Genomic DNA, 72,089 nt, shown 5'->3' with positions numbered 1-72,089 from the left:
AATGAGCATTTGTTATTCTCTTTAAAAGTTTTGGATCCATCGGTTATTTGCATCTTTAACCTGTTTCAAGCATGCAAAACAATTTTTAAAACTTTTGTAGAAATCTCTGTTCTATAAAATTCAAAGCTATTAGGGTTGGACTAGTGGAATTTTCCAAGTTTGGATAACAAAACTTTTGTGTTTATTTGTGGTGTGTGAATAAATTTTCTTTACTTACATTTGTTATTGTTTGAAACTTTTTCCATACACAACTTCTAAAATTTTCATTTTGTTATGGTCTATTTGCGTTTTCATCTCTTTATTGTTTACGAGATGAAGCGGAAGTGGAAACTCAAGTTTTGATTTAAAAAAAAAAGTATACATATAAAATGGAATTGCACAATGCACAAATGTAGATCGAGATAATTCTTTAAAGGGTCTGCAATTTTTTGGGATTGTAAACTCTTTCTAGTTTTTATGTATTATGCATTGCAATAGTCAGGAAAAGGGCGAGGCGAGGAATTTTTAAAATGAGTGTTGACTCCCAATCCATAAGTCATTTCTTACAAAAATATAGCCCATTACGTATGATAAATCTTTTTACTATCTTGTATGATTGTTAAGTCAGCTTTTTGTATGTGGGCAAAATAATGGTTTGTTTGACACGGGTAAATATCCCACCGCACATGCACTTGAGAATTTAATGAGCATTTGTTATTCTTTTTAAAAGTTTTGGATCCATAGGTTATTTGCATCTTTAACATGTTTCAAGAATGCATATCCATTTTTAATACGTGTGTAGAAATCTCTGTCCTATAAAATTCCAAGCTATTAGGGTTGAACTAGTGGATTTTCCCAAGCTTGGATAACAAAACTTTTTTGTTTATTTTTGGTGTGTGAATAAATGTTCTTTTCATAAATTTTTTATTGTTTTAAACTTTTTCCATACATAAACTCTAAAATTTTCATTTTGTTGTGGTCTATTTGCGTTTTCATCTCTTTTCTTGTTTACGAGGTGAAGCGGAAGTGGAAACTCAAGTTTTGATTTAAGAAAAAAGTAGACATATAAAATGGAAATGCACAGTGCACAAATGTAGATCAAGATAATTCCAAAAAGTGTCTGTAATTTTAGGGATTGTAAACTCTTTCTTGTTTTTATATATTAGGCTTTGCAATCGTCGGGAAAAGGGGTAGACAAGGGATTTTTAAACTGAGTGTTGACTCCCAACCCATAAGTCATTTCTTTAAAAAATAAAGATTTCCAAACATAAACTGTATAATTTTCATTTTTTTTGTGATCTATTTGCGTTTTCATCTCTTTTCTTGTTTACGAGATGAAGGGGAAGAGTAAACTCAAGTTTTTATTTAAGAAAAAAGTATACATCTAAAATGGAAAGGCACAATGCAAAAATGTAGAGGGAGATAATTCCAAAAAGTGTTTGTAATTTTTAGGGATTGTAAACTTTGTCTAGTTCTTATATATTAGGTTTTGCAATTGTCAGAAAAAGGGGGAGGCTGGGGATTTTTACACTAAGTATTGGCTCCCAATCTATAAGCCATTTTTTACAAAAATATAGCCCAATACGCATGATAATATCTTTACAATAATGTACGATTGTTAGGTCAGCTTTTGTAAGTGGGCAAAATAATGGCTTGTTTGACTCAGGTAAATATCTCACTGCACGTTCACTTTAGAAATTAATGAGCATTTGTTATTCTCTTTAAAAGGTTTGGATCCTTAGGTCATTTGCATATTTAATATGTTTCAAGTATGCGTATCCATTTTTAAAACATGTGTAGAAATCTCTTTCCTATAAAATTCGAAGCTATTAGGGTTGAACTAGTGAAATTTCCGAAACTTGGATAACAAAACTTTTGTGTTCATTTGTGGTGTGTTAATAAATTTTCTTTACTTACATTTGTTTAAACTTTTTCCATGAATAAACTCTAAAATTTTTATTTTGTTGTGATCTATTTGTGTTTTCATCTATTTTCTTGTTTACGAGATGAAGGGGAAGTGGAAACTCAAGTTTTGATTTAAGAAAAAAGTATACATCTAAAATGGAAATGCACAATGTAAAAATGTGGAGGGAGATAATTCCAAAAAGTATTTGTAATTATTAGGGATTGTTAATTCTTTCTAGTTTTTATATATTTGGTGTTACAATCATCGGGAAAAGGGAGAGGGGGGGGGGGGGGGGGGGGGGGGGGGGGGAGGCAGCAACCCCAAAGTCATTTCTTACAAAAAATATGGCCCACTACGAGAAATAAGTCATTTTACAATCATCTATGATTTTTTGGTCAGCTTCATTTCTTAAAAAAAATGGCCCGTTACGAAAGATTAATCACTTTACAATCATCTATGATTGTTAAGTCATCTTTTTGTAAGTGGGCAATATATTTGCTTGTTTGACTCGGGTAAAAATCTCACCCCATGTGCACTTGAGAATTTAATTAGTGTTTGTTATTCTTTTTAAAAGGTTTTGATCCATAGGTTATTTGCATCTTTAACATGTTTCAAGCACTCAAAAACATTTTTTAAACATGTGTAGAAATCTCTTTCCTATAAAATTCCAAGCTATGGGGGTTGAACAAGTGGAATTTCCCAAACTTGGATAAAAAAAATTTTGTGTTCATTTGTGGTGTATCAATAACTTTCTTTACTTAAATTTGTTATTGTTTTAAACTTTTCCATACATAAACTCTAAAATTTTTATTTTGTTTTGATCTATTTGCGTTTTCATCACTTTTCTTGTTTACGAGATGAAGGAGAAGCGGAAACTCAAGTTTTGATTTACAAAAAAAGTATACATCTAAAATGGAAATGCACATGCTCAAATGTAGAGGGAGATAATTCAAAATAATGTCTGTAATTTTTTGGGATTGTAAACTCTTGAAGGTTTTATATATGAGCCTTTGAAATCATTGGGAAAAGGGGGAGGCATGGGATTTTTAAACTGAGTGTTGACTCCCAATACCTAAGTCATTTCTTACAAAAATATAGCTCGTTACGTATGATAAATCACTTAATAATCATCTATGATTGTTAGATCAGCTTTTTGTAAGTGGGCAAAATAATGGCTTGTTTGACTCGGGTAAATATACCACCGCATGTGCACTTGAGAATTTAATGAGCGTTTGTTATTCTCTTTAAAAGGTTTGGATCCATATGTTATTTTCATCTTTAAAATGCTTCAAGCATGCATATCCATTTTTAAAAAAATGTGTAAAAGTCTCTGTCCTATAAAATTCAAAGCTATTAGGGTTGAACAAGTGGAATTTCCCAAACTTGGATAAAAAACATTTTGTGTTTATTTGTGGTGTGTGAATAAATTTTCTTTACTTACATTTTTTATTGTTTTAAAACTTTTCCATACATAAACTCTAAAATTCTCATTTTGTTGTGATCTATTTGCTTTTTCATCTCTTTTCTTGTTTACGAGAAGAAGGGGAAGTGGAAACTCAAGTTTTGATTTAAGAAAAAAGTATACATCCAAAATGGAAATGCACAATGCACAAATGTAGATCGAGATAAATCCTAAAAGTGTCTGTAATTTTTAGGGATTGTAAACTCTTTCTAGTTTTTATGTAGTAGGTTTTGCAACCGTTGGGAAAAGGGGGAGGCGAGGGATTTTTAAACTCAGTGTTGACTCCCAACCCATCAGTCATTTCTTACAAAAATATAGCCCGTTACACATGATAAATCACTTTACAATCATCTATGATTGTTAGGTCAGCATTTTGTAAGTGGGCAAAATAATGGCTTTTTGCCTCAAGGAAATATCCCATCGAATGTTCAATTGAGAATTTAATGAGCTTTAGTTATTCCCTTTAAAATGTTTGGATCCATAGGACATTTGTATCTTTAACATGTTTCAAGCATGCATATCCATTTTTAAAACATGAGTAGAAATAAACCTCTTTCCTATAAATTTCCAAGCTATTAGGGTTGAACTAGTGGGATTTCCCAAACTTGGATAGCAAACTTTTTGTGTTCATTTTTGGTGTGTGAATAAATTTTCTACAAACATTTGTTATTGTTTTAAACTTTTTTCCATACATAAACTCTAAAATTTTCTTTTTGATGTGATCTATTTGTGTTTTCTTCACTTTTCTCGTTTACGTGATGTAGGAGAAGTGGAAACTCAAGTTTTGATTTAAGAAAAAATTATACATCTAAGACGAAAATACACAATGCACAAATGTAGAGGGAGATAATTCCTAAAAGTGTCTTTAATTTTAAGGGATTGTAAACTCTTTCAAGTTTTGATATATTAGGTTTTGCTATCGTTGGGAAAAGGAGGAAACGGGGGATTTTTAAACTGAGCATTGATTCCCAATGCATAAGTCTTTTCTTACAAAAATATAGCCTGTTACGCATGATAAATCACTTTACAATTATCTATGATTGTTAGGTCAGCTTTTTGTAAGTGCGCAAAATAATGGCTTGTTTGACTTAGGTAAATATCCCACCGCACATTCACTTGAGAATTTAATGAGCGTTTGTTATTCTCTTTAAAAGGTTTGGATCCATAAGTCATTTTCATCTTTAACATGTTTCAAGCATGCATACCCATTTTTAAAACATGTGTAGAAATCTCAGTCCTATAAAATACCAAGCTATTAGGGTTGAACTAGTGGCATTTCCCAAGCATGGATACCAAAAGTTTTGTGTTTTTTTGTGGTATGCGAATAAATTTTCTTGTTTTCAAGATGAGGAGGAAGTGGAAACTCAAGTTTTTCTTGAAGAAAAAAGGATACATCTAAAATGGAAATTAACAATCCACAAATGTAGAAGGAGATAATTCCAAAAAGTGTCAATAATTTTTATGGATTGTAAACTCTTTCTACTTTCTATATATTAGGTTTTGCAATCGTCAGGAAAAGGGGTAGGCGGGGGATTTTTAAACTAGGTGTTGACTGCCAATCCCTAAGTCATTTCTTACAAAAATATAGCCTGTTACGGATTATAAATCACTTTAAAATCATCTATGGTTATTAGGTCAGCTTTTTGTAAGTGGAAAAAATAATAGCTTGTTTGACTTGGGTAAATATCCCACTGCACATTCACCTGAGAATTTAATGAGCGTTTGATATTATTTTTAAAAGGTTTGGATCCATAGGTCATTTGCATGCTTCACATATTTCAAGCATGCATATCCATTTTTAAAACATGTGTAGAAATCTATTTCAAATAAAATTCCATGATATTATGGTTGAACTAATGGAATTTCCCAATCTTGGATAAAAAAAACTTTCGTGTTCATTTGTGGTGTGTGGATAAATTTTCTTTTCTTACAAATGTTATTTTTTAAAACTTTTTCCAGACATAAACTCTAAAATTTTCATTTTGTTGTGATCTATTTGCATTTTTATCAGTTTTTTTGTTTAGAGATGAAGGGGAAGTGTAAACTCATGTTTTGATTTAAGAAAAAAGTATAGATCTAAAATGGAAATGAACAATGCACAAATGTAGAGGGAGATAATTCCAAAAAGTGTCTATAATTTGTGGTGTGTGAATAACTTTCTTTACTTAAATTTTTTATTGTTTTAAACTTTTTCCATACATAAACTCTAAAATATTCATTTTGTTGTGATCTATTTGCGTTGTCTTCTCTTTTGTTCTTTATGAGATGAACGGGAAGTGGAAACTCAAGTTTTTATTTAAGAAAAAAGTATACATCTAAAATGGAAATGCAAAATGCACAAATGTAGAGGGAGATAATTAAAAAAAGTGTCTGTCATTTTTAGGGATTGTAAACTCTTTCTAGCTTTTATATATTAGGTTTTTCAATCGTCGAGAAAAGGGGGAGGCGAGGTATTTCGAAACTGAGAGTTGACTCCAACTCCCTAAGTCATTTCTTACAAAAATATAGCATGTTACTCTTGATAAATCACTTTAAAATCATCTATGATTGTTAGATCTGCTTTTTGTAAGTGGGCAAAATAATGGCTTGTTTCACTCAGGTAAATATACCACCGCACGTGCACTTGAGAATTTAATGTGTGTTTTTTATTCTCTTTAAAAGGTTTGGATCCAAAGGTTATTTGAATCTTTAACATGCTTCAAGCATGCATATCCATTTTTAAAACTTGTGGAGAAATCTCTATCCTATAAAATTCCAAGCTATCAGGGTTGAACAAGTAGAACTTCCCAAGCTTGGATAACAAAACTTTTGTGTTTATTTGTGGTGTGCGAATAAATTTTCTTTACTTACATTTGTTATTGTTTTAAACTTTTTCCATACATAAACTCTAAAATTTTCATTTTTTTGTGATCTATTTACTTTTTCATCTCTTTACTTGTTTACGAGATGAAAGGGAAATGGAAACTCAAGTTTTGATTTAAGAAAAAAGTTCACATCTAAAATGGAAATTGACAATGCACAAATGTAGAGGGAGATAATTCCAAAAAGTGTCTGTAATTTTTAGGGACTTTAAACTCTTTCTAGTTTTTAAATATTAGGTTTTGCAATCGTCAAGAAAAGGGGGAGGAATGGGATTTTTAAACTTAGCGTTGACTCCCAATCCCTAAGTCATTTCTTACAAAAATATAGCCTGCTACGCATGATAAATCACTTTACAATCATCTCTGATTTTTAGCTCAATTTTTTTGTTTGTGGGCGAAATAAAGGCTTGTTTGACTCGGTTAAATATCCCACCGCACGTGCACTTGAGAATTTTACGAGCGTTTGTTATTCTCTTTAAAAGGTTTGGATCCATAGGTCATTTGCATCTTTAACATGTTTCAAGCATGCATTTCCATTTTTAAAACATGTGTAGAAATCGTTTCCTATAAAATTCCAAGCTATTAGGGTTGAACTAGTGGAATTTCCCTAACTTATCTAAACAAAAATTTGTGTTCATTTGTGGTATGTGAATAAGTTTTCTTTACTTACATTTGTTGTTGTTTTAAACTTTTTCTATAAATAAACTTTAAAATTTTCATTTTGTTGTGATCTATTTGTGTTTTCTTCTTTGTTTTTGTTTACGAGTTGAAGGGGAAATCGAAACTCTAGTTTTGATTTAAGAAAAAAGTATACATCTAAAATGAAATGAACAATGCACAAATGTAGATCAAGATATTTCCAAAAAGTGTCTGTAATTTTTAGGGATTGTAAACTCTTTCTAGTTTTTATGTATTAGGCTTTGCAATCATCGGGAATTGGGGGAGGCGGGTGATTTTTCAACTGAGTGTTAACGCCAAACCCATAAGACATTTTTTACAAAAATATAGCCCGCAATGCATCATAATCGTTTTACAATCATCTATGATTGTTAGGTCAACGTTTTGTATGTGGGCAAAGTAATAGCTTGTTTGAATCGGGAAAATATCCCAACAGACATGCACTTGAGAATTTAATGAGCGATTGTTATTCTCTTTAAAAGGTTTGGATCCATAGGTTATTTGCATCTTTAACATATTTCAAACATGCATATCCATTTTTAAAACTTGTGTAGAAATCTCTGTCCTATAAAATTCCAAGCTATTAGGGTTGAACTAGTGGAATTTCCCAAACTTGGATAACAAAACTTTTGTGTTTATTTGTGGTGTGTGAATAAATTTTCTTTTCTTACAATTGTTATTGTTGAAAATTTTATCCATACATAAACTCTAAAATTTTCTTTTTGTTGTGATCTATTTGCATTTTCATCTCTTTTCTTGTTTACTAGATGAAGCGGAAGTGGAAACTCAAGTTTTGATTTAATAAAAAAGTATACATCTAAAATGGAAATGTCCAATGCACAAATGTAGATCGAGACAATTCCAAAAAGTGTCTGTAATTTTTAGGTATTGTAAACTCTTTCTAGTTTTTATATGTTAGGCTTTCTGATCATCTGGAAAAAAAGGAGGCGGGGGATTTTTAAACTTAGTATTGACTCCCAACCCATAAGTCATTTCTTACAAAAATATAGCCTGTTACGCATGATTAATCACTTTACAATCATCTATGATTGTTAGGTCAGCTTTTTGTTAGTGGGCAAAGTAATGGCTTGTTTGACTCAGGTAAACATCCCTCCGCGAGTGCTCTTGAGAATTTAATGAGCGTTTTTTATTCTCTTTAAAAGGTTTGGATCCATCTATTATATGCAACTTGAACTTGTTCCAAGCATGCATATCCATTTTTAAACATGTGTAGAAATCTCTGTCCTATAAAATTGCATGATATTACTATTGAACTAGTGGAATTTCCCAAACTTGGATAACAAAACTTTTGTGTTTATTTGTGGTGTGTGAATAAATTTTCTTTACTTATATTTGTTATTGGTTTAAACATTTGCCATACTTAAACTCTAAATTTTTCATTTTGTTGTGATGTAATTGAGTTTTCATCTCTTTTCTTGTTTACGAGATGAAGGGGAAGTGGAAACTAAAGTTTTGATTTAAGAAAAAAATATACATCTAAATTGGAAATGCACAATGAACAAATTTAGAGGGAGGTAATTCCAAAAAGTGTCTGTAATTTTTGGGGATTGTAAACTCTTTCTAGTTTTTATATATTAGGCTTTGAAATCGTCAGGAAAAGGGCGGAGGCGGGGGATTTTTAAATTGAGTGTTGACTCCCAACCCATAACTCATTTCTTACAAAAATATAGCCTGTTATGCATGATAAATTACTTAACAATCATCTATGATGGTTTCGTCAGCATTTTGTAAGAGGCCAAAATAATGTCTTGTATGACTCAGATAAATATACCGCCGCACGTTCACTTGAGAATTTAATGAGCGTTTGTTATTCTTTTTAAAAGGTTTGGATCCATAGGTTATTTGCACCTTTTACATGTTTCAAGCATGTGGAATTTCCAAAAATTGGGTAACCAAACTTTTGTGTTCATTTGTGGTATGTAAATAAATTTTCTTTACGTACATTTGTTATTGTTTTAAACGTTTTCTATACATAAACTCTAAAATTTTTATTTTGTTGTGATCTATTTCCGTGTTCATCTCTTTTCTCTTTTACGAGATGAAAGGGAAGTGGAAACTCAAGTTTTTATTTAAGAAAAAAGTTTACATCTAAAATGGACATGCACAATGCACAAATGTAGATAGATATAATTCCAAAAAGTGTTTGTAATTTTTAGTGATTGTAAACTTTTTTCTAGTTTTTATATATTAGGCTTTGCAATCGTCGAGAAAATGGGGAGGCGGGAGATTTTTAAACTTAGTGTTGACTCCAGACCCACAAATCATTTCTTACAAAAATATAGCTTGGTACGCATGATAAATCACTTTATAATCATATATGATTGTTAGATCAGCTTTTTGTAAGTGGGAAAAATAATGGCTTGTTTGATTCGGGTAAATATCCCACCACATGGGCACTTGAGAATTTAATAAAAAAATTTTATTCTCGTTAAAAGGTTTGGATCCATCGGTTATTTGCATCTTTAACATGTTTCAAGCATGCATATCATTTTTTAAAACATGTGTAGAAATCTCTATCCTATAAAATTCCAAGATATTAGGGTTGAACAAGTGGAATTTCCCAAACTTGGATAACAAAACTTTAGTGTTTATTTGTGGTGTGTGAAAAAAAATTCTTTTCTTACATTTGTTATTGTTTTAAATTTTTTCCATACATAAACTCTAAAATTTTCATTTTGTTGTGATGTATTTGCATTCTCATCTCTTTTCTTGTTTATGAAATGAAGGGGAAGTTGAAACTCAAGTTTGGATTTAAGAAAAACGTACACATCTAAAATGGAAATGCACAATGCACAAATGTAGAGGGTGATAATTCCAAAAGTGTCTATAATTTTTAGGGGTTGTAAACTCTTTCTAGTTTTTATATATTAGGTTTTGTAATTGTCGAGAAAAGGGGGTGGAGGGGATTTTTAAACCGAGAGTTGACTCCAATCCCTAAGACATTTCTTACAAAAATATAGATTTTTACGCATAATAAATCACTTTAAAATCATCTATTCCTGTTAGGTTAGCTTTTTGTAAGTGGGAAAAATAATAACTTGTTTGACTAGGGTAAATATCCCAATGCACGTTCACTTGAGAATTTTATGAGCGTTTGTTATTATCTTTAAAAGGTTTGGATCCATCGGTCATTTGCATCTTTAACATGTTTCAAGCATGTATATCCATTTTTAAAACATGTGTAGAAATCTCTTTCCTATAAAATTCCAAGCTTTTATGGTTGAACTAGTGGAATTTCCCAAACTTGGATAACAAAAATTTTGTGTTCATTTGTGGTGTGTGGATAAATTTTCTTTACATACATTTGTTATTGGTTTAACCTTTTTCCACTCATAAACTCTAAAATTTTCATTTTGTTGTGATCTATTTGTGTTTTCATCGCTTTTCTTCTTTATGAGATGAAGGGGAAGTGGAAACTCAAGTTTTGATTTAAGAAAAAAGTATACATCTAAAATGGAAATGCACAATGCACAAATGTAGAGGGAGATAATTCCAAAAAATTTCTTTAATTTTTAGGGATTGTAAATTCTTTCCACTTTTTCTATATTAGGTTTTGCAATTGTCGGGAAAAGGCAGGGAATTTTTAAACTGAGTGTTGTTACCCAACCCATAAGTCATTTCTTAAAAAAATATAGCCCGTTACGTATGATAAATCACTTTACAATCATCTATAATTGTTAGGTCAACTTTTTGTATGTGGGCAAAATAATGGCTTCTTTAACTCGAGTCAACATCCCACCGCACGTTCACTTGAGAATTAAATGAGGATCTGTTATTTTCGTTAAAGGTTTTGGATCCATAGGTCATTTGCATCTTTAACAAGTTTCAAGCAGGCATATCCCTTTCTAAAACATGTGAAGAAATCTCTTTCCTAGAAAATTTCAAGCTATTAGGGTTGAACTAGTGGAATTTCCCAAACATGGATAACAAAACTTTTTTTTTCATTTGTGGTGTGAATAAATTTTATTTACTTACATTTTTTATTGTTTTAAAATTTTTCCATACGTAAACTCTAAAATTTTCATTTTTGTTTAATGTATTTACGTTTTCATCTCTTTTCTTGTTTACGAGTGAAGGGGAAATGGAAACTTAAGTTTTGATTTAAGAAAAAAGCATACATCTAAAATAGAAATGCACAGTGCACAAATTTAGAGGGAGATAATTCCAAAATGTGTCTGTAATTTTTAAGAATTGTAAAATCTTTCTAGTTTTTATATAATAGGCTTTGCAATCGTCGGGAAAATGGGAGAGGCGGGGGATTTTTAAACCGAGTGTTCACTCCCAACCCATAAGTTATTTCTTACAAAAATATATCCCATTACGCATGATAAATCACTTAACAAACATCTATAATGGTTTGGTCAGTATTTTGTAAGTGGGCAAAACAATATCTTGTTTGACTCGGGTAAATATATCGCCGCAGGTTGACTTGAGAATTTAATGAGCGTTTATTATTCTATTTAAAAGGTTTAGATCCATAGTTCATTTGCACCTTTAACATGTTTCAAGCATGCATATCAATTTTTAGAACATGTGTAGAAATCTCATTCCTATAAAATTCCAAGCTATTAGGGCTGAACAAGTGGAATTTCCCAAACTTGGGTAACAAAACTTTTGTGTTCATTTGTGGTGTGTGAATAAATTTTCTTTACTTACATTTTGTTATTTTGTAAAACTTTTTCCATACATAAACTCTAAAATTTTCATTTTGTTGTGATCTATTTGTGTGTTCATCTCTTTTATCTTTTACGAGATGAAGGGGAAGTGGAAACTCAAGTTTTGATTAAAGAAAAAAGTATACATCTAAAATGGAAATGCACAATGTAAAAATGTAGAGGGAGATAATTCCAAAAAGTGTCTATAATTTTTAGGGATCGAAAACTCTTTCTATTTCTTATATATTAGGTTTTACAATCGTCAGGAAAAGGGGGATGAGAGGGGGGAGGGGGTGGATTTTAAACTGAGTGTTGACTCCCAATCCCTAAGTCATTTCTTATAAAAATAAGGCCCGTTACGAATGATAAATCCCTTTACAATCATCTATGAGAGTTAGGTCAACTTTTTCTAAGTGGACAAAATAATTGCTTTTTTGATTCGGGTAAATATCCCACTACGTGTGCTCATTTGAATTTAATGAGCGTTTGTTATTCTTTTTAAAGCGTTTTGATCCATAGGTTATTTGCATCTTTAACATGTTTCAAGCATGCATAACCATTTTTTAAACATGTGTAGAAATCTCTCTCCTATACAATTCCAAGCTATTAGGGTTGAACTAGTGGAATTTCAAAAACTTGGATAACAAAATTTTTGTGGTGTGTGAATAACTTTCTTTACTTAAATTTGTTATTGTTTTCAACTTTTTCCATACATAAACTCTAAAATTTTCATTTTTTTTTTATCTATTTTGTTTTCATCTCTTTTCTTGTTTACGAGATGAAGGGGAAGTGGAAACTCATGTTTTGATTTAAGAAAAAAGTATACAGCTAAAATGGAAATGCAGAATGCACAAATGAAGAGGGAGATAATTCCAAAAATTGTCTGTAATTTTTAGGGCTTGTAAAATCTTTCTAGCTTTTATATATTAGGTTTATCAATCATCAGGAAAAAGGGGAGGTGTAGGATTTTTAAACTGAGTGTTGACTCCCAATCCCTTAGTCATTTCTTACAAAAATATCGCATGTTACGCATGATAAATCACTTTACAATCATCTATGATTGTTAGATCAACTTTTCGTAAGTGGGGAAAATAATGGCTTGTTTGACTCAGTTAAATATCCCACCGCATGTGAATTTGAGAATTTATTGAGCATTTGTTATTCTCGTTAAAAAGTTTGGATCCATAGGTTATTTGCATCTTTAACAAGTTTCAAGCATGCATATCCATTTTTAAAACATGTGTAGAAATCTCAGTCCTCTAAAATTCCAAGCTATTAGGATTGAACTAGAAGATTTTCCCAAACATGGATAACAAAACTTCTGTGTTCATATGTGGTGTGTGAAAAAAATTTCTTTACTTACATTTGTTATTTTTTAAAAAAATTTCCATACATAAACGTTAAAATATTTATTTTGTTGTGATCTATTTGCATTTTCATCTCTTTTCTTGTTTACGAGATGAGGGGGAAGTGGAAACTCATGTTTTGATTTAAGAAAAAAGTATACATCTAAAATTAAAATGAACAATGCACAAATGTTGAGGGTGATAATTCAAAAAAGTGTCTATAATTTTTAGGGATTGTAAACTCTTTCTACTTTTTATTTATTAGGTTTTGCAATCGTCGGGAAAAGGGATAGGCGGGGGATTTTTAAACTGAGTGTTGACTCCAAATCCCTAAGTCATTTCTTACAAAAATATAGTCATATTAAATCACTTTAAAATCATCTATGGTTATTAGGTTAGCTTTTTGTAAGTTGGCAAAATAATAGCTTGTTTGACTCGGGTAAGTATCCCACTGCACGTTCACTTGAGAATTTAAAGAGCGTTTGCTATCCTCGTTAAAAGGTTTGGATCCATAGGTCATTTTCTTCTTTCACTTGTTTCATGCATGCATATCCATTTTTAAAACTTGTGTAGCAATCGTTTTCCTATAAATTCCAAGCTATTATGGTTGAACTAGTGGAATTTCCCAAACTTGGATAACAAAAATTTTGTGTTCATTTGAGGAGTGTGGAAAAATTTTCTTTCCTTAAATTTGTTATTGTTTTAAACTTTTCCATATATAAACTCTAAAATTTTTCTTTTGTTGTGATCTATTTGCGTTTTCGTCACTTTTCTTGGTTAGAGAGGAAGGGGAAGTGGAAACTAATGTTTTGATTTAAGAAAAAAGTATACATCTAAAATGGAAATGCACAATGCACAAATGTAGAGGGAGATAATTCCAAAAAGTGTCTATAATCAATGGTGTGCGAAAAACTTTCTTTACTTAAATTTGTTAATGTTTAAACTTTTTCCACACATAAACTGTAAAATGTTCATTTTGTTGTGATCTGTTTGTGTTGTCATCCCTGTTCTTGTTTACGAGATGAAGGGAAATGGAAAATCAAGTTTTGATTTAAGAAAAAATTATACATCTAAAATTGAAATACACAATGCACAAATGTAGATCGAAATAATTCCAAAAAGTGTCTGTAATTTTTAGGGATTGTAAACTCTTTTTAGTTTTTATGTATTAGGCTTTGCAATCGTCAGGAAAAAGGGGTGGCGAGGGATTTTTCAACTGAGTGTTGACTCCCAACCCATAAGTCATTTCTTACAAAATATAGCCCTTTTCGCTTGATAAATCACTTTACAATAATCTATGGTTGTTAGGTCAGCTTTTTGTAAGTGGGCAAAGTAATGGCTTGTTTGACTCGGGTAAATATCCCACAGCACGTGCACTTGAGAATTTAATGAGCGTTTTTTATTCTCTTTAAAAGGTTTGGATCCATAGGTTATTTGCATCTTTAACATGTTTCATGCATGGATATCCATTTTTAAAACTTGCGTAGAAATCTCTGTCCTATAAAATTCAAAGCTATTAGGGTTGAACTAGTGGAATTTCCCAAGCTAGGATGACAAAACTTTTGTGTGTATTTGTGGTGTGTCAATAAATTTTCTTTACTTACATTTTTTATAGTTTTAAAGTTTTTCCGTACATAAACTCTTAAATTTTCTTTTGTTGTGATCTATTTGCGTTTTCATCTCTTTTCTTGTTTACGAGATGAAGTGGAAGTGGAAACTCAAGTTTTTATTTAAGAAAAAAGTATACATCTAAAATGGAAATGCCAAATGCACAAATGTAGATCGAGATAATTCCAAAATGTATTTATAATTTTTAGGGATTGTAAACTCTTTCTAGATTTTATATATTAGGCTTTGCAATCTTCTGGGAAAGGGGGAGGCAGGGGATTTTAAAACTGAGTATTGACTCCCAACCCCTAAGTCATTTCGTACAAAAAAATAGCCCATTACGCATGATAAATCACTTTAAAATCATCTATGATTGTTAGGTCAGCTTTTTGTCAATGGGCAAAGTAATGACTTGTTTGACTCGGGTAAATATCCCTCCGCAAGTGCACTTGAGAATTTAATGAGCGTTTGTTATTCTATTTAAAAGGTTTGGATCCATAGGTTATGTGCAACTTTAACATGTTTCAAGCATGCATATCCATTTTTAAACATGTGTAGAAATCTCTGTCCTATAAAATTCCAAGCTATTAGGGTTGAACAAGTGGAATTTTCCAAACTTGGATAACAAACCTTTTGTGTTTATTTGTGGTTTGTGAATAAATTTTCTTTACTTACATTTGTTATTGTTTTAAACTTTTTCCATACTTAAACTCTAAAATTTTCATTTTTTTGTGATCTATTTGAATTTCATCTCTTTTCTTGTTTACGAGATGAAGGGGAAGTGGAAACTCAAGTTTTTATTTAAGGAAAAGTATACAACTACAATGGAAATGCACAATGCACAAATTTAGAGGGAGATAATTCAAAAAATTGTTTGGTTAGAATTTTGTAAGAAGGCAAAATAATGGCTTCTTTGACTCGCCGCATGTTCACTTGAGAATTTAATGAGCATTTGTTATTCTATTTAAAAGGTTTGGATCCATAGGTCATGTGCACCTTTAACATGTTTGAAGCATGTGGAATTTCCCAAACTTGCGTAAAAAAACTTTTAAGTTCATTTGTGGTGTGTGAATAAATTTTCTTTATTTACATTTGTTATTGTTTTAAAATTTTTCCATACATAAACTCTAAAATTTTCTTTTTGTTGTGATCTATTTGCGTGTTCATCTCTTTTCTCTTTTACGAGATGAAGGGGAAGTGGAAACTCAAGTTTTGATTTAAGAAAAAAGTTTACATCTAAAATGAAAATGCACAATACACAAATGTAGATACATATAATTCCAAAAAGTGTCAATAATTTTTAGGGATTGTAAACTCTTTCTAGTTTTTATATATTAGGTTTTGCAATCTTGGGGAAAAGGGGGAGGCAGGGGATTTTTAAACTAAGTGTTGACTCTCAATCCCTAAGTCATTTCTTACAAAAATATAGCCTGTTACACTTAATAAATCACTTTAAAATCAACTATGATTGTTAGGTCAGCTTTCTGTAAGTGGGCAAAATAATAGATTGTCTGACTCGAGTAAATATCCCACCGCACATTAACTTGAGAATTTAATGAGCATTTTTTATTATCTTTAAAAGGTTTGGATCCATAGGTCATTTGCATCTTTAACATGTTTCAAGCAGGCATATCCATTTTTAAAACATGTGTAGAAATCTCTTTCCTTCAAAATTCCAAGCTATTATGGTTGAACTAGTGGAATTTCCCAAACTGGGATAGCAAAACTTTTGTGTTCATTTGTGGTGTGTGGATAAATTTTCTTTACTTACATTTGTTATTGTTTAAAACTTTTCCCATTCATAAACTCTAAAATTTTCATTTTGTTGTGATCTATTTGCGTTTTCATCTTTTTTCTTGTTTATGAGATCAAGGGGAAGTGGTAACTCATGTTTTGATTTAATAAAAAAGTATACATCTAAAATGGAAATGCACAATGCACAAATGTAGAGGGAGATAATTCAAAAAATTGTCTATAATTTTTAGCGATTGTAAACTCTTTCTTGTTTTTATATATTAGGTTTTGCAATTGTTGGGAAAAGGGAGAGGCGGGGGATTTTTAAATTGAGTGTTGACACCCAACTCATAAGTCATTTCTTACAAAAAAAATTGCCCGTTACGCATGATAAATCACTTTACAATCATCTATGATTGTTAGGTCAGCTTTTTGTACGTGGGAAAATTAATGGCTTGTTTTACTCGGGTAAATATCCCACCGCATGTTCACTTGAGAATTTAATGAGCGTTTGTTATTCTCTTTAAAAGGTTTAGGTCCATAGGTCATTTTCATCTTTAACATATTTCAAGCATTCAAAAAGATTTTTTAAACATGTGTAGAAATCTCTTTCCTATAAAATGCCAAGCTATTGGGGTTGAACAAGTGGAATTTCCCAAACTTGGATAAAAAAAAATTTGTGTTCATTTGTGATATATCAATAACTTTCTTTACTTAAATTTGTCATTGTTTTAAACTTTTTCCATACATTTACTTTAAAATTTTCATTTTGTTGTGATCTATTTGCATTTTCATCTCTTTTCTTGTTAATGAGATGAAGGGGAAGTGGAAACTCAAGTTTTGATTTAAGAAAAAATTATACATCTAAAATGGAAAGCCACAATGTACGAATGTAGAGGGAGATAATTCCAAAAAGTGTCTGTAAATTTTAGGGATTATAAACTCTTTCAAGTTCCTATATATTTGGTTTTGCAATCGTCGGGAAATGGGGGAGGCAGGGGATTTTTAAACTGAGTGTTGACTTCCAATCTATAAGTCATTTCTTAGAAAAGTATAGCCCATTTAGTATGATAAATCACTTTACAATCATCTACTATTGTTAGGTCAGCTTTTTGTAAGTGGGCAAAATAATGGCTTGTTTGACTCGGGTAAATATCCCACCGCACGTTCACTTGAGAATTTAATGTGTGTTTGTTATTCTCTTTAAATGGTTTGGATCCATAGGTCATTTGCATCTTTAACATGATTCAACCACGCATATCCATTTTTAAAACATCAATAGAAATCTCTTTCCTATAAAATTCCAAGCTATTAGGGTTGAACTAGTGGAATTACCCAAACTTGGATAACAAAACTTTTGTGTTCATTTATAGAGTGTGAATAAATTTTCTTTACTTAAATTTGTTATTGTTTTAAATTTTTTTCATACATAAACTCTAAAATTTTCATTTTGTTGTGATCTATTAGCACTTTCTTCTCTTTTCTTGTTTATGAGATGAAGGGGAAGTGGAAACTCAAGTTTTGATTTAAGAAAAAATTATATATCTAAAATGGAAATGCACAATGCACCTATGTAGAGCAAGATAATTCCAAAAAGTTTCTGTAATTTTTAGGGATTGTAAACTTTTTCTATTTTCTATATAAAAGGTTTTGCAATTGTCGGCAAAAGGGGGAGGCAGGGGATTTTTAAACTGAGTGTTGACTCCCAATCCATAAGTCATTTCTTAAAAAATATTGCATGTTACGCATGATAAATCACTTTAAAATCATCTATGGTTGTTAGGTCAGCTTTTTGTAAGTGGGCAAAACAACAGCTTGTTTGACTTTGGTAAATATCCCACCGCACATTCACTTGATAATTTAATGAGCATTTTTTATTCAGTCGAAAAAGGTTTCGATCCATAGGTCATTTGCATCTTTAATATGTTTCAAGCATGCATATCTGTTTTTTAAACATGTGTAGAAATCTCTTTCCTATAAAATTCCAAGCTATTAGGGTTGAACTAGTGGAATTTCCCTAACTTGGATAACAAAACTTTTGTGTTCATTTGTGGTGTGTGGATAAATTTTCTTTACTTATATTTGTTATTTTTTAAAACTTTTTCCACACATAAACTCTAAAATTTTCATTTTGTTATGATCTATTTGCGTTTTCATCTCTTTTCTTGTTTACGAGATGAAAGGAAGTGAAAACTCAAGTTTTTCTTTAAGAAAAAAGTATGCATCTAAAATGGAAATGCACCATGCACAATTGTAGAGGGTGAAAATTCCAAAAAGTGTCTGTAATTTTTAGGGATTGTAAACTCTTTCTAGTTTTTATATATTATGTTTTGCAATCGTCGGGAAAAGGGGGAGGCAGGGGACTTTTCAACTGAGTATTGACTCCCAAACAATAAGTTATTTATTAAACAAATATATCCCTACACGCATGATTAATCACTTTACAATCATCTATGATGCTTAGGTCAGCTTTTTTTAACTGGGCAAAGTAATGGCTTGTTTGACTCGGGTAAATATCCTAACGCACGTGCACTTGAGAATTTAATGAGAGTTTTTTATTCTCTTTAAAAGGTTTGAAAAAATTAAACATCTAAAATGGAAATGCACATTGCACGAATGTAGAGGGAGATAATTCCAAAAAGTGTCGATAATTTTTAGGGATTCTAAGCTCTTTGTAGTTTTTATATATTTGGTTTTGCATTTGATGGAAAAATGGGGAGGCAGGGAATTTTTAAACTGAGTGTTGACTCCCAAACCATAAATCATTTCTTACAAAAATATATCCCATTACGCTCGATAAATCACTTTACAATCATCTATGATTGTTAGGTGAGCTTTTTGTAAGTGGGCAAAATAAAGGCTTGTTTGACTCAGGTAAATATACCGTCGCATGTTCACTTGAGAATTTAATGAGTGTCTATTATTCTATATAAAACGTTTGGATCCATAAGTCATTTGCATCTTTAACATGTTTCAAGCATGCATGTCCATTTTTAAAACATGTGTATAAATCTCTTTCCTATAAAATTCCAAGCTATTTGGGTTGAACCAGTAGAATTTCCCAAACTTGGATAACAAAACTTTTGAGTTTATTTGTGGTGTGAATAAAATTTCTTTACTTACATTAGTTATTGTTTTAAACTTTTTCCTTACGTAAACTCTAAAATTTTCATTTTGTTGTGATCTATTTGCGTTTTCATCTCATTTCTTGTTTACGAGATGAAAGGAAGTGTAAAATCAAGTTTTTCTATAAGAAAAAAGTATGCATCTAAAATGGAAATGCACCATGCACAAATGCAAAGGGAGATAATTCCAAAAAGTGTCTGTCATTTTTAGGGATTGTAAACTCTTTCTAGTTTTTATATATTAGTTTTTACAATCTTCGGGAAAGGAGGGAGGCGGGGGATTTTTAAACTGAGTGTTGACTCCCAATCCATGAGTGAAGTCTTTCTAGTGTTTATATATTAGGTTTTGCAATCGTGAAGAAAACGGGGAGGCAGGGGATTTTTAAATTGAGTGTTGACTCCCAATCCATAAGTCATTTCTTACAAAAATGTAGCCCATTACGCATGATAAATCCCTTTACAATCATCTATGATTGTTAGGTCAGCTTTCGTAAGTTGGCAAAATAATGGCTTGTTTGACTCAGGTAAATATCCCACCGCACATTCACTCTTGAATTTAATGAGCGTTTGTTATTCTTTTAAAAAGGTTTGGATCCAGAGGTCTTTATATTTGCATCTTTAACATATTTCAAACATGAATATCCATTTTTAAAACATGACGAGAAATCTCTTTCCTATAAAATTCCATGTTATTAGGGTTGAGCAAGTGGAATTTCCAAAACTAGGATAACAAAACTTTTGTGTTTATTTGTGGTGTGTGAATAAATTTTATTTGCTTACATTTATTATTGTTTTAAACTTTTTCCATACGTAAACTCTAAAATTTTCATTTAGTAGTAATCTATTTGCGTTTACATCTCTTTTCTTGTTGACAAGATGAAGGGGAAGTGGAAACTTAAGTTTTTATTCAAGAAAAAAATATATATCTAAAATGGAAATGCACAATGCACAAATGTAGAGGGAGATAATTCTAAAAAGTGCCCGTAATTTTTACCGATTGTAAACTGTTTCTAGTTTTTATATAATAGGTTTTGCAATCGTCTAGAAAAGGGAGAGGCGGGGGATTGTAAAACTGAGTGTTGATTCCCAATCCATAAGTCATTTCTTACAAAATATATCCCGTTGAGCATGATAAATCTATTTACAATTATCTATGATTGATAGGTCAGCTTTTCTAAAGTCAGCAAAATAATGGCTTGTTTGACTTGGGTAAATATCCCACCGCACGTTTACTTGAGAATTTAATGAGCGTTTGTTATTCCTTAAAAGGTTTGGATCCATAGGTCATTTGTGTCTTTAACATGTTTCAAGCTTCAATATCCTTTTTTAAAACATGTGTAGAAATCTCTTTCCAATCAAATTCCAAGCTATTGGGGTTGAACTAGTGGAATTTTCCAAACTTGGATAACAAAACTTTTGTGTTCATTTGTGTTGTGCGAATAAATTTTCTTGACTAACATTTGTTATTGTTTAAAACTTTTTCCACACATAAACTTTAAAATTTTCATTTTGTTGTGGTCAATTTGCGTTTTCATCTCTTTTCTTTTTTACGAGATGAAGGGGAAGTGGAAACTCAAGTTTTGAATTTAGAATAAAGTATACATCTAAAACGGAAATGCAAAATGCACAAATGTAGAGGGAGATAGTTCCAAAAAGTGTCTGTAATTTTTAGGGATTGTAAACTCATTCCAGTATTCATATATTAGGTTTTGCAATCATCGAAAAAAGGGGGAGGCGGGAGTTTTTTAAACTGAGTGTTGACTCCCAATCCATATGTCATTTCTTAAAAAAATATTGCCCGTTACGCGTGATAAGTCACTTTACAATCATCTATGATTGTTACGTTAGCTTTTCGTAAGTGGGAAAATAATGGCTTATTTGACTCGGGTAAATATCCCCCCGCACGTTCACTTGAGAATTTAATGAGCATTTTTTATTCTCTATAAAAGGTTTGGATCCATCGGTCATTTGCATCTTTAACATATTTCAACCATGCATATCCATTTTGAAAACATGTGTAGAAATCTCTTTCCTATAAAATTCCAAGCTAATAGGGTTGAACTAGTGGAATTTCTCAAACTTGGATAACAAAACTTTTGTGTTCATTTGTGGTGTTTGAATAAATTTTATATACTTACATTTTTTATAGTTTTAAACTTTTTCCATACATAAACCCTAAAATTTTCATTTTGTTTGATCTATTTGTGTTTTCATCTGTTTACGAGAAGAAGGGGAAGTGGAAACTCAAGTTTTGATTTAAGAAAACACTATACAAATAAAATGGAAATGCACAATGAAAAAATATAGAGGGAGATACTTCGAAAAAGTGTCTGTAATTATTGTGGATTGAAAACTCTTTCTAGTTTTTATATATTAGTTTTTTGCAATCGTCGAGAAAACAGGGAGGCGGGGGATTTTCAAACTGAGTGTTTACTCTCAATCCATAAGTCATTTTTTAGTAAAATAAAGCTTGTTACACGTGATAAATCACTTTACAATCATCTAGGATTGTTAGGTCAGCTTTTTGTAAGTGGTCAAAATAATGGCTTGTTTGACTCGGGTAAATATCCCACTGCACGTTCACTTGAGAATTTAATGAGCGTTTGTTATTCTCTTTAAAAGGTTTGGATCCATAGGTTATTTGCATCTTTAACATGTTTCAAGCATGCATATCCATTTTTAAAACATGAGTAGAAATCTCTATCCTATAAAATTTCATGCTAATAGGGTTGAACTAGTGGAATTTCCCAAACATGGTTAATAAATTTTTTGTTCATTTTTTGTGTGTGAATAAATCTTCTTTGCTTACATTTGTTAATGTTTTTAACTTTTTCCATACATAAACTCTAAAATTTTCATTTTTTTGTGATCTATTTTTGTTTTCATTTGTTTTTGTGTTTACGAGATGAAGGGGAAGTGGAAACTCATTTTTTTATTAAAAATAAGTATACATCTAATATGGAAATGCACAATGCACAAATGTAGAGGGTGATAATTCCAAAAAGTATCTATAATTTTTAGGGATTGGAAACTCTTTCTAGTTTTTATATATTAGGTTTTGTAATCGTCAAGAAAAGGGTGGGGCAGGGGATTTTTAAACTGAGTGTTGACTCCCAATCAATAAGTCATTTCTTAAAAAAATATAGCCCGTTACACATGATAAATCACTTTACAATAATCTATGATTTTTAGGTCAGCGTCTTGTACGTGGGCAAAATAATGGCTTGTTTGCCTCGAGTAAATATCTCACCGCATGTTCACTTGATAATTTAATGAGCGTTTGTTATTCTCTTTAAAAGGTTTGGATCCACAAGTCATTTGCATCTTTAACATCCTTCAAGCATGCATATCCATTTTTAAAACATGTGTAGAAATCACTTTCCTATAAAATTCCAATCTATTAGGGTTGAACGAGTTGAATTTCCAAAACTTGGATAACAAAACTTTTGTGTTCATTTGTGGTGTGTGAATAAATTTTCTTTACTTAAATTTTTTATTGTTTTAAATTATTTCCATACATAAAATCTAAAACTTTCATTTTGTTGTGATCTATTTGCGTTTTCATCTCTTTTCATGTTTATGAGATGAAGGGGAAGTGGAAACTCAATTTTGATTTAAAAAAAATATATACATCTAAAATGTAAATGAACAATGCACAAATGTAGAGGGAGATAATTCCAAAAAGTGTCTGTAATTTTTAGGGATTGTAAACTCTTTCAAGTTTTTATATATTAGATTTTGCAATCATCGAAAAAAGAGGGAGGCGGGGGGTTTTTAAACTAATTGTTGACACCCAATCCACAAGTCATTTCTTTTAAAAAGATAGCTGATTACAATCATCTATGATTGTTAGGTCAACTTTTTGTAAGTGGGCAAAATAATGGTTTGTTTGACTTGGGCAAATATGCCACTGCACATTCACTTGAGAATTTAATGAGCATATTTTATTCTCTTTAAAAGGTTTGGATGCATAGGTCATTTGCATCTTTAACATGTTTCAAGCATGCATATCCATTTTTAAAACATGATTAGAAATCTCTTTCCAATAAAATTCCAAGCTATTAGGGTTGAACTAAAGGAATTTCCCAAGCTTGGATAACAAAACTTTTGTGTCCATTTGAGGTGAGTGAATAAATTTTCTTTACTTACATTTGTTATTTTTTTATACTTTTTTCATTCATAAACACTAAAATTTTCATTTTCTTGTGATTTGTCTGCATTTTCATCTCTTTTCTTGTTTACGAGATGAAGAGGAAGTGGAAAATCAAGTTTCTTTTTAAGAAAAAAGTATAAATCTAAAATGGAAATGTACAATGCACAAATGTAGAGGGAGATAATTCCAAAAAAATTCTGTAATTTTTAAGGATTGTAAACCCTTTCTAGTTTTAATATTTTAGGTTTTGCAATCGTTAGAAAAAGGGGGAGACGGGGAATTTTTAAACTGAGTGTTGATTCCCAATCCATAAGTAATTTCTTACAAAAAAATAGTACGTTACGCATGATAAATCACTATACAATCATCTTTGATTCTTAGATTAGCTTTTCTTAAGTGGGGAAAATAATGGCTTGTTTGACTGGGGTAAATATCCCACCATACGTTCACTTGATAATTTAATGAGCGTTTGTTATTCTATTTAAAAGTGTTGGATCCATAGGTCATCTGCATCTTTAACATGTTTCAAGCAAGGGTATCCATTTTTAAAACATGTGTAGAAATCTCTTTCCTATAAAATTCCAAGCTATTAGGGTTGAACTAGTGGAATTTCCATAACTTTCATTTGTGGTGTGTAAATAAATTTTCTTTCTATAAAATTGTCATTGTTTTAAACTTTTTCCATACATAAACTCTAAAATTTTCATTTTGTTGTGATCTATTTTGCGTTTTCATCTCTTTTCTTGTTCACGAGATGAAGGGGAAGTGGAAACTCATTACTCCATGTTGGGTCCCACAATATAACAACATAAAACCAACCTTGGTTTGCATCATCCCCCCCTCTTGAGAAGGATTTGTCCTCAAATCCTCGCCATGGTCGATCTTTCTCAATTGTTGCAACCTCACTTGATCCTCATATACTTGTTTTGGTGTCATTGGAAATAGAGTGAGTGTCTGCTGATTGTGCACGAATAAGTACTTGTTAGTGAAGCCATCATGTTGCACACGTCTATCAAATTGCCACTGTCTTCCTAAGAGGAGATGTCCAACTTGCATTGGTATTACATCACACAATACCTCAACCTCATATTTATCAATTTGTAATGGTATAACAACCTATGTCATAACTATTACTTCACCACTATCAGTCAACCATTGAAGCTTGTATGGACGAGGGTGTTTAATACTCTGAACCCAAGCTTTTCAATGATGGAAGTACTAGCAACATTAGTGCTGCTACCACCATCGATAATAGCACTACATACCTCTTCTTTCACGTGGCAGTGAGTGTGAAAGATATTCTCCCATTGTACATCTGCTTCCTCTTCTTTAGCTGGCATGCTTAAAGCACCTTGTGCGACTAGTCAAGGCATCTCACCATTATCTGCTCGTAACTCCTCAACTCTGATGGGGGCATCATCCAATGGTGCCATGTTACCTAGATCAGCTTCGCCTTCCAAACCAATTTTACCATTTTCCTGGATCATCAGAACTTGCTTGTTTGGACATTGTCTAGCTATGTGTCCTCTCCCCTGACATTTGCAACTTGCTATCTCACTATAATGAGTCTAAATAGGGGATAATTTACCTTGAGAATCCATGGTAGTGGGTATTGTTTTGGGCTCTCGTTTAGCCTTGAAGGTGGATGAAGTTTCTTCTTTCTTTGGGTAGCTTGACCTCCAAGGTGTTGTACTCGAATTCTGTGGTCTTGGTCGTGTACCACCTCTCTTGATTCGCCTCTCAACTGTGATTGCCATATGCACCAAATCTTTCAAATCCACATAATTGTTTATGTATATCTTGATTGTGTTAGCAATCTCTCGGTTTAACCCATTAAAAAATCTGGTCATTGTTGCCTCTCGATCCTCCTTCACATTGGCTCTAATCATAGCCATCTCCATCTCTTTATAATAATCATAAACGCTTTGGTTACCTTGATAGAGACCTTGCAACTTGAGGTATAGATTCCGGTAGTAATGACTTGGCACATATTGTCGTCTCATCACTTTCTTCATCTCATCCCAATTATCAATAGGACTTTCTCCATTCCACCTCCTGCTGATGCACAACTGGTTCCTCCACACAATAGCATAATCTATAAATGGAATTGTAGCGAGTTTTACCTTCTTGAATTCGGAGTAGTCGTGAAAATCGAAAACCAACTCCATCTTCTTTTCCCACTCGAGGTATGCTTCAGGATCACTTCTGCCTTGAAACCTGGGAATTTTCATCTTGATACTTCCCGTGTAGTGATCTACCCGGTTCCTAGCTTCTCGATTCTGGTCATATCTCCTATGGCTGGCCATTGACATATCCTATCATACTCCTCAAAAACATGAAATTCGCCCATATCCTCAACTTCCCTTCGCTACAACTTGTTCCACCTTGGGATATTCTGAATAAATGATTATTGCACCCGTTGTGATCCCTCTTCTGCCCTTTCCAACCTTGCAAACTCCTCCCTCATCATCCGTCTCATCTCCCCCACTAATGCTTGCAATGGCAGATTCAGACCACCGGATGATGAAATCTCTTGATCATGTGGCATGATTGAAAATCTGCAAACAGGATTAGAATAACATGCAAAAGAGAATGGGTCAAGTACTCTTTCTTTTTCTGCTTTGACCCGAGTTGACCGGGTCCGAGTTGGACAGGGAATACTCTTTTTTTTTGGACCCGAGTTGACCCGGTCCAAGTTGGCCTGGGTTGATTCGATTTTGTCAGCCCGGTCTGGTGCGAGACTCAGCTCACTGAATTGAAGAGGTCCAACAACGTCTTCTTCCTTCTTTCCTTCTGCCGATCCATCCTAAACAGTTTGGCGTCTGTAAGTTCGGGAAATCTGTCAATAGTTGAGCCTTCCCTCATGGCACCAAAAAGGGCGGTGATGGTCATCTTTTCTTCTCACGGCACCGAACAAGTGGTATGCTCCGTCACGACACCGAACAGAGGGGAAGACGGTATTCATCTTCCTCACGGCACCCAAACTAGAGACGGAAATCCAGTGGCTCTCCGAGGATAAAGGAATGTCTGACTGGCTTCCCAAAAGCTCGGTGATAATCCGACGGGCTTAGAGGCCATCGCCTTCGTCGACACAATTTTTTTTTCTTCGTCTTCTTCGGCAATGGCACTGAACAGAGCTTCTCTTCTCCCGCAACGGCAATGATACGAACAGAGATGCAAAAAAATAAAAAATAAACTACTCCTTCTCTTTCGCAAGCCTCAAGAGCAACCTTTCTCTGTCTTTTTTTTTTTTGGCAACGGTGCCGAACAATATCTTCCTTCTTCGGTGACGGCAAGAACAGAGTCGTTCATACATCTTTTTTGTTGTATTTTCTTCTTCTTCTTGGCAATGACTAAGCTTCTTCTTCGTTCATTTTTTTTCTTCTTCTCGGCTTCAATCGTTTGTTTTTAGTTTTCCAATTAGTTGTTCTTCTTCTTTTTTTGGAATTTTTTAATAAAAAAATAAAAAAAAAGGAAAGACAAACCTGATAAACCAAGGCTCTGATACCAACTGATACGAACCACGTCAACCTGTGACGAAACCCAATACCAAATATGGTAATCGTTCCCAAGACCTTTCAAGTTTGGATGGAAATCGCGACCCATTGCTTAGCAAAGCAAGAACCTTGGTATAATGAAGACACCACAATCGGGGATGGATGATCCGTTTGATAAATCGATATTGAACGCCACAAGAGAAAACCTTGATAAGTTTGAAAAGTTCCTTCAAGAACTCAAGAAAAATAATCTCTCAATATGAATAAAATCAAAGGTTTTTTTAATCCGTTTAGAAGCCCTCTATTTTTAATGGAGGACATGGGAATCCCTATACAATAAATCCCTTCCCCTAATTACATTCAATCATAGAAACTAAAGGTAAGTTGACGTAAATAGAAAACCTAATATATTCCCACATTATCTTCCAAGATTTAGTTGCCATTTCATGGATATTATGGTGAATTTCACGAGATTTTCTAAGATATATTGCTAATTCGTGGATATTCTGGTGGATTCAACGAGATCTTCTAAGATAAGCTGCCAACTCGTGGATATCCTTGTAGGTCCCATGCGATCTTCTAACCACCTGCCCTTCTAGGATAAATTGCCCATTCGTGGATATCCTTGTAGGTCCCACAAGATCTCATGGTGGGTCCCTCTAGCTTGTGTCACCATGGTCGGCCCGTCATTGTAAAAGAGTAATTCCAGCCCACGTCCTCATGGTGGGTTCCACTAACTTGTGCCTCCATGGTGGGTCCCACAATATAACAGAGAAAAACTAACCCTTGTTGGTCGGTCCCACAAGCTCGTTACTCCACGGTGGGTCCCACAATATAACAGCGAAAAACCAACCCTTGTTGGTGGGTCCCACAAGCTCGTTACTCCATGGTGGGTCCCACAATATAGCAGCGTAAAACCAACCTTGGTTCGCAACAGTTGACTCCAGATCAATAAATCATTTCTTACAAAAATTTAGCCCGTCAAGCTTGATAAATCACTTTACAATCATCTATGATTGTTAGGTCAGCTTTATGTAAGTGGGCACAATAATGGCTTGTTTGACTCGGGTAAAAATCCCACCGCACGTTCACTTGAGAATTTAATGAGCGTTTGTTATTCTATTAAAAAGGTTTAGATCCATACGTCATTATCATCTTTAAAATGTTTCAAGCATGCATATCCATTTTTAAAACATGTGTAAAAATTTCTTTCCTATAAAATTCCAAGCTATTAGGGTTGAACTAGTGGAATTTCCCAAACTTGGATAACAAAAATTTTGTGTTCATTAGTGGTGTGTGACTAAATTTTATTTACTTAATTTTTTTATTGTTTTAAACTTTTTCCATACATAAACTCAAAAATTTTCATTTTGGTTTGATCTATTTGCGTTTTCATCTCTTTTCTTGTTTACAAGATGAAGGGGAAGTGGAAACTCAAGTTTTGATTAAAGAAAAAGTATACATCGAAAATGGAAATACACAATGCACAAATTTAGAGGGAGATAATTCAAAAAAGTTTCTATAATTTTAGGGATTTTAAACTCTTTCTAGTTTTTATATATTAGGTTTTGAAATCGTCGGGAAAAGGGGGAAGTGGGGATTTTTAAACTGAGTGTTGACTCCCAATCCATAAGTCATTTCTTAAAAAATATAGCCCATTACGCATCATAAATCACTTTACAATCATCTATTATTCTTAGATTAGCTTTTTTGTAAGTCGGCAAAATAATGGTTTGTTTGACTTGGGTAAATATCCAACCGCACGTTCACTGGACAATTTAATGAGCATTTGTATTCTCTTTAAAAGGTTTGGATCCATAGGTCATTTGCATTTTTAACATGTTTCATTATGCATATCCATTTTTAAAACATGTGCAGAAATCTCTTTCCTATAAAATTCCAAGCTACAAGGATTGAACTAGTGGAATTTCCCAAACTTGGATAACAAAACTTTTGTGTTCATTTGTGGTGTGTGACTAAATTTTATTTACTTACATTTGTTATTTTTTTAAACTTTTTCCATACATAAATTCTAAAATTTTCATTTTGGTTTGATCTTTTTGCGTTTTCATATGTTTTCTTGTTTACAAGATAAAGGGGAAGTGGAATCTCAAGTTTTGATTTAAGAAAAAAGTTTACATCTAAAATGGAAATACAGAATGCACAAATGTAGAGGGAGATAATTCCAAAAAGTGTTTGTAATTTTAGGGATTTTAAACTCTTTCAAGTTTTTATATATTAGGTTTTGAAATCGTCGGGAAAAGGGGGAGGCGGGGAATTTTTAAACTGAGTGTTGACTCCCAATCCATAAGTCATTTCTTACAAAAATATAGCCTGTTACAAATGATAAATCTCTTTACAATCATTTGTGATTGTTAGGTCAGCTTTTTGTAACTAGGCAAAACAATGGCTTGTTTAACTCGAGTAAATATCCCACTGCACGTTCACTTGAAAATTTAATGAGCGTTTGTTATTCTCTTTAAAATTTTTGGATCCATAGGTCATTTGCATCTTTAACATGTTTCAAGCATGCATATCCATTTTAAAAACATGTGTAGAAATTTTTTTCCTATAAAATATCAAGCTATTAGGGTTGAACTAGTGGAATTTTCGAAACCTGGATAAAAAAACTTTTGAGTTCATTTGGGGTGTCAATAAATTTTATTTACTTACATTTGTTATTGTTTTAAACTTTTTCCATACATAAACTCAAGTATAACTTATTTACTTAAAGGGGAAGTGGAAACTCAAGTTTTTATTTTAGAAGAAAGTATAAATCTAAAATGGAAAAACACAATGCATAAATGTGGAGGGAGAGAATTCCATAAAGTGTCTGTAATTTTAAGGGATTGTAAACTCTTTCTAGTTTTCTTATATTAGGTTTTGTAATCGTCGGGAAAAGCAGGAGGTGGGGGATTTTTAAACTGAGTGTTCACTCCCTATCCATAAGTAATTTCTCACAAAAATATAGCCGTTACGCATGATAAATCACTTTACAATCATCTATGATTGTTAGGTCAGCTTTTTGTAAGTGGCCAAAATAATGGCTTGTTTGACTCGGTTAAATACCCCACCGCACGTTCACTTTAGAATTTAATGAACGTTTGTTATTCTCTTTAAAATGTTGGGATCCATACGTCATTTACATTGTTAAGTTGTTTCAAGCATGCATATCCACTTTTAAAACATGTGTAGAAATCTCTTTCATATAATATTCCTAGCTTTAGGGGTTGAACTACTAGAATTTCCCAAACTTGGATAACAAAAATATTGTGTTCATTTGTGCAATGTGAATAAATTTTTTTTACTTACATTTGTTATTTTTTAAAACTTTTTCCATACATAAACTCTAAAATATTCATTTTGTTGTGATCTATTTGTGTTTTCATATCTTTTTTGGTTTACGAGATGAAGGGGAAGTGGAAACTCAAGTTTTGATTTAAGAAAAAAGTATACATCTAAAATGGAAATGGACAAATGTTGAGTGAGATAATTCCAAAAAGTGTCTATAATTTTTAGGGATTGTAAACTCTTTCTAGTTCTTATATATTAGGTTTTGCAATCGTCCGAAAAAGTGGGAGACGGGGGATTTTTAAATTGAGTGTTGACTCCCAATCCATAAGTCACTTCTTACAAAAAAATATAGCCCGTTACAAATGAAAAATCACTTTACAATCATCTATGATTGTTAGGTCAGCTTTTTGTAAGGGGCAAAATAAAGGCTTGTTTGACTCGAGTAAATATCCCACCGCACGTTCACTTGAAAATTTAATGAGTGTTTGTTAATCTCTTTAAAAGGTTTTGATCCATAGCTCATTTGCCTCTTTAACATGTTTCAAGCATGCATATCCATTTTTAAAACGTGTGTAGAAATCTCTTTGCTATAAAATTCCAAGCTATTAGGGTTGAACAAGTGGAATTTCCCAGCCTTGGATAACAAAACTTTTTTGTTCATTTGTGTTGTGTGAATAAATTTTCTTTACTTGCATTTGTTATTGTTTTAAAAATTTTCCATACATAAAATCTAAAATTTTCATTTTGTTGTGATCTATTTGCATTTTCATCTCTTTTCTTGTTTACGAGATGAAGGGGAAGTGGAAACTCAAGTTTGGATTTAAAAAAAAAATATACATCTAAAATGGAATGGACAATTAACAAATGTAGAAGGAGATAATTCCAAAAAGTCTCTGTAATTTTTATGAATTGTAAACTCTTTCTTGTTTTTATATATTAGGTTTTGCAATCTACGGGAAAAGGGGGTGGCAGGAGATTTTTAAACTGAGTGTAGATTCCCAATCCATAAGTCATTTCATAAAAAAATATATCATGTAACGCATGGTAAATCACTTTACAATCATCTATGATTGCTAGGATAGCTTTTTTGTAAGTGGGCAAAATAATGACTTGTTTGACTCGGGCAAATATCCCACCCCACATTCATTTGAAAATTTAATGAGCGTTTGTTTTTCTCTTTAAAAGGTTTGTATCCATTGGTCATTTTCATCTTTAACATGTTTCAAGCATGCATATCCATTTTTAAAACATGTGTAGAAATCTCTTTCCTATAAAATTCCAAGCTATTAGGGTTGAACTAGTGGAATTTTCCAAACTTGGATAACAAAACTTTTGTGTTCATTTGTGGTGTATAAATAAATTTTCTTTACTTACATTTGTTATTTTTATAAACTTTTTCCATATATAAACGCTAAAATTTTCATCTAGTTGTGATCTACTTGCATTTTCATCTCTTTTCTTGTTTACGAGATGAAGGGCAACTGGAAACTCAAGTTTTGATTAAAGAGAAAAGTATACATCTAAAATGGAAATGCATCAGGCACAAATCTAGAGGGAGATAATTCAAAAAAGTGTCTATAATTTTTAGGGCTGGTAAAATCTTTCTTGTTTTTTTATATTTGGTTTTGCAATTGTCGGGAAAAGGGGGAGGCGGGGAAGTTTTAAACAGAGTGTTGACTCCCAATCCTTAAGTCATTTCATACAAAAAAATATAGTCCGTTATGCATGATAAATCAGTTTATAATCATCTATGAATGTTAGGTCAGCTTTTTGTCAATGGGGAAAATAATGGCTTGTTTGACTCGGGTAAATATCCCACCGCACATTCACTAAAGAATTTAATGAGCGTTTGTTATTATCTTTAAAAGGTTTGGATCCATAGGTTATTTTCATCTTTAACATGTTTCAAACTTGCATATCCATTTTTAAAACGTGTGTAGAAATCTCTTGCCAATAAAATTCCAAGCTATAAGGGTTGAACTAGTGGAATTTCTGAAAATTTGATAACAAAACTTTTGTGTTTATTTGTGATGTGTGAATAATTTTCTTTACTTATATTTGTTATTCTTTTAAACTTTTTAAATACATAAACTCTAAAATTTTCATTTTGTAGTGATCTATTTGCGTTTTCATCTCTTTTCTTGTTTACGAGATGAAGGGGAAGTGGAAACTCATGTTTTGATTTAAGAAAAAAGTATACTTCTAAAATGGAATTGCGCAATGCACAAATGTAGAGTGAGATAATTCCAAAAAGTGTCTATAATTTTTAGGGATTGTAAAGTCTTACTACTTTTTATATATCAGGTTTTGCAATCTACAGGAAAAAGGGGAGGCGGGGGATTTTTAAACTGAATATTGACTCCCAATCCTTAAGTCATTTCTTACAAAAAAAAATAGCCTTTTATGCATGATAAATCACTTTGCAATCATCTATGAATGTTAGCTCTGCTTTTTGTATGTGGGAAAAATAATGGCTTGTTTGACTCGGGTAAATATCCCAATGCACATCATGCTGGTATTCTGTTGTATTGAAAATTCCGAATCTATGGCCATTGTTTTACGTCACTTTTTGAGTTGATATATTAGGAAAATATCTCACTTCTCTATGGTTTTAGGGCTTATTTATACATCTCTATTATTTGGGCTTATTGCTAGATCTATGATATTTGGTTCAAGCTGGGATCACTGCCATTACCTCCCAGTTTATGTGACCAAAATATTCAATAAAGGGGGAGCACAAAAGATGAAGCTTGTGCATTTAAAAAGAAATTTTTATATCAAATTATTTCATAGGTTCTTTTACAAAGTTTATTATTTGGTTCGTGTTTTATCTGTTGGAAGATGGTCGTGTTATATACAGTTGCTGCTATTATGACTCTTTGGAGACATTATTACTGAAGAAGAAGTGGCCTCATACCATCATTTATTTGATGTAAGCACCTAGACAATACTACCCAAAAGACCGGCCTGTTAGGAGCGGAAGATATAGGTACTTAACCCAGGACCATAACATCACACCCCACCTTCGCGAGCCGACGTCCACGACGGCTCACTCTAGCGACGGCCTACTCTAGCGACGGCCCCCTCTAGCAACACTGGCCGGACCCGGGTTAAGTTCCTACGGCCTACCAGTAATTTTAATCTGGCCTCAAGGTCGCCCCCTCCTCTAGGTCGCCCCTTCAGCTAGGTCGCCCCCTCCGGGATTCAAATGCACGACAAGGGAGCATGCTCTTATACCAAACGTTAAGCACCTAGCCAATAGTACCCAAAAGATCGGCCTGTTAAAAGCGGAAGACATAGGTACTTAACCCAGGACCATAACATCAATGTTATACACGTAATAACATTAATATTTAATTATTTTATTTAATTTATATTATTTTATTTCAGTTTTAGGCCATAGGGGTATTTTTGTAATATTTTATCTTAAACCCTGTAAGGGTGAACCCTATTTAAGGGGTAAGAGTAATGAGAAAGACAAACATTGATTTTAGATAAAACAGGCTTGGAGTTCTCCTCAACAAGCTCTAGGGTTTTCAAGCTTCCCTTTGGCTTGATCATTGCTTTCCTCTTCTTCCTCCCTACGAATCCTTGTGTCAGATATGGGACCATAACTACTGGTATCAGAGCGGGAACACAATGGGTTATTTTCTATCCCAAAAGAAATTATTATTCTGGACGAGGTACACAATTTAATTGAAAAAATGTGCAAAGAACTGGTAGAACTACGTGCAGAGTATGAATCTTCCGCATGGTATCAATCTGCTATTGAATGTTCGGCAAGGGAGCCACGCGCTGCCATAGAAAAGGTTATACGACCTGAAATCTCCGAGTAGGACATACGCACAGCAGGAAAAGCAACAGAAATTGTCTCGGACGGGAAAACAGGCCACGGGCCGAAAAAATAAAAAATTTTGTCCTATTTACCGGCCTAAGTCCATGGGAAGATTTAGGTACGACCTCAAATACAGACGGGTAGAAAGCCCATGCTTCAGAAAAATTCAAGGTTTCTGCGCAAGAAAATTCAAAGCCGAACAGTGACGACGAAGATTTGGGGAAATCGGAGGGGTATGCTACCAAAACCCCATCGGTAAGGGCTGATTTGGGTTCGACATAAAAAAATCACTCCTCCCGGCTAGCAAAATGTGTTCCTAAACAGCAGAGGGAAAAATCCTGCTCCGACTCTGTCTAGGCGAATTAGTTCGGCCGTCCCTCCACTATCTCGGAAAGTATACAAGCAAGGAAGCCACAAAGGGACGCTATTCATCATCGGAAACTGAGGAAGAGGCTCCGTCGGCGTCGTCGGAAACAAGTCCGGTGGGATTTGACTTCCGGCCACCACCTCTCACTCGCAATCCAGCTCTCGGCAGTCCAGCGGGGAACCCACTTCAACGTATTTTGGGTAAGCTTCTGAAACACCATCGAATTTATGTCTAAACGATTTTTCCATGGGGATGAAGGGCCTCCAAGGGGCTGAACAGCAGCGTCGCTGTTTGAAAATTGGGGATGAAGGTTCTTTGTTTCGTGAAGCAGAGAAACAGTGCCCAAGTGATGGAATTGTGGCTTGGGTGTATGCAATTCGAGATAAAAAAATTTGGAGGATGCTGGGATCCATAGAAATAATATTTTGGGGATGTCCGAAATTTTTTTTCTGGTGGCTTTGTTTTTCTGTGGATGAGCACTGTACTTGCGCAGATGTGAGTTATCAAATTGTAGATGTGGGGTTTAATTTTCTGGATCCCATATATGTTGTTCGGGCACGAGCTTCATATTCGAAATTTTGGCTTGGTGGGTTTCTGTTCCGGGAAGCAGAGCAACAAAACCATTTTGACGAAATTCTGGCTTGTGTGTATGTATTCAGAGATGGAAATTTTTTGGGGATGCTCGGAGTGATAGAATATTTTTTTTGGATGCTGTTGTCTTTTTTTACTGCTGAGCCCAGCAGCAATGCGCCTCTTCAAATTTCTGTTGCACGCAAGGCAGCAGTTACACTAATACCATCAGCTTTAAGGAAGTCACCACATGCAGTGCTAGAGTATAAAATTACTCCAGAGATGGATCCATCTAGGAACATTCTTATGATCCGGCAAACTAGAAGCTTGCCACTTAGAGCAACCAAAGTAGAAGGCTTCAACCTGGACTTCTATCACCAATAGCCATTCTAGAAATGTAGTTGATGCTGCATTTTTCATGGGAAGGTCCTTCCTAGTTGGGTGGGGGCCTAATGGCATCCTTGTTCATTCCTGCACACATGTAGGCAGTACTGATTAAAAAAAAGAATTGTCTCCCATAATCCATGTAGAGAAAGTTGTAAGCAATAAAGCAGTCAGAGATGACAATGATGAAGAAATAGTGGCACTTGTCAATTCTTGTTTTGTTTCTCCACTAGAGCTCGACAAATCAATAGTCCACGTAACTACTGCTGTTGCGGTGGAGAGCTTCAGATTAAGCTTCGAAAGCTCATATGTAGTCGTTTAACACTACTAGAAATTTGTAGGGAGTATATTAGGATTATGGAGACACAGCTTGAGGTCTATGGGTCTTTTGCTTCTTCTTTTATGTATTTGATGCACCAGGTCATGGTGTGGGAGTTGATCAAGGTTCTGAATTCCGAAAGGGAGATGGAATTGAAGGGACGGGTTGAGCAGAATAATAAGGAGTCTGTGGACAAGTTCCAAGGGGTGAACCTGTCCTGGAAGAACTTGGATCCTCAGCTTGAGAAGATGGTTTTGGAAGTCATGGCTACTGGGAATCAGTACGTTTTTGCTCCATGTATTGCTGTTTGCAGATGGGGCCATTGCTATGAGAGTTATAGTGAGGATTCAGAAATTGCCGAGGAAATGACAGAGATCTTCTCTGATTTACAGGGTGAAATCCTTCACGGAGGACGACTGGGTGCTCCTGATTTTGCTGCTGTGGCACTGCAGAATCCTGTGTTGCCAACGGTGCCGCTGCTGCAACCAGTGCTGATTATTCAGAAAATAGTACCAGCAGTGACGGTAATGTCTGTTCTTACAGCATGGACCATCAGTGGAGCTCTTGCGCTCAGGATGCTGCTGCTATCTCATATGGCTGCTGCTATTGCAGTGACGATAAGGGCCACACAGCAGAAACTAAAACTTGTAAAATATCATGCAGCCAAGTCCCAGGAATTTTATGAACCAATATATACCAAGAGAGATGAGATTATAAATGGGTATTTGACATCGAAGAATCTATAGACCCCGTTGAGGAGGTTTCTGGAGATGACAATGCAGTTGAAGAGAAAGATGTTCCCAAATTCTGGATTACAGCGATGCACACTAATGAAATGCTTGCAGAGGAGATAAAAAAGCGTGATGGCAAGGCTCTTACCTATTTGGATGATATCAAGTGGTCTAGGATTGATCATTCCAAGGGCAGCAAGCTGGAGTTCTGTTTTGCTCTAATTCCATATTTTACAAATACTGTCTTGGTCAAAACTACTCACATGATCAATGAGGTTGAACCCATTTTGGAGAAAACAATAGAGACAGGGATTCAGTGGCTTCCAGGGAAGAGCTTGACACAGCAGGTTTTGAAGAAGCCAAAAGATGGCTCAAAGAACACCAATCCCATCACAAAAACTGAGCAGTGTGAACGTTTCTTTATTTTCTTCTGTCCACATTTCCCGGATGATGATGATAGTGATGACGAAACTGTTGCACAACTTCAGAATCAAATGGCACGTGATTATGATATTGGATCCACCGTCAGAGACACAATTATCCAACATGCTGTCTCCTAGTTTCCGGGAGAGGATGTTCAGGGTGACACGTTTGATGATATAGAAGGGGTAGGGGATGAAGATGATGAAGATGTTGCTGATGATGATGAGTATGACGAGGAAACTACTGCCCAAAATAGGCCAAAGAAGGTATCTTTTGGACCAAAGGTGAAGAGGGGAGTAACCCATGGGGAAGGCCAAGAGAGGCCTCCATAGTGCAAGCAGCAACAAAGACAAGGGTCCAGTTGGGGGTGAAGATAGATGGAGTGGAGGCTACACAAAAAAAAAAAATAAATAAATACAAGGTTTCTAGAGGGAATGCTCCAGTTTTGGACGTCCAGAGGGCGGACATAGCTATCGCGAATGCTACTTGGGAACAGGTGGAGACATCGGCATATAGACCCCACTTTCAAACTTGAGGACAAGCTCATTCTTCCAGGGGGGTGTAATGTTATATTGAAATAATATTAATATTTATTTTTTATATTTAATTTAAATTATTTTATTTTAGTTATAGAACACAAGGGTATTTTTGGAATATTTTATTTATAGGAGTATTTTTGTAATATTTTATCTTAAACCCTGTAAGGTTGAACCCTATTTAAGGGTAAGAGTAATGAGCAAGACAAGCTCTAGGGTTTTCAGGCTTCCCTCTGGCTTGGTTTTCGCCTGCTTTTTCTTCCTCCCTACGAATCCTTGTGTCAGATTTGGAAGCATAACATTTGACCCCATAAAAAAATATCACAGTAAACCATGATGGGCCCTGTAAAAATATATCATGGTTGGGAAACCATGACCAAGGAACTTAATACCCTGTAAAATAATATCACAGTTGGGAAACCATGACGGGCCCTATAAAAAAATATCACGGTTGGGAAACCATGATGGAGGAATTTAATACCTTGTCAAAAAATATCACTGCTGGGAAACCATGATGGAAGATACCTTGTCAAAACATATCACGGTTGGGAAACCATGACGAAAGAACTTATTATTACATCTATGTTATACCCCCATGAATTGGCCAACTGGGCCTCATGGAAGAGAGCACCAGTGTGAGGGGGAGTGTTGGAAGATGGGAGGACTGCCATTTTGTACAAAAAGATTCTATATGTCATTTACAGCAAGCTGGGAGTTCATGATGTTCTCTCACCCCCAGCTTGAGGGGGAGTGTTGGAAGATAGGGCCCAAGCCTACACGACCAAGGAAGGCCACATATCTAAGAGTATTATAAGATGGGCCACACGACCAAAGAAGGCCCATAAGATGGGCCCAAACACTTAAGAAATAGGACCCACAATGATTACCATGAGTTGGCATCCTTATCACATCAGTTGTAAGATCAAGAAGGAATCACAAAAGTATCTTTATCTTATGGTCACGTCCAAGAAGAGTTTTAGTTTGAGTTATGTTTGTCTTTTATCTATATTGAGTTATTTAATTATGCTATGACTTATCTTTAAGTATTAGAGTTTGGGTGTAATTGGGACAGTGGTTGTTTTATTGTAATTGGACTATACTACTTTCGTCTATTATAAATAGAGGTTCATGTACACTTATTACTATTACAATGTGGGGCCTACCATGGTGCTTGAGCTGGTGGGACCCACCATGTGGACGTAGGCCATCAAGAAGAATCCTAGATGACTTGGGACACCAAGAAGAGTCCTCTCCCAAAGCAAGCACGAGTTAAGGAATCAAGAAGCCTAAGTTAAATTGATTTAGAAGACTTGAAGATCAAGTGGGACCCACAAAGATCTCAGGAGTTGGCACTCTTATCAAGGTGGGCTGGAGGATCATGAGGGGCCCACAAGGATAAGGCACCGAGCTGGCTTATCCATTATGAGCACGTGAATAAAGAAGGACTCCTAGTTCTACTCCAATTAGTCTTCTAGGAGTCCTAGTTTAAATAGACTTACTTATATTGAAGAGTTAGAGTTTGAATGTAATTAGGACTGAATGATAAGTTGTATAAGGACTCTACCTCCTCCTCTAATATAAATAGAAGTCTTGTAATTCGGAATTAATCAAGTAACACATTTAATCCCGAGTTGGTTCTCTCCCTTCCTCTCCTTGCTTGACGCAACTCACCCTTTGCTTTTTTATTTTTTCTGCTATACCCGAGAGCTTTTCTTCCCTTTTCTTTTTTTCTTTCTTCTTTATTTTGTTTGTGATTATTGAAAAGGGATCCTAAATTCAACATGGTATCAGAGAAACATATTTAGGATCCCTCGACAAAGGAATGCTCTAGAGAAGTGATGATCAACACCACTCAAAAAAGGCTATTGTATGAAGGAAGAACACTTGCCGATATATAAGTGTTCAATTTTATTTTATTTTATGCTACTTGTTCTTGTTTTTTTTTATTATTCAAGGATGAATATGTGCATGGTTTCATCTGATTATATTATGGATATGCATGCCCCTCTATCTAGAAGGAGCTATCAAAACAGTTTTATCGGTTTGAAAATTATGTTTGCCGAGACCAGTCTATTCTCAAATTATTGAAATTTTTTTTCGTGGGATAAGAATTCCTTGATAGAGAAGATTTCTATTGATCCTCTTATGAGTGGTTTTCTGGAAAAAATTTATAATTTAACATTGATGCTATATTACATATACCAAGTTGATTGAAGAATTGCTACTTGGTGTTATTATTTGAAGTTTTTGAAGAGCCTATCATGGCTAATGATAATATGAATATCAAAGGTGATATACTTAAAATCACCACCATACCCTTACGTGGGGTATCAAATTTTATGAGTTGGTCCACCTCAGTTAGGAGGTTTCTCATAACCAAAGACCTACTTGGTCATCTCACTACCCGAGGACCACCTGTTGATGAAGATGATATTTTTTATATGAAATGGCTGAAGAATGATACTTTGGTAATTGGTTGGCTGATAAATAGCATGGAAGAACATGTCTCTAGTAATTTTATTCATCTTGACACTGCTAAACATATTTGGGAGACATGTACTAAACTATATTCATGCCCTGATACACTGCATAGACATTATGATATGCTCCAAAAATTGTTGAATACTAAACAAGGAGAAAATATTCATGAGTACTTGGCCTGGTTTAGAGGCTTTCTTCAAGAATGGAAGTTAGCTCAACCATCCACCACTGATATTTCTATACAAGAAAAATAAAAAGAGGTATTAATTACTACTATTTGTCTTGCAAATGTTAAACCTCAATTTGAGATTGCCAAGAGTCAACTATTGAGTGCTTCTGCTGTCCCAAAATTTGATGATGTGTGTGCAACTTTACTTCGTATCTCAGACACCTCTTCCTCCACTACCGATGTGATGCACTATGTATTCTGATCATAGAGGATCATACTCTAACTATGGCCGAGGCTGAGGAAGAGGTTATAGAGGGGGCAGAGAAAGAGGTGGAAGAGGTTATAATGCTAGCAGAACAGATGATATTAAATGTGCTCATTGTAAATTTCTAGGCCACACTATAGACCAGTGCCGTTACAGGGCAAGCACTTACTGTGGCAAATATGACCACTATAAAGAGATATGCTATAAAGACAATGACAAGTCAGAATCGACAAGGGCTTATCAAGCCCTCATAAGTGATGCGCAAGAAGACCATCCCACACCACCAGCTGCACAGAAAGTTATTACTGATGAAGAGTATGAATTATTTCAGAAAATGAAGACCATGCTAGGGTCTTCTCCTAGCCCCTCTGCCACTACTGCTTCAAGTATGCTATCTACCTCCTCTTCATCCTGGATAATTGATTCAGGAGCTTCCAAGCATCTTACAGGTAACAAAACTTTATTACATTCTTTATCTTCGAGTCTTTCACACAAGTTTGTTACCATAGCTGACGGTTTCAAACCAAAGTCCAAGGAAATGGTTCCACTTCTGTCACCCCATCATTTCTGCTCAATGATATTCTTTTTGTTCCTTCTTTTCCTTTATACTTACTCTATGTGAGTTAGCTTACAAAATATTTTAATCGCTCGGTACTTTCTCACCTACTTCATGCATTTTTCAGGATCTAATAATGAAACAGGTGATTGGTGGAAGCCATGAACAAGGGGGGCTCTATTACTTGGATGTGCCAAAGATCAATATGGTGTCTACTACTGAGAATGAGACACGACTATGGCACAATCGGTTGGGACATCCTTCCATACAATCTCTTCATCATTTGTTTCCATCTCTTAAGATAAGGTCAGAATTCAGTTGTGAAGTGTGTCAGTTAAACATCACGGGAGTACATGCTCTCCTCGTCCAGAAGTCAAAAGTAATATTCCTTTTTCATTGATTCATACTGATGTTTGGGGGCCTTTGAGTATCTCTAATATTTCTAATGCCAAATATTTTATCACTTTTATTGATAATTCACTCATACAACTTGGTTGTTTATTTTTAAGGAGTGTTTTGAGATATCATCTATTTTTAAATCTTTTCATGCGATGGTACTCACACAATTTGATCAGAAAATACAATCCTCAGGTTTGATAATGCCAAAGAGTATATTTCAAAAGACCTTGACTCATGTTGTCAAGAGAATGATATTATCCATCAGACATCATGTGCTTACACTCCTCAACAAAATGGTGTAGCCGAATGGAAAAATCATCATATTCTTGAGGTAGCTCGAAGTCTATTATATGCCATGAAAGTTCCATATTTGTTTTGGCCTCATGTTGTCCTTACAACATGTTTTCTTATAAATTGTCTACCGTCTACCGTTCTTGGGAATAAATCCCCCTACTCTAAACTATTACCACATGATGATCGGTTTGCATTATCATTGAAAGTCTTCGATTGTCATTGTTTTGTTCATAATACATTGCCTCGACATAGCAAACTTGAACCTAAATCTATCAAATGTATTTTTTTGGGATACTTCCTCACACAGAAGGGTTATGTTTGCTATAGTCCTCCTTTGCAATGTTTATTTGTGTCCAGGGATGTAACCTCTTTTAAAGACTCCTCATATTATTCTGATAACGCTCCACCTGGTATGTCATCCGTACCAAGTTCTCCTCGACCGGTTGTGCCTCGTGATATGGAGATTGTTCAACCCCCAGAGTCAATGGCCAATACCACACCTGTCGAGTTATCTGATCCACTAGAGGTAAGTCCTTCACCACCAGTCATTTTTGGTCCTCAGTTTCATACTCATCCAATTGCTATAAGAAAAGAACCTCGATCATGTACTCAACCTTCTACTTCTCAACCTATTTCCAATTTTGTGTCTCATCATCACCTCTCACCTCTATGTTGTCAGTTTCTTTCTTTTATTTCCTCCATATCTGTTCCATAGTCATATCAGGAGGCTCCATAACATCCTAGGTGGAAAGAAGCAACGGATGAAGAGATAAAGGCCCTTAATGATAATCACACATGGTCTCTGGTTCCACTACCTATAGATAAAAAAACCCGTTGGTTGCAAGTGGGTTTATACAGTCAAACATAATTTGGATGGGACCATTGCACGACTAAAGGCTCGACTGGTTTCAAAAGGTTACACTCAATTCTGTAGCATTGATTATGATGAGACATTCTCTCCAGTGGTAAAAATGACCTCGATACTAAAATCTTTATCCTTGGCAGCTAACTCTTGGCCCATATATCAACTGGATTTTAAAAATGTATTTCTCAATGGTGATATCAAAGAGGAGTTTTATATGCAGCAACCACCTGGATATGTGGTTGAGGGGGAGTCCGTATGTCGCCTTAAAAAATCTCTATATGGGCTAATGCAATCCCCATGGGCATGGTTTGAGAAATTTAGTCAAGCCATCATACCGGCAGGTTTTTAGAGTTGCTCTATAGACCACTAAGTCTTTATTGAGAACACAACAAGAGGTAAGGTGATTCTAGCTGTTTATATTGATGATATTATTTTAACTGGAAGTGGTTATGAGGACATTAAGAAAATAAAAGAAAGAATATGTGCTGAATTCAAGACCAAGGATCTTGGATTGCTGAAATACTTTTTGGGGATTGAAGTCTTACAATCCAGAGATGGGATTATTCTATCTCAAAGAAAATATGCCCTTGATCTACTAGAAGAAACAGGTATGATGGGATGCAAACCGGTAGACACTCCTATGGATGCAAATACAAAATTATGTGGAGGCAATGGAGAAGATATTGTGTTATGGCCCACATTAACCCCTGGTCCTGGGTTATGTACCTATGTCTTCCGCTCCTAACAGGCCCGTCTTTTAGGTAGTATTGGCTAGGTGCATAACATTTGGTATCAGAGCTATGGCTAGGTCGCAAGTTTGATTCCCCACGGAAGCGGGAATTCACACCTCCCGGATGCAAAGGCGGGTGTAATGCCCCATCACATAGACAGTGGTAGTTGTCGGGGTCATCGGCTCGCAAAGGGGGGGGGGGGGGGGGGGGGGGGGGGGGGGGGTGTGTGGTGTTATGGCCCACATTGACCCCTGGTCCTGGGTTATGTACCTATGTCTTTCGCTCCTAACAGGTCGGTCTTCTGGGTAGTATTGACTAGGTGCATAACATGTTGATATTAGAAAATATCAAAGGTTAGTGGGAAGACTTGTCTACCTATGTGTAAAAAGGCTAGACATTTCATATACAGTAAGTGTGGTAAGTCAGTACATGCACAAGACACAACTTAGTTATTGGCAAGCACTGGAGAGAATACTGCGTTATCTGAAAGGGGCTCCTCTATAAAAAACATGGTCACGTCAACATTGAGGGATTCACGGTGTTACGGTCCCTAGCCATGGATCTAGTAACTCGGCGAGTTGAATATGAATCCAGCACTGTTTGAGGGTTTCTTATCACGTTTTTTGTGAAAAGAACTCTCTTATACTTCTCCTTTCATGTTAGGATTGAAAAGGATTTTCCTTTTCTCAATTATAGATGCAACAAGCAAGTTAAAGGACTGTTTAAGTACTCAGATATGAAACCCCTCTTTTATGATTCAAGACAAGAGGGTTTTACTTGCTGTAATGACTCAAGAACAACCCCTTTCCCTTTACTGAATTCATTCCCCTTGAAAAGGAGTTTCCTTTTCTTAATTATGAATGAACCCAGCTAGTCAAAGAAGCTCCTTGAGGCCCCAACGTGGAACACCCTTTCTTATGGATCACGTCAAGGTAGGGTTTCCAATTTTATGCAGCACTGGTTCCTTACATAAAAGAGAAACATAAATCTAATCTTAATGTTTGGAATAAGATTAGCAAATACCTCTTGACATCAACACCAATCCAGCAACTAGAATTCGTCCTCCTTCCTAGTTAGCTCACGCCAACCCTTCTCCAAATACCTCTTGACGTCAACACCAATTCAGCAACCAGAATTTTCGTGAAAGAGATGACCTCTCTTGTAGCTCGAAAGAGAAAGGTAATTCCTCTTCCTTTTCCTTCCAAGATCTCCTCAAAGACTCCCCAATGGATGCAGCAAACCCGCAAGAGAGTTCACACCAAGAACCCTAGAATAGAGAGCCTAGAAGGAACCTAAATTACCCTAGTTTATGCTAATTCCAAACTTGCTTTATTTCTCCATCCTTACCCCTTAAATAGGGTAATTAACATCAACATAGGTTAGGGTTATAAAACCCAATTCTACCCCTACCTTTAAGTCTTATTAAAAATCAATAAAATTCGAAATTAAAAGCAACATAAATAATAAAAGTAAAGTAGATGACTCAGTCTTATTGAGTCCATAACATCTGCCCCCACACCCCCCGCCCCCCCCCCCCCCCCCCCCCCCCCCCCCCTTGGAGATCAAGCTTGACCTCAAGCTCGGAAGCTGGGTAGACCTGGTGAAAGTTGTCGAGCCGCTCCCATTTTGCGTAGTTGTGGCCGATTGCTGCCCAGTAATGGCATGCAGGGAGATGTCCGGTGGTTCTTCCTCAATCATATCCTTTGTCACCTCGATATCCTCATCTTCAACCTTATCGATCAAAAACAATCTTTTGCACTGATGCCCAACCCGATATGGTTCATCACAGTTGTAACATAGATTCTTAGCCCGCCGTTCTGCCATCTCAGCACTTGTCAATTTTTTTATATAAGGAGTTGTAGGATGACTAGATCTCAGATCCCCTGTCAAAGTAATACCCGGGTTGTTTCTCGGAGGAATGCGCTCCCCTGACCCTGGAGGTCGTCTGTGTTGTGCCTGTTGTTGCAATTATAAAGCACGAGCTATATTCATAGTGCTGGATAAGTCAACAGGTGCATAGAGCTCCACCTCAAGCTTTAAGGCCTCCGTTAGTCCTGCTGTAAATAGCGCAACTTGCTGATCCACTTGTACCATACTGCTGGCTCGTGCTAATTTTTCCTGGAACAATTTTTGATATTGCTCCAAGGCCCCAGTTTGGCGTAGTAAAACCAAATCTCCCAAAGGGTTACTGTAAGCCGGAGGACCAAAACGGAGAGAACACAGTCGCTTAAATTCATCCCAATCTACCACCTCGCAATCAACCTCAACTAGCTGGTACCAAAGTTGTGCTTTCCCTAGTAAGTGGAAAACAGCTACGTTGACTCGGTCATAGATTGGGACTCGTTGATGGCTAAAATTTTTTTCGTATCGATACAACCATATCAAAGGGTCTTCTGACCCATTATAAGTAGGGAATTCTATTTTAGTATTCCTCAGAACAGTGCCTCCCCCCTGGTAGAAGTGTCCCCCCGGAATGAGGGGTCCTTGGTGTCCTGAGAAACTCGTGCGCCTCGGAAATTCATCTCCCCCTTTGTTATACGAATGGTCTTCTCCTCTCTGATATGGAATGAGGGGTACAGTCCCTCCCCCATGGTTGAGGTGTCCCCCCGGAATGAAGGGTCCTCGCTGACCCGAGAAACTCGTGTGTCTAGTAAACTCATCTCCCCCTCTGATCTGCGAATGGTCTCCCGGAATTGGGTTCTTGCCAGTGCTCAGACCAGTCTCCATGCTATCCATCCTTCCTTTCAAAGTTTCCAAACTGAGAGTGAACTTCTCCTCCAATGCAGCAAGTTTCTTGCCAGTAGTTAGACCATTCTCCATGCTATCCATCCTTCCCTTCAAGGTCTCCATATCGATATCAATTTTTGAGAACCTCTCTAGGACAATATCAAATTTTTTTTCAAGCAATTCAAAGTATTCATTGGTGCTTCTCTCTACCCGGTTACCCTGCTCTGATACCAAGTTGTTACGGTCCCTAGCCATGGATCTAGTAACTCAGCGAGTTGAATATGAATCCAGCACTGTTTGAGGGTTTCTTATCACGTTTTTTGTGAAAAGAACTCTCTTATACTTCTCCTTTCATGTTAGGATTGAAAAGGATTTTCCTTTTCTCAATTATAGATGCAACAAGCAAGTTAAAGGACTGTTTAAGCACTCAGATATGAAACCCCTCTTTTATGATTCAAGACAAGAGGGTTTTACTTGCTGTAATGACTCAAGAACAACCCCTTTCCCTTTACTGAATTCATTCCCCTTGAAAAGGAGTTTCCTTTTCTTAATTATGAATGAACCCAGCTAGTCAAGGAAGCTCCTTGAGGCCCCAACGTGGAACCCCCTTTCTTATGGATCACGTCAAGGTAGGGTTTCCAATTTTATGCAGCACTGGTTCCTTACATAAAAGAGAAACATAAATCTAATCTTAATGTTTGGAATAAGATTAACAAATACCTCTTGACATCAACACCAATCCAGCAACTAGAATTCGTCCTCCTTCCTGGTTAGCTCACGCCAACCCTTCTCCAAATACCTCTTGACGTCAACACCAATTCAGCAACCAGAATTTTCGTGAAAGAGATGACATCTCTTGTAGCTCGAAAGAGAAAGGTAATTCCTCTTCCTTTTCCTTCCAAGATCTCCTCAAAGACTCCCCAATGGATGCAGCAAACCCCCAAGAGAGTTCACACCAAGAACCCTAGAATAGAGAGCCTAGAAGGAACCTAAATTACCCTAGTTTATGCTAATTCCGAACTTGCTTTATTTCTCCATCCTTACCCCTTAAATAGGGTAATTAACATCAACATAGGATAGGGTTATAAAACCCAATTCTACCCCTACCTTTAAGTCTTGTTACAAATCAATAAAATTCGAAATTAAAAGCAACATAAATAATAAAAGTAAAGTAGATGATTCAGTCTTATTGAGTCCATAACACACGGATGCAGACTGGGCTGGTTCCCCAGATGATAGAAAATCTACTTCTGGTTTTTGCATGATGGTTGGAGGAAATCTGGTAACATGGAAAAGCAAAAAAAAGAAAAAATGTGGTAGCACGGTCAAGTGCAGAAGCAGAATATAGAGCCATGGCACACACTGTAAGTTAGCTTTTATGGATAAGGTCCCTTCTCACTGAATTGGGATTTTATAAAAAAACTCCAATGGATCTATACTGTGACAACCAAGCAGCAATACATATTGCATCGAATCTAGTCTTCCATGAGAGGACAAAGCACATTGAGGCAGATTGCCATTTTATACGAGAAAAACTCCAAGCTGGTCTCTTATCCTTGAAGCACATCTCCTCACAAAATCAAGTTGCAGACATCCTAACCAAACCAGTCACCAACAAGATCATGTCTACCATATGCAGCAAGCTTGGTGTTTATGACGTATTCTCACCCCCAGCTTGAGGGGGAGTGTTACAATGTGGGGCCCACCATGGTGCTTGAGCTGGTGGGACACACCATGTGGACGTAGGCCATCAAGAAGAATCCTAGAGGAATTGGGACACCAAGAAGAGTCCTCTCCCAAAGCAAGCACGAGTTAAGGAATCAAGAACCACAAGCTGAATTGATTTAGAAGATTTGAAGATCAAGTGGGACCCACAAAGATCTCACAAGCTGGCACTCTTATCAAGGTTCACTGAAGGATTATGAGGGGCCCACAAGGATAAGGCCGTGAGCTGGCTTATCCATTATGAGCAAGTGAATAAAGAAGGACTCCTTGTTCTACTCCAATTAGTCTTCTAGGAGTCCTAGTTTGAATAGACTTACTTATATTGAAAAGTTAGAGTTTGAATGTAATTAGGATTGAATGATAAGTTGTATAAGGACTCTACCTCCTCCTCTACTATAAATAGAGGTCTTGTAATTCGGAATTAATCAAGTAACACATTCAATCCCGAGTTGGTTCTCTCCCTTCCTCTCCTTACTTGACGCAGCTCACCCTTTGGTTTTTTATTTTTTCTGCTTGACTCGAGAGCTTTTCTTTCCTTTTCTCTCTTTCTCTTTCTTCTTTCTTTTGTTCATGATCATGGAAAAGGGATCCTAAATTGAACAATTACAACAAGTCAATGAAGTATTTTTATTTTCCATAAATTCAACAACCTTTCAATCTCCTAATTACATTCCAACTCTAACTCTCTAAGATAAGTCTATCAACACAATATACTAGAAGTCTAATATGAGCTGAACTAGAACTCTTCTTCAATAATGTGAATATATGGGAGGAGGCCAGCTCGTGGCCTTATCCTTGTGGATCCCACATGATCTTCCAGCTCATGTTGATATGGTTGCCAACTCGTAGTATCTTTGGGGGTCCCACTTGATCTTCAACTCTTCTAACTCATTTTAACTTGTGCTTCTTATCTTCTTAACTCGTGCTAGCTTGGGTCCCACGTCCTCATAATGGGTCCCACATTGTAACACTAACCCTCAAGCTGGGGTTAAGAAAACATCATAAAGGCCCAACTTGTTGCAGATAGTAGACATAATCTTGTGAGTGACCGGCTTGGTGAGAATATCTACAACTTGACTTTGTGATGACATATACCTTAGAGATTAAAAACTTGCTTGGAACTTTTCTCGTATAAAATGGCAGTGTACTTCAATATGCTTTGTTCTTTCATGGAAGATTGAATTTGATGTAGTGTGTATTGCTGCTTGATTATCAAAATATAGATCCATCGGAGCTTCTTTGTGGAATCCAAATTCAGTGAGAAGAGATATTATCCATAGGAGTTCACTAACAGTGTGTGCCATGGCTCTATATTCTGCTTCTGTACTAGACCATGCTACTACATTTTGCTTTTCCATGTAACCAAATTCTCTCTAACCATCGTACAAAATCCCAAAGTAGATTTTTTGTCATCTGGGGACATGGCCCAGTCTGCATATGAGAATCCTTCGATGTTGAAGTGACCATGGTTTTTATAGAGAATCCCTCTTCTTGGAGCTCCTTTTAGATATCGTAGTATCCTTTCAAGAGCTTGGCAATGACTAAGTTTTGGCTTATGCATGTATTGACTGACCACACTTCCTGCATATGATATATCCGGCATTGTTACACCCAGGTAAATAAGTCTTCCCACTAGTCTTTGATATTTCCCAATATCCACATCTTCTCTAGTGCCTCCACATAATTTTGTATTTGAGTCCATAGGAGTGTCTACTGGTTTGCATCCCATCATTCATGTGTCCTCTAGTAGATCAAGGGCAGACTTCCTTTGGGATAGCACAATCCCATGTTTGGATTATAATACTTTGTTATGGTCCTGAGTTAAGTACTTATGTCTTCTGGTCCTAACAGGCTGGTCTTTTGGGTAGTATTGGCTAGGTGCTAACATTTGGAATCAGAGTGGGCTCCCACGTCGCGAGTTCTAGTCCCGGGGCGCACAAAGGCTGGATTAAAATTACTGGTAGGTTCAAAAGGGGCGACCTAGAGGAGGGGGCGACCTGGAGAACTACGAAGGGGCACTAGGAGTAGGCCGCCACTAGAGTAGGCCACCGGGTCAGGCCAGTGTCGTTGTGCCGCCGTGGTCGTCGGCTCACGAAGGTGGGGTGTGATGTTATGGTCCTGGGTTAAGTACCTATGTCTTCCGCTCCTAACAGGCCGGTCTTTTGGTTAAAAACCTAGCCAATACTACCCAAAAGACCGGCCTGTTAGGAGCGGAAGACAGGTACTTAACCCAGGACCATAACATATTTCAATACCCAAAAAATATTTGAGTAGTCATAGATCCTTCATCTTGAATTCTGTACATATTTTTTCCTTTGTTTTCTTGATGCTCTCAGAATCACTACTGGTTAAAATGATCTCATCAACATATACAACCAGAATTACCTTACCTCTCGGTGTGTTTTCAATAAATACTGAGTGATCTCCAAAGCATCTATAAAAGCCGGCCCGTACGAGGGCTAGACTAAATTTCTTAAACCATGCATTAGGGGACTACTTTAGACCATACAAAGATTTTCTTGAGGCGGCATATTGACTCCCCATCAACCACATACCCAGGTGGTTGTTGCATATAAATTTCTTCTTTTATATCCCCATTCAGAAATGTATTTTTCACATTAAGTTGATATATAGGCCATGATGAATTGGCCGCCAGAGAAAATAATATATGTACCGAGTTCATTTTTTCCACTGGAGAGAAGGTTTCTTCATAATCAATTCCATAACAATGAGTATAACCTTTGGCAACCAATCAAATATTTAGTCGGGTAATTGACCCATCCGGATATGTTTGACAGTATAAACCCACTTGCAACCAATGCATTTTTTATCTGTTGGAAGAGGAACATGTGACCATGTCTGATTGTCATTAAGTGCTTTCATTGCTTCATCCATTGTTGCCTTCAACCCTGGATGTTGTAGAACTTCCTCAAAGGACCATGGAATAGATATGGAGGAAATAGAAGAAAGAAATTGACAACATAAAGGTGAGAGGCGATGATGAGACACAAAATTTGAAATGGGATGAGAAGTAAAAGGTCTAGTGCATGATCTAGGTTTTTTCCTTACAGCAATAGGACGAGTATCATATTGAGGGCCAAAAATAATTAGGGATGAAGGACTTACCTCTGTTGGATCTGTTAACTCGACAGGTGTGGTGTAAGCCACTTGCTTTGGGGGTTTGAATAATCTCTGTATCACGGGTACAACCAGTCAAGGGGAACCTGGTACTGAGGACAGACTAGGAGGAGCACTATCAGAATAAAATGAGGAGTCCTCAAAAAATGTTACATCCCTGGACACAAATAAACATTGTAGAGTGAGACAATAACATACATAACCCTTTTGTGTGCAAGAGTATCCCATGAAGATACACTTGATTGATTTAGGATCAAGTTTTTTGTGTCTAGGAAATGAATTATGAACAAAGCATTGACATCCGAAGACTTTCAAAGGTAGTGGAAATGGATCATCATTTGGTAATAATCTAGAGTAAGGAGATTTATTATCAAGAACGGAAGATGGTAGACGACTTATAAGAAAGCAAGTCGTAAGGACTGCATGAGGCCAATAAAAGTATGGAACTTTTATGGCATATAATAAACCTCGAGCTACTTCAAGAATATGATGATTTTTCCGTTTGGTTATACCATTTTGTTGAGGAGTGTAGACACATGATGTTTGATGGAGAACCATTTTTTGACAAAAAGAGTTGAGGTCTTTGGAAACATATTCTTTGGCATTATCAGACTAGAGAATTTTTATTTTCTAACCAAACTATGTGACTACCATAGCATCAAATGACTTAAAAATAAATGGAATCTCAGAACACTCCTTAAATATAAACAACCAAGTTGTGTGAGTGAAATCATTAATAAATGTAACAAAATATTTTTCTTGAGAAATGTTGGAGACAGTCAAGGGCCCCCAAACATCAGTATGAATTAAAGAAAATGGAGTAACACGTCTTCTGGACGAGGAGAGTATGTATTCCTTTGATGTTTACTCAATTGAAAAACCTCACAATGAAATTTTGACCTTACTTTAAGAGAAGGAAACATATAATGAAGAGACTGTGCAGATGGATGTCCCAACCGATTGTGTCATAACCTTGTGTCATTTTAAGTAGTGGAAACCATATTCATTTTTGGCACGTCCAGGTAGTACAGCCCCCCTTGTTCATGGCCTCCACCAATCACCTGCTTCGGTATAAGATCCTAAAATACACATAAAGTGGCTGAGAAGGTAACAGAGCAATTAAAATATTTTGTCAGCTGACTAACAGATAATAGATTCAAAGGGAAAGTAGGAATGAAAAGAATATCAGTGAGCGGAAGTGATGGTGTGACAGAAGTGGATCCTTTCTCTTTGACTTTTGTTTGAGAACCGTCAACTATAGTAACAAACTTGTGTGAAAGACTCGGAGATAGAGAATGTAATAAATTTTGTCACCTGTTAGATGCTTGGAGGCTCCTGAGTCAATTATCCAGGGTGAAGATAAGGCAGATAGCATTCCTGAAGCAGTAGTGGTAGTAGTAGTTGCGGAGGAACTAGGAGAGGAACCTTACATTGTCTTCATTTTCTACAATAGCTCATACTCTTCATCAGTAAATTTTTTTGTTCTACTGTTTTTGTGGGTTCTTCTTCTTTTGTATCACTTAAAAAGGCTTGATTAGCCTTTGTCAATTCTAGTTGTCCATTGGCTTTATAGCATATTTCTTTATAATGACCATATTATCCACAATAACTGCATGCCTTGTAATCCTTGTAATAGCATTGATCTATAGTGTGGCCAAATTTCTTACAATGAGTACATGCTGTAGAATTTAGGATCTCATGAAAGGAACTTTAGATCAACAAGAAAGAATAAGAAGAAGAAGAAGAGAGAAGGAGAAGAGAAGAAGAAGAACGTGGAAGAAGAGAGTTTGGATTAAGGGAGAAGAGGGTTGCTTCAAAAAGAAAAATGAGGGCTGGACGAATTTGTGGAAAGAGAGGAGAGTGCTTCAATGCCCTATCTCTTAGCCAATGCCTTTATTTATAGTTTTACAATACCCTTAGGGCTACAACTTGATAAAACAAAAGACATAAAAGGAACACCCATCTTTATGGAAAGTACCATATTTTACACATATGCCACTCCTTTGACGTGTGGGTTCTTGTCTTGAGCTCGTGGGCTTGAGCCCATCTTCCAACACTCCCCCTCAAGCTAGAGGAGAAAATACATCATAAATACCCAACTTGCCACATATAAACGATAGGATTTTAGATGTAATGGGTTTAGTGAGAATATCAGCTATTTGCTCTTGAGAACACATGTTTGAGAGAGATTATTCCTACTTGAAACTTTTCCCGTATAAAATGACAATCCACCTCAATATGTTTAGTTCTTTCATGAAAAACTGGATTTGAAGTGATATGAATAGCTGCTTGATTATCACAATGCAGATTCATGGACCCCTTTTTATAAAAACCTAGTTCGGTAAGAAGGGTCCTAATCCATAAAAGTTCACTAACGATATGGGCCATAGCTCTGTATTCTACTTCGGCGCTAGATCTTGCAACCACATTTTGCTTCTTACTTTTCCATGTAACCAAGTTTCCCCCAACCAGAGTACAATATCCTGATGTAGATTTTCTATCATCAGGAGATCCAGCCCAATTTGCATCTGAGAAGCCTTCTATATTGAAGTGCCCATGTTTTTTATACAGTAATCCTCTTCCTGGAGCTCCTTTTAGATAACGTAATATTATCTCTAAAGCCTGCCAGTGGGTAATTTGTGGTTTGTGCATGAATTGACTCACCACACTTACAGCATATGATATGTCTGGCCTAGTTACCATGAAATAAATCAGTTTTCCCATGAGTCTTTGATATTTGCCAATATCAATATCTTCTTCATTTGTGGCACATAATTTTACATTTGTATCCATAGGTGTGTCAACTGGTCTACAACCCTTCATTCCTGTTTCTTCAAGGAGATCCAAGACATGTTTCCTTTGAGACAATATTATCCCATGTTTGGATTGAAGAACTTCTATACCCAAAAAATATTTAAGCATACCAAGGTCTTTAGTCTTGAATTCCTGACATATCATCTGTTTCACCTCTTGTATGCTCAAAGCATCATCACCAGCTAAGATAATATCATCCACGTATACGGCCAATAATATTTTCCCTTTGACCGTATCTTTATAATATACGGAATGATCAACTGAGCACCGATGAAAACCAAACCGTAGGAGTGTTTGACTAAATTTATCAAACCAAGCCCGAGGGGACTGCTTAAGCCCATATAAAGACTTTTTTAACCGGCATACTGACTCCCCCTCAACCACATAACCAGGTGGTTGAACCATATAAATTTCCTCACTGATATCACCATTTAAAAAAACATTTTTAACATCTAACTGATAGACGGGCCATGAGGAGTTAGCAGCAATAGATAAGATGATGCGTACCGAATTCAATTTTGCAACAGGAGAGAAGGTCTCCTCATAATCTATCCCATAGCACTGCGTATTGCCCTTAGCAACCAGTCGAGCTTTAAGACGAGCAACCGATCCATCCGGATTATGTTTCACCAAAAAAACCCATCGACAACCAACCGGTCTTTTACCTTTCGGGAGTGATGTTAAATACCAGGTTTGGTTTTCATATAAGGCGTGTATTTCTTCATCCATAGCCGCCTTCCATCCTGGATGTCTCAGGGCCTCCTGATACAACTGTGGAATGGAAGAAGAAGAAAGGGACACAAGAAACTGAAAACACACGGAAGACAAGCGATGGTGAGACATAAAATTTGAGATAGGATGCGAAGTGGTACATGAGCGACGTTCTTTTCTTAAAGCAATAGGCCGAGTATCAAATTTAGGCCTATACATTGGAGGAGAAGGACTTACCTCAGGTGGATCTGACAACTCCACATGTGAAGGTACGACCGGTGCATCAGGGGTTGGATCCACTTCAAGATTGAACGGCACAAGCGGACAAGGAGTAGTAGAAGGACAAGTCCATCCTGGAGGAGCATCATGGGAGGAGTAGAAGGGAGTGTCCTCAAAGAAAGTCGCATCCCTAGAGATAAACATCCTCCAAAGGGTAGGATTATAATAGACATAACCTTTCTGGGTGCGAGAGTATCCCAAAAAAATGCACTTCATAGACCGAGGATCAAGTTTATTTTTATGTGGAGATGTAACATGAACAAAACACGTACATCCAAACACTTTCAAAGGAAGAGAAAAAGGATCTTCACCATTAAATAACACAGAGTAAGGAGTTTTATGATGAGGGACTGATGAAGGTAACCTATTAATGAGAAAGAATGATCTAAGTATAGCATGAGACCAATAGAAATAGGGTACCTTCATGGAGTAGAGGAGGCCCCGAGTAACTTCAAGAAGATAACGATTCTTCCTTTCAGCAACACTATTTTGTTGAGGAGTATAGGCACATGATGTTTGATGAATAAGCTCATTACTCTCACAAAATGATTTGAAGTCATGAGACATGTATTCCTTAGCATTATCAGATCTAAGGGTTTGAATTTTCTTCCCAAATTGTGTTAAGACCATAGCATGAAAATTTTTAAACAAAGGAAGAATTTTGGAACGCTCATTAAATAAAAATAACCAAGTCACTCGAGTAAAATCATCAACAAAAATGATAAAATATTTAACTTGGGAAATATTTGAGACACATAAAGGGCCCCATACAGAATGTATTAGCTCAAACGGATCAGTACTTGTAGTTGTAAGACGAGTAGAATATGTACTCCTGACATGTTTACTTAATTGACAAACCTCACAACTGATATTAGAAAGTCCTTTTAAAGATGGAACCAAAGAACGAAGTGAAGGGGTAGATGGATGACCAAGTCGGTTGTGCCAAAGTTGGGCCTCAGATGTAGTGGACGATAATACAGCTAATGGTGGAAGAGTGAAGTAGTACAAACCCCCCTTTTCATGGCCGCCACCAATCACCCGCTTCGTAGTGAGATCCTGAAAGACACAACAAAACGGTGAGAAGGTGATAGAGCAATTTAATTGTTTGGTCAATTGGCTAACTGAGAGCAAATTTAAAGGAAATTGAGGAACAAATAAAACATCTTGAAGGGGAATAGATGAAGTAAGAGAGGAGGAACCTTTGCCAAGGACCTTGGTTTGGGTACCATCAACAATAGTAATGAATTTATGAGGATAACAAGGAGATAAGTACTGCAACAAGTGTTTGTTACCTGATAGATGTTCGGAGGCCCCGGAGTCGATGATCCAAGAGGAAGAGGAAGTAGAGGAAGAAAGCATACCAGAGGCAATAGTTGTGGCAGTAGTAGATGATGAGGGAATAGATGATTCCATGAAAGACTTCATTTTCTGAAATGTAGCATAGTCCTCAGCCGTAAGAGTCACATTTCCAGATGATGATTCAGCCTTATCTTCATTTTTCTCAACGTTAACTGAGACTGGGTTAGTTGTGGCCCAATCAGGCTTTCCATGAAGTTTCCAGCATGATGCCACAAGGTGATTCTGACGGCCACAATAAGTGCAAAGTTGAGGCTCCGTACGAAAAGAATTCTGACCCATTCTACCACCTCTATTTTCAGCCCCTCTCATATTTCTGCCTCGTCCTCGGGATGAGAAAGATGTTCCCCGATTGCCAGAGAACATCATCGATGGAGCATCAATAGGAGAAGGAGGGGATGGATCTGGTATCCTAAGTAATGTAGCACTAATATCATCGAAGGATGGAAGAGCAGAAGAACTTAGAAGTTGAGTTTTGGCCACCTCAAGGTATGGTTTAATATTCGATAAGCAAATGGCTGCTGCCAAAGCTTCTCTTTGTCGTTCTTGAACGGCAATATTAGTGGAATATGGCTGAGGTAGTTTCCATTCTTGAAGAAGACCGCGAAATTGTGCCAAAAATTCGTGAATATTATCTCCATGTTTCGTATGTAGCATGTTTTGTAAGACATCATATATTTTTTGTAATGAAGCAGTGCTTGAGTAAAGCTTGGCACAAGTGTCCCATATGTTCTTGGCGGTTTCCAAGTGGACCACATTGTTGGCCACCTGCTCTTCCATGCTATTAATGAGCCAACTTATCACCATGTTATCATCCTTAACTCACTTGTGGTAGGACGCATCTTCATCATTAATCGGAGGAGAAAAGTTAACAACATGGCTCAAGAGGTCACGAGTAATAAGAACCCTTCGAATTGATTGTGACCAGCTCATGTAATTGGAGAGACCTCTAAGTGGAATTGTAGTAATACGGAGTATATCACTCTTATTACTATTGTATCCAATCTCCATGATGAGGCAAGTAAAATATGGAGGTCAAGGGAAAAGGCTTTCTTCAAATAACAATTACTCTATGTAATTTGAAGAACCCGTAGACCAAAACAATCACCAACAAAAGAGAACAAGAACCAATTTCTTTCACAAGGGCAAGCACCAAATTATCAACAAATTTGTGTCTTTAGAAAGTGATAATAACATCCAGCCATCACTCAAATTCTCTTGTATTCATAAGAACAAAAAGAAGAAAGTAGATGCAACCGATTAGGCCTTAATCCAAACTCCAACACAAACGAGCAATAGACAAAAATTTAGAGAAGATTTAACGACAAACCAAGACACTTGGAAGAGATTTATCTTCAACTCATGGGAGACTTCAACATAAGAAAAAAATTCAATTGTTGAAGTTAAAAAAAAACGGAACTACAAAGGGTAAATAGCTGTTGGCATTTCATCAAACATGTAATGGGCATCCAACAACACAACACAAACCCATGAGCAACCTAAAGTAGGAGAAGATACAGCAACATGTGCTGGAATTCTACCTCAAATGAGATCGATCCAAATTACATAAAGGTAATTGAATTTCACCCATCAATCTTAATAAGATGCAAATAGCAAATGATCTTGATCACTCTTGTAATTGATTTATAAGGAGTCAAGATTATAACATCAATTTAGTCATAGAAATAAATCTTTACAACATATAAAGATTTATCTTGACTTGATGTGACTCAAAATTCAAGAAGTAAAGAAAAACAGTAAAAAGGAGTATGTAAATAAGAAAAGGAAACAAAAAAAAACGTAAATAAGAAGATAATGAACTTATCTCTTTATGACTGAACTCCTTTTACAACTTCTTGTACAAATTTCATAATAACTCCATGAAGAGATCTTAAACTCTTTGCTCTGATACCATGAAGAATTTAGGATCTCATGAAAGGAACTTTAGATCAACAAGAAAGAAGAAGAAGAGAGAAGGAGAAGAGAAGAAGAATAACGTGGAAGAAGAGAGTTTGGATTAAGGGAGAAGAGGGTTACGTCAAAAAGAAAAATGAAGGTTGGACGAATTTGTGGAAAGAGAGGAGAGTGCTTCAATGCCCTATCTCTTAGCCAATGCCTTTATTTATAGTTTTACAATACCCTTAGGGCTACAACTTGATAAAACAAAAGACATAAAAGGAACACATATTTACACTTCTATTCTATCTTTATGGAAAGTACCATATTTTACACATATGCCACTCCTTTGACGTGTGGGCTTCTTGTCTTGAGCTCGTGGGCTTGAGCCCATCTTCCAACACATGTTTTCCCATCTGCTCTGCCAACACCAGTCCTTCCACCTCTTCCTCTGCCTCAGCCTTGGCCATGGTCAGATGATGGTCCTCTATGATCGAAATACAAAGCGGATGATACTTCAGTAGTGGAGGAAGAAGTGTCTGGAATTTGGAGTAGTGTTGCACAGACATCATCAAACTTGGGTACTAGAGAAGCACTTAGAAGTTGACTCTTGGCAATCTCAAGATGGGGTTTAATATTTGCAAGGCAAATAGAAATAATTAAGGTTTCCTTCTGCTTGTCTTGGATAGAAATATCTGTGGTTGAAGGCTAAGCTAACTTCCACTCTTGAGGAAAACCTCTAAAGTGGATCAAGTACTCATGGATCCTTGTATAGTAATCAACATCCTTTGGAGAATATCATATGGTCTACGTAGAGTATCAGGGCAAGAGTACAGTTTAGCACATGTCTCCCATATTTGTTTAACAGGGTCAAGATGAATGACATTGTTGGAGACATGTTCTTCCATGCTATTGATTAGCCAACTAATCACCAAGGTATCATTTCTCAACTATTTTTTATAAAAAATATCATCTTCATCAATAAGTGGCCCTCGGGTGGTGAGGTGACCAAGTAGGTCTTTTGTTATAAGAAACCTCCGAACCGATGTGGACCAACTCATAAAATTTGATATCCCACATAAGGGTATAGTGGTAATTCTCAGTATATCACTTTTGATATGCATATTTTCTTCAGCCATGATAGGCCCTTCTTCAAAAAAATTGTAACAATAACACCAAGTAGTATTCTTCAAACAACTCGATGTATGTGGAACTTTAGCATTGATGCTAAACTATTATTCTGATTTTTTTCTCTAATACCACTCATAAGAGACTCAATAAAAATCTTCTATATCGGGGTACTCTTTTTCCCACGAAAAAAAATTCCAACAATCTGGTTTTAGTTAGCAGAATTTCCAAACCGACAAAATTGTTTTGATAGCTTCTTCTAGATGGAGAAGCATGCTTATCCAGAATATAATAAGATGAAAAACATTCACATACTCATCTTTAAACCATCGTCTAAATTTGGAAACCAGTAACATGTAGAAATTAAATTAAGGACTTATCTCACGTTTTGTGATCTTCCTTCACAAAAGAGCCTTCTTTGAGTGGTGTTGATCATCACTTCTTTTGAGCATTCCTTTTCATGAGGGATCCTAAATTTAATGCTCTGATACCATTTTGAATTTATGATCCCTTTTTCCAATATTCTGAGCAAGATAAAGGAGAAAGAAAAAGAATAAAAGGGAAGAAAAGCTCTCGAGTAGAGAGAAGAAAAAAAGAAAAGAGACATGCGTGCCAAGCAAAGAGAGAGATTTACTCAAGAATGAGGTGTGTAACTTGATTAATTCCGAATTACAACACCTCTATTTATAATAGAGGAAGAGATAGAGTCCTTATACAATTAGCCTTTCAATCTCATAATTATATTCCAACTCTAACTCTCTAAGATAAGTTTATCAACACAATCTACTAGAAGTCTAATATGAGTTGAACTAGAACTCTTATTCAATAACGTGAATATAAGGGAAGAGGCCAACTGGTGACCTTATCCTTGTGGGTCCCAGATGATCTTCCAGCTCATATTAATAAGGTTGCCAACTTGTGGTATCTTTGTGGGTCTCATTTGATCTTCAAGTCTTCTAACTCATTTTAGCCTATGCTAGCTTAGGTGAGAACTCTTCCTGGTGTCCCACGTCCTCATGGTGGGTCCCACATTGTAACAAGAATTAATGTGGTGGACTCTTACATAAATCTCACATAAGGAGGTCGCATAAAAGAGTCTCGATTAAAGATGTTTTAATTATGTTTGTCTTCTATTTATGTTCAGTTGTTCAATTATTTTATGACTTATCTTTTAGTTTTTTACTTTAGGTGTAATTGGGATAAGGGTAAATGTAATTGGAGTCTACTTATTTACTTTATTTTAAATAGAAACTCATTTTACTCAAATTACAATAAGTCGATAAAGTTTTTTATTTTTCCTGAAATTGCACAAGTACCTACTCCCCAAAATCAAGAAGTCATAAGAACAAAATGGGTTTTAAGGAGCAAAGCTAATGATGAAAACCAACTTGTGATAAACAAAACTAGGTTAGTTACTAAAGAATGTAACCAAGAAGGAGGTATTGATTTTGAAGAAACCTACACACCCATAACAAGATTAGAAGAAATTTGAATCCTTTTTGCCTATGCTTATCATATGAAGTTTGTTAAAACTTATGATTCCATAATGTATAATTATAGTAAAAGAGGATTAAAGGGTGAAAAGTTATAGAGAAAAGTTTGATGGGGAGAAGAGGAAGAATCACAAATTTAAAGAAAAGAGGAGAAAGATTAGGGTAATGAACTTCTCCAAACCCTCCCCCTCAAGATTAGGATAATACCATTTTTATGAGATGAGTCTTTATTAACCATCATGCCACCACTATGTGGGCTATAAACCTTCTCCTTTGTATGTGGGCTTGAACCCATCTTCCACACACTTACACATGTAGAGCCTCTAATGTCAAGAATCCCTAATTAGAACATGAATTTTCTTATGTGAGTTGTACTGCTATCATTATTTATAAGAAACATTCTGGATGGTGATACATTACACACGATATTGTCACATATACCGAAAGAGTACAATAACTATATTTTACTAAAGCATAATATAAGAAGGTCAAAGTAAGTGTTTCATATGCTTAACTCATGTCTGTTTTTTGAAGGTACAAAATTGTTTCTATTTCATTTGGATTAAGAAATCATGAACATGGACTTCAATAAATCATATGTAAAAAGCACATGAAAGATAAGGTTCTGACTAAATTAGATTTTTAGTCCGTTGGCAAGAATTTTGACAATTATGCTTATTGTATAATATAAAACTTTTCATAAGCATGAAAGCTCAATAAATAATGTTATAAAAATCCACAAGCATTCAAACCTGTGGAGGTGATCAAGTACAATAAAACTCGGGACAAAAAGGTCAAATAATGATTGACACGAATAATCTCAAAATGAAAATTATTTTATTATAAAAATAATTATTAAAAAAAAACTGCTTCTACAATTTGCAAAACGGGAAGGGATTGAAACCCCCCTTGCCTCCCCTGGTCCTAACATTCCATGAGCTGGACTTCGAAAGACAGAGTATCAGTTGATTCGGACGCAAGTCAAATGAATACCAGTCTCAGCTTCATATATGAACAGTCTGTACAAGTTGTATTAGTAAATACACGACAAGCTCCCCCAAAAGGGGAGCTTTTATCTTAAAGTTCGAAAATACTCTAAAATGCATAAATTAATCACATTTCAAACATAAAACTTCGGGGCCATCGGTTACGGGAAAAGTAGGCAAGGCCGAAGAAATAAATTTAGCATGGCTACTTCGCTCAGATTATGAAATTTGTCTTCTCATCGATCGGATTCCGATCTCTGAAGTCTGACATGTGCTAAAAAGAAAATTTCACAAGTCATCCTAGCGAAGAATACATTAAGCAATTGATCTATAAAATAAAATGGAATAAAATGGGTAACTGAAACAAAAAAATGGCTCTCATCGTTTCGGGCTTCATCAAATTAAATATTCAGTATAGCGTATACTGCCAGATAGGCACGCAATCATCGAGCCAAATGAAACCCTAACAAGCCAAGCTATAGCTAGTATAGAGACTCTGAAATCCTTGAAATTTGTGAAAATAGACGAGAATATTTAACAATATCAGTGAAGAAATTTCGGTCTGTTGGATCAGATGTTGGTAAAGATGTATCAGTCACGGTTTATTCAGAAACACGGACCAAATAGATTCATCGTCATTTCCAGCAGAAAAAGAACGTGAGGAATCAAAAGCCCTATAAACTACAGAAATTTAAAAATATCCAAAAAGCTTGTTGTAGAGAACAAGAAATATAGGAGAGAACTATCATCAGAGACTTAAATACCAATAATCATGAAAACTAATCGATCATATTGTTGCAGTATTTCTCATCACATGGACCTTTTCTCTCCTACGAGCCAGCTAAGAGTGAAACGAAGGGATAAAAGAGAAAAGAAGAAACGGTATAAGAACACCACCAGATAGCTTCAGCTACAGAGAGGAGAGACGCGGCAATTGAACGACTGGGGTCCTTTTATAGATTCACAACGGAGAAACCCTAAAGCAATTACTTGCAGAGGGCGGAATTGTCAAATACTAACCCTAACCCATGTTGTAAAACCCTAACCTCGTCACAAAAAGATCGGTGGCAGCTGGACTCTATTGTAAAGCCCATTACAGGCTACACTTTGATGAACTTTTGGGAATTAATAACTATAATAATAATAATAATAATAATAATAATAATAATAATAATAATATATTTCCATAACAATGAAAGATACCATCTGAATAGTTTATGTTGCATTTAATGTTAAAGAAAATAATATGTATTAAATAAATAACAGATGTGTTTTGACTTGTTCTAATATTGTATAAATTTATTTTAATTTATGGTTAGCTTAATTAGTTGAGTCTTGCATAAAAATATGATACATTTTTTATTTAGGTGTTTTTTTATTATTATTTTAAAACTGTATTATAAATATTTTTCAAATTCAATAAAAAAATTGTGGTTTAGTTCAACAAACAACAATTAGTATAGTGGTATCAGAGCTCTACACTAATTTTTATCTCCTTGAGATCCATGTAAAGCCCAAGCTCTAATCCTTCATCACTTAATCGTGTATAGTGTGTTAGACCTTCTTTGTCTTTGCCACCTTCAAATGTTGCAAGCCACCAACCCCGCCGCCCCACTTAATGTTCTTGCCGCACAAACGAAACCCCAAACTCTGACTTCCCCAACGCCTAATTCCTTCTCTCCCTCTCATTTTGAAGAATGTCACCTTCCCACCTCTGCCGATGCCACCATTGTCCTAACAAGAAAATCCAGTGGACAGCACATTCCCGACAAGTTACTGGAAAGTGTTGCCCAGCAAGAGCAGTACAGCAATAACAACCACCCCCCTCTCCCGTGCGGCCCGTACTTCACCCGATCGTCCAGGCAGGCTCAGCCACACCTGATGCTTGGTGAGGCGGCGCTTGATGGCACGAATCTTCTTTGAACGAAGATCCAATGAAAGAAACTTCCTCTTGTTGGCACCACCAATGACCTTGCCCACTCGATTTAAGGCGAACTCAACCTTCATATCCTTGAGTTGGTTAAGCATCTCAACTTTTTAACTTGGTGCGAAATTCATGAACCTTGATCCTCACCATGAATCAACTAGAAAATGGTGATTAAGGCTGATTGAGTTTTTCTCTTTCCTCTTTCCCAAACAATCACTATGAACACTACAAATGAAACTCCAAATGTTTCGGTACATTCAATAGTACTCAACACCAACAAATTTTATTTGATTACCATAAATATTTATGCACAAACTTACCTCTACTAACACTCTCTCATAGTATAAAAGGAGTTATTTTATCTTTTATTTTTTAATTAAGGGGAATTTAGTATGTTAATAATTAATTTAAAATTGGAATTCAATTCTTTAATTAGTGTACTAAAGTAGGAAATGAAATTAAAAAAAATAGCGATTGATTGAATTGCTCATAACATCCCATAGTAGAATAGCTTTAGATGGGACAAACAAATATTGTATAATATTTATTAGAGAAGGGACAAGTAAATATTGTATAATTTTAATTGGAAGTGGTAGAGTATATGGAATTGTAGCATTAGAATTATTTTATTGGATTTCTATTATTTATATAAGATTATAGGATAAATATTTATAGCTTATATAATTCTAAAGGTAGAGTAACCATTTCAATTCTTATTTAAAGTTCTCAAAAATAGAGTTATGGTATTAGTAATTAGTATAATTAAGAAACATTGGTAGGAATTGACATAAGTATTAATCAATCTAAAAAGTATATATTAAATTTAATGACAATTTTATACTATCAATAGTCATTTTAACTTGATTATATATAAAGAAGATTTTAAAATTTTATATGACATATTTTCAAAAACTTATCTAAAATTTAAAAACAATAAATATCCAACATTATGTTTAAATTTTAAAGTATATTATCTATATTAAAATAAGAAAAAAATTCAATATTATTTAAATATTTGTATCAAATTAGCATAATAAAATTTTTCTACACAAATTTAACTCAATTTTATTAAACCTGACCTAGTTATTGACCTGACCAAGTGACATAATTTCTTCCCGATTGAAACTATGACTAATATTAAAAGTTAAGAAAATAATGGTTAAAGGCACTCAGCCTTGAGTGCTAGGGGAGAGCAGAAGTGTCCCCTCACTTTTTCTATGCACAAGAGAGGGTTGTTTCTCTCATTGTTGCAAGGAGGGGTTGTGGATCCTCTCCTCCTCCCATTTGTAGATATTACAGATAGGGAAGGGGAGAATTCAGATTTCCTAGTTTGATAACAAGGGTTAAACCAAAAAAAATGTTTATTTAACACTATAAAAAAAATTGTCAACCAAATTTTTCATCAGTAGAGATTCTATTAGCAAGAACCAGCAAACATAATTTTCATATGCATGAGTCAAAATTTCAATAAGCAAAAATCATTTCCAACGACATACATTAAAAATGCTAATGGCAAAGGTTGTTTAGTCCATCAGCAAAAAATGCATACTTTACGGATAAAAAAACTATGTTCCATTGGTAAAAATGCTGGTGAATAAAAATTTTATTAGACGATGTCATTTGAACTTTAAAAAATATGTTTTGGTACGTTTTTATAGGTCTGAGCTTAAAGTTTCAATCCTCAACTGAGGTGAAACCAAGTGCTATACACAATTTAATTAATATAGAATGTTTAATTTTCTAGGTTGGCTTAATTTGACAAGAACCTATTTCAAGCTTGGTTGACAAGGTAAAGTTATTTGAAGCTTTTAATCCTCATAACCAATTTGTATTGGTTACTCCCCATAAATCAATTGAATCATAATTTTTTCTCAAATTACAAGGGTTTGAATTTTTGTTTTTAGTTTGAGTGTGGAGATATCTGGATCCCAGGGTCTCAATTATTTGACATTTAACCTAATTCCTTAGATAGTAATAGACTGCTTTATTTTTACATATCTTAGAACACTCTAAATCAATCCAAATAAAAAAAAAAAAACGTGCACAATAGGCCATGAAAATGAGAGAGAAGGGTTTGGAAAGGATTTTTGGAGCTTCAAAGGGATTTAGGGGTGAGAATGGTTTGTTTAAATGAAGTCCAAACCCTATTTTAAGTAGGTTTTTTCCATTAATGATCAATTGTTTGGGGTACAATGATTGATCAATTGATTAAGTTGATCGACTTATTCGCTTAGGTAGCTTCTCAAGGGGGAAGGGGTGCTTATTTGAAAATTAAATCAATTATAAAATAAAATAGACACACACCACAATCAAAACAAAGATGTTTTGTTATCGTTGTTCCCTTAATGGTATTCATCGCCCAAGAACCGTTGCTTAGGAAATTCCACTAAATAGCTCTATTTGTAGGAATTTACAAAAAAGATTTCACGACTCTCTTTTTAAGCCACGTGTATGCTCAAATAAATGATTACAATAATCTCCCCTGAGATTTATCTAGATTCTAACTCTAGCAAGATCATCTAGTTACAACTAAAGTCCTAGATTAACCTATGAATATAAATGCAAAAATTACACAAGAAGAAAAGCTAACACCCTTTGTATTTGGTGGAAGGACAACCTTTTCCTTTGGAATCTCCAAGTCTCCAACTCTGAAGCAAGAGTAGAAATGTATTTGGAACTTCATTGAATGAAGTTCAAAGACCAAATTTGAAAAATTAACTTTGAAATGAAATTCAAATGATGAATGCTTTAAACAGTGTAGATTTGCCAATAAATTCTTAGCAAATTCTCTAAGGCATGCTTGGTGAGATAATTATATTTAAGTTGCGGAGCCTAATCAACGCCTTACACTAAGATGGTACGCAGATTGACCTTCGTGGTAAGGTCGTTGTGTGGTTTGGAAGGGGGGCGGGGAGCCTTACTCCCCGGGGTTCGGGGGCGAAGCCCCTGAAAGGTCCCTGATATATTAATTGTTGTTTCATTAAGGGCAGTTTGAGAAATTCACTCTTGTAAAGCAGTTGCCCTGGTTTTCACTTTATATTTGGGGCACCACTAATAGGGCTTATCATCATTGGAGAAGGAGCTTGAGTTGTGGCCTTCTAGAGAGGTTGGAGAAAAACACCTATAAGTGTATGCAATTTCTCTTGTAAACTATTTCATCTTTATAGTGGATAACTACAGCTGTGGAAGACAAAACGTAGTCTCACCTTGTGGCGAACCTGTATAAATCTTGTTTGTTCTCGTGCTTGTTTTTCCTTTCTTCCGCGATTATTATTATTGCTCTTGTTAGTTTGGAATTAGGGCGTCTAATTCCTAACAATTTATAGTTTCCCCAAGCCAAACTAGCCATTATTTGGCTGTTGCAAAAAAATTAACAACTCAATGGTCGATAAATGTAAAGGTATGATCGATCAACTGTGTGTAACGACTATATTTTAGTTAGGCTTTAGGCATATTGATCGATCCAATGACAGATCAATGTCTATTTGGTATATTTGACATTTTAAGTTGACCAATTAGTCCACCTAGACTAATCGATCACGCAATGATCCTACTAGCTATGCAAAACCATGTATGATCGATCAATGATATGTGCATTATAACTCACGCATTGTGTCCCTCATTGGCATACTTCCGTATGATTGATCATAACTTTTGGTTGCTGAATTTAGGATCCCATGACAAGGTCCTCGATCAAGGTAATGAAAGAGGAGAGGAAGAAAAGGAGGAGAAGAAAGGAGAAGAGAGAAAGAAGAGATAACTCGGCTAAAGAGATGGATAGACAGAGAGCTTGGGAGAGAAAAAATTTCTAAGGACGAATTTGAGAGAGAAGAGGGGAGACTTAATGATCTACCCCATGCCTTGAGCATCTATTTATAGTTATGGAAAGAGGTTTACAATGACTACAATGCCCTTAGGGCACAATCAATAAGTAGACATACATCATCTTCTTTAGTTACACCCTTGAGCCATTCATATGAAAAGACTTTTAATTACCTCATTTGCCACCTCCTTGACGTGGGGGAGGTATTTAATTTGAAGCCACTTTGAGATGTCTTCCAACACTCCCCCTCAAAACTGGGGAAAAACCATCGTAGCTACTCGGTTCGCCGCATATATTGGTTAAAATCTTGAATATGATTGGTTTCATAAGAATGTCTGCCACCCCCTTGTGATAAAACATGTATGAGAGATAAGATACCAACCTAAAATTTCTCCCATATAAAGTGGTAGTCTACCTCAATGTGAAGACAAGATTTGAAGTGATATGAATAGTCGCCTGGTTGTCACAATATAATTCCATAGAAGCTTCTTTAAAGAATCCTAAATCAATAAGAAGGGATCTAATCCATAAAAGCTCACTAACCATGTGGGCCATAACTCTATATTCTATTTCTGCACTAGACCTTGCAATAACATTTTACTTTTTACTTCTCCATGTAACTAGGTTACCTCCAACTAAGGTACAATACCTTGAAGTAGACTTCCTGTCATTAAGTGCTCCAACCTACTATTCAACCGAAAATTCTTCTATGTTGAAGTGGCCATGATTCTTATAGAGAAACCCTTTCCCTGGAGCTCCCTTTTAAATATCTCAGTATCCTCTCCAAGGTTTTCCAATGGGTAAGTTGTGGTTAGTGCATATACTGACTTAGCACACTTACTGCATATGATATATCCTGTCTGGTCACATTGAGGTAAATAAACTTTCCCATAAACCTTTGATATTTACATATATCTACATCTTCTTCAAAACTTGCACATTGCTTTGAATTTATTAAGTTGTGAAGCCTAATTAATGCCCTACGCTGAGTTGGTACGCGGATCAACAATATATTGACTACTATTTTATTAAGGGTAGTTTGGAGATTTTACACTTGTAATCAAGTTGCCCTAATTTTCTCTTTATATTTTTGGGTGAAGAACATCTTGAGTTTCAACCTGAGACAGGTTAGAGAAAACACCTGTAAGTGCGTATGATTTCTCTTGTAAACTTTTTCATCTTTATAGTGGATTACTGCTGTGGTGGAAGATAAGACGTAGTCTCACCTTGAGGTGAACCTATATAAATCTTTTGTGTTTCTTCGTGCTTGTGTTTTTCCTTTCTTCTACGTTTATTTTCCTCTCGTTAGTTTGGAATTAGGGCATCTAATTCCTAACAAGTGGTATTAGAGCTTTGGTTCATGATTGAGAGAAATGGCTGGTAGAGAAAGATGGACACTTGGAATCAACAAGTTCGATGGTATGGATTTTGCGTTTTGGAGGATGTAGATAGAAGATTATCTATACAATAAAAAGCTGCACGCACCACTTCTGGACATGAAACCAGAAGGTATGAAAGATGATGAGTGGAATCTCCTTGATGGACAAGTATTGGAAGTAGTCAGGTTAACACTATTGAAGAACGTTGCTCACAACGTGGTGTCGGAGAAACCACAACGGGATGATGAAGATTTTGTCTGACATGTATAAGAAACTTGTTATGGACTCCATAACATCTAGAGTAACTAGTAGACGCAGGGGTTAAATTATGTAATTTTTGGGTTTTTGCAATTAGCAGGTTTAGATGTAATTTCCTTCAAATTAGTGGCCCTTTGTTTGGCCTTAGCTAGTGTGCGTCAACCCTAATCCTCTTATATGGACAACGGGTTCTGAAATGAAGGGTAAGCATTGATCATTAGCCTAAAGTCTGAGATCGGATTCTCTCTCTAACGAGGTCCAAGGTGCAAGCTTTCTTAAAAGCTTGATCTCACTCTCTCTCTAATCATAGGCCGTTCGAAAAATCCCAAAACCCTCAAAATGAATTACACTTTGGGAGCCAGAGGAGATCGCTGGGTGACTCGATCCATGGCTAGGGAGCTTAAAAAATGTGGTATTAGACAGGACGACCGTCGGCGATTCATCTTCTCCGAATGATATGCGCAATCTTATTGAGGATGTCCGAATGGAATCCTAGAATTCCATCGCCACTGTTCGAACATAAGTAATGGAGCTTCGGGATGCTTTTAATCAATTCACTCTTCGTATGGGAGAGTACATGGCGTGGGACATTGCCCTTCCGAGCAGTTCCAATAGGCATTCCAATCACCATCCCCCTTCCCCACCACCACCAATGGCTCCTCTACGTCCAGTGCATCCTATTCCAGTACGGCCTCATGACAACAACCACTTCACCGTGCCCAGGTATACCAAACTCGACTTTCCCACTTATGATGGGTCCTCAGACCCTCTGATATGGTTGCACCAATGTGACCAATTCTTTTGGAATCAAAGAACCCAACCTGAGGATAGGGTTCCTTTAGCTGCATTCCACATGCTCGATGAAACGTAGCTGTGGTACCATCAATTTCATTCTGAGCATCCTATTTATGATTGGGAGATTTATAAAGGTTATTGCATGTTGAGGTTTGGTCCACCAGCCCGAAGTAACCCTCTGGGAGATTTGGTCAACCTCAAACAAACGGGTTCCATAGAGGTTTATAAAAAACTATTTCAGAACGGCAAGCACGAGCCAGAGGTATGTGTGTCTGACTCAGTATGTTCATTTATTTACTGCTGGCTTAGTAGAGGCCCTACGTCTGGAAGTGGAATTACATGACCCACTAGACCTAGCACATGCCATGAATCTTTCCCGTACTTTGGATGCTAAACAACGGGTCTTGAAAGAGTCCCTTGGGTGTAGGCCTCCTTGGCTAGGCCGGGTAACCACTGGTGCTCCACCCACCAAGGCAACAATCCTTCTCACATATCCGAACCACCCAAGGCAACCCCGCCACAATACTTTCGTCGCCTTTCTAAATCAGAGATGGAACAGAGGAGAGCCAAAAACCTTTGTTATAATTGTGATGAGACATACACATAGGGTCACATATGCAAACACCTGTTTTGGTTAGAGGTGGATGATTCCGAGGAGACCCCACCGTTGGATGAAGTTGACGAGCCTGAGATGGACGAACCAACTATTTTCCTCCATGCTATGACAGGGCTGCACAACACAAGCACCATGCAGGTCTGAGCTGGCCTTCAACACCTACAGTTGCTGGTCTTAGTGGATTCAGGCAGTACCCACAACTTTATTTGCCAACGAGTAGCACAACAACTCGGCTTATCGATTCAGCAAAACACTGGCATTTCGGTCTCGCTAGCCAATGGGGCTAAGATTTCCAGTGCTGGAGTTTGTCCAGTGGTACCTTTTGATATTGAAGGAAACACATTTGTGACGGACTTCTTAGTCATTCCACTCGCTAGATTTGACTTGGTGTTGGGTATTAAATGGCTGCAGCAGCTGGGTCCAATTTTATGGGATTTCAAGTCCCTCACTATGAGTTTTACACAAGACTAGCAGCAACTCACTCTTCATGGGACTCATGCTCCGTTACCTTGCTCTCTCTAGAATATCCAAACCATGGACTCCGATAGTTGTAAGTTAAACTCCCTCCTTACAGAATTTGTTGAATTATTTCAGGAGCCAGCAGCGCTCCCACTGATCCAAAATTGTGATCATCGGATAAGTTTAAAGTTAGGCACAGAGCCTGTAGTGGTGCGCCCATACTGCTACCCCTATTTTCAGAAAGATGAGATAGAGCGCCAATGTCAGCTTATGTAGCACAAGGCATTATTCAGCCCAGCCGGTCTCCATTTTCTTCCCCAGTGTTGTTGGTAAAAAAAAACATGACAACTCATGGCGATTTTGTGTTGACTACAGAGAACTCAATGCTCATACAGTTAAGGATAAATTTCTAATGCCAATGTAGTTGAACTATTAGATGAATTGCAAGTGGCTGAATTATTTACTAAGCTGGATTTGAAATCCGGGTACCACTAGATTCGGGTACACGCTGAAGATGTGGAGAAAACTACCTTCCGCACGCATCATGGCCATTTTGAGTTCTTAGTCATGCCATTTGGGCTCTCCAACGCCCCTTCCACGTTTCAGGCCCTGATGAACGAGGTCTTTCGCCCTCTATTATGGAAATATGTTATGGTATTCTTTGATGATATTTTGATTTATAGCAAGAACTGGGAAGACCATATTCAGCATTTGCACCAGGTATTTGACCTCATGCGTTCCCATCACTTGTTTTTCAACCAATCCAAATGCTCTTTGGGTACCTCAGAAGTAGCTTATCTGGGTCATGTCATCTCAGCCTCTGGTGTTAAGGTAGACAGTAGCAAAATACAGGCAGTGGTTGACTGGCCTACTCCACATTCTGTCACTGCTTTACGGGGATTTTTAGGCCTGGCCGGGTATTACCGGAAGTTCATTCGCGTCTATGGCCAGATCATGGCTCCGCTCAACAGATTACTTACGCGTAACACCTTTAAATGGTCAAACTTATCGGCATCATCCTTTGAGCAGTTGAAACATGCCTTAGCCTCTGCCCCGGTTCTCCAACTCCCCAATTTTGAAGAACCGTTTGTTATTGAATGTGATGCTTCCTGAGGGGGGCATTGGCGCAGTCTTTCAACAACAGGGCCATCCCATTGCATATTTCAGCAGGCACCTCGCCTCGTACCATCACAAATTAGCTGCTTATGAAAGAGAACTTATCGGATTAGCCAAACCCATTCAGCATTGGTAGCCCTATCTTTGGGGTCGACACTTCGTGATTCGGATAGACCACTGCAATTTGAAATATTTATTGGAGCAACGTATCACTACCTT

At 35.9% G+C, this 72,089-nt stretch overlaps 1 protein-coding gene, 3 non-coding genes and 2 pseudogenes across 4 annotated transcripts; 2 read left to right on the top strand and 4 right to left on the bottom strand.

Moving 5' to 3' along the window:
* The first annotated feature begins 34,765 nt into the window (after positions 1-34,765).
* Positions 34,766-37,613, top strand: LOC137934425 (nucleosome assembly protein 1;4-like; annotated as a pseudogene).
* A 24,091-nt stretch (positions 37,614-61,704) lies between these two features.
* Positions 61,705-61,807, bottom strand: LOC137935570 (small nucleolar RNA R64/Z200 family). Its single transcript, XR_011109271.1, has one exon. It is a non-coding gene; the product is annotated as a small nucleolar RNA R64/Z200 family (small nucleolar RNA).
* Positions 61,808-61,870: 63 nt separating this feature from the next.
* On the bottom strand, positions 61,871-61,950 carry LOC137935569 (small nucleolar RNA U54). Its single transcript, XR_011109270.1, has one exon. It is a non-coding gene; the product is annotated as a small nucleolar RNA U54 (small nucleolar RNA).
* Positions 61,951-62,240: 290 nt separating this feature from the next.
* On the bottom strand, positions 62,241-62,318 carry LOC137935567 (small nucleolar RNA Z199). Its single transcript, XR_011109268.1, has one exon. It is a non-coding gene; the product is annotated as a small nucleolar RNA Z199 (small nucleolar RNA).
* A 733-nt stretch (positions 62,319-63,051) lies between these two features.
* On the bottom strand, positions 63,052-63,574 carry LOC137935268 (large ribosomal subunit protein uL29z-like; annotated as a pseudogene).
* A 5,836-nt stretch (positions 63,575-69,410) lies between these two features.
* Positions 69,411-71,867, top strand: LOC137935267 (uncharacterized mitochondrial protein AtMg00860-like). Its single transcript, XM_068779953.1, has 2 exons — positions 69,411-69,607; positions 71,438-71,867. The coding sequence occupies exons 1-2, from the start codon at positions 69,411-69,413 to the stop codon at positions 71,865-71,867; spliced, it is 627 nt and encodes a 208-aa protein (XP_068636054.1).
* The last annotated feature ends 222 nt before the right edge of the window (positions 71,868-72,089 follow it).

This window comes from Aristolochia californica, unplaced genomic scaffold (genome assembly GCF_029961685.1).
Source record: "Aristolochia californica isolate CCGP_79_NKW_82.1479 unplaced genomic scaffold, dmAriCali1.0.hap1 SCAF_6, whole genome shotgun sequence".
NCBI classification, from domain to species: Eukaryota; Viridiplantae; Streptophyta; class Magnoliopsida; order Piperales; family Aristolochiaceae; genus Aristolochia; species Aristolochia californica.
This window is presented reverse-complemented; position numbering and strand designations above follow the sequence as displayed.

What these genes read in the sequence shown, in the direction of transcription:
- LOC137935267 (XM_068779953.1), top strand. Translation starts at nt 69,411, where the DNA reads ATGGAGCTTCGGGATGCTTTTAATCAATTCACTCTTCGTATGGGAGAG. An exon ending in AACCACTTCACCGTGCCCAG is followed by an intron (nt 69,608 to 71,437) that starts GTATACCAAACT and finishes TTTGATTTATAG; the next exon opens with CAAGAACTGGGAAGACCATA.